Below are 72089 nucleotides of genomic sequence, written 5' to 3' on the forward strand. Positions count from 1 at the left end.
ACTTTAAACATTTTGTAGGAGGCATATGAGCAACAGATGGTAGAGCGATATGGCGATTACGCTACTCAACATCCATCATTTGATCCTACAGCATGGGTGACTGCAGCAGGTGAACCGAAAAAGGTCGCGTGTTCGGGTTTGGGAGTAATATGAACACTTCACCAGTTATTGCTTCTTCCAGTTACGGCTCACCGACTTCTTGCGCCGACATAAGCTCCAAGCAACAGACTATTCTTTCCGGTGATGATGTATGCTAGATCGTTACAGAATCACTGAATAACTACTTCCATGACATTGTCGCCCCCTTTCTCCGAAATGAGATCAACAATTTTGTTCTGAACAGGGGATCTTCGATTCCAAGTCCCTCTCAGGTATAATCACATATTCAGTTTTTTGTCTGCCTTAGAACACATATGAGCATAATCGAATCACATATATAACTTTTTGTCTGCTTTAGAGCACATATGAGCATGATAGAATCACATATAGAGTTTTTTGCCTGCCTTAGAACACATATGAGCATGCTATAATAACATATAGAGTTTTTTTATTGCCTTAGAGCACATATGAGCATGCTATAATCACATATAGAGTTTTTTTATTGCCTTAGAGCACATATGAGCATGCTATAATCACATATAAATTTTTTTGCCTGCCTTAGAGCATATATGAGCATGCTATAATCACATATTCAGTTTTTTGACTGCCTAAGAACACATATGAGCATGATAGAATCACATATAAAGTTTTTTTGACTGCCTTAGAACACATATGAGCATGCTATAATCACATATTCAGTTTTTTGACTACCTAAGAACACATATGAGCATGTTATAATCACATATTCAGTTTTTTGACTGCCTTAGCACACATATGAGCATGATAGAATCACATATAGAGTTTTTTTATTGCCTTAGAGCACATATGAGCATGCTATAATCACATATAAAGTTTTTTTGCCTGCCTTAGAGCACATATGAGCATGCTATAATCTACATATTCAGTTTTTTGATTGCCTAAGAACACATATGAGCATGTTATAATCACATATTCAGTTTTTTGACTACCTTAAAACACATATGGCATGCACAAATCACATATAGAGTTTTTTTACTGCCTTAGAACATATATCATTTATGATAGAATCACATAAATTTTTTTGCTTTGCCTGCCTTATAGCACATATGAGCATGCTATAATCACATATTCAATTTTTTGACTGCCTTAGCACACATACGAGCATGATCGAATCACATATATAGTTTTTTGCCTACCTTAAAGCACATCTATGCATGGTAGAATCACATATAGAGTTTTTCTAACTGCCTTATAACACATATGAACATGCTATAATCACATATTCAATTTTTTGACTGCCTTAGCACATATATGAGCATGATAAAATGACATATATAACTTTTTGCCTGCCGTAGAGCACATATGAGCATGATAGAATCACATATAGAGTTTTTTTATTGCCTTAGAACACACATGAGCACATGATAGAATCACATATAGTGTGTAATTTATTTCATTATATTTTGTTTATCAATACTGACTGTTCTTTTCTTGTGTAGGCTGCTAGCGATAATCAGCATAGCAGAGCTGAAGGGACAGATAAAGGCAATGAACAAGAAGACACATAAAATCTTGGCGATGATTAGAGAACTGTGTTGAAGAAGTTCTATTTTTTTATGTTTCCTAATTGTAATTGTTGAATTGTAAATAATTAAACTTGTTAATTTTAAGGTGGAACGATTAATTGTTGTAGATTCTTTTTATATGGAATTTTTTGTGTGGTTTGTTTTTTATTTACAGGAAATATAAATTGTACAGGACATATAAATTGTACCGTTCTTGGTATTTAATTTTCAAATATTTTTTTTTTAATTTTTTTTTTCGTGTTTGCGACGGATTAGAGACGGAACCATCCGTCGCTATTCATATAAATCTAGCGACGGCCTAGCGACGGACGTAAATCCGTCGCCAAGCCGTGATCGCTGTTTAGTACCAGCAGATTGGCGACGGAATACAGCACTCGTTAGTCCATCGCAATTAGCGACGGACCTGGCGACGGAATAAATCCGTCGCCAGTTAGCGTCGAAAAATTTGCGACGTAAGCATACCGTCGCCTCGTCGCTACGCCTGTTAGCAACGGATTAGCGACGGAATGTGGTCGTCGCTAATCTACTGCTTTGTTGTAGTGATAGTGGCATCAAGGATAGCTAGATGTCTTAGTGAATTCATGTCACCAAAGTGACTGAATACAAGTATGTTGTCAAATTTTTGTTCTATCATATAGTTTTAGCCAATATTAATGTTGTACTTAGATTCATGAAAAGATAAACGACTCAAAGGTAGTTTTATCGTGTTTAGAATTTAGGTAGAGTAAAATGAGGTGAATGTGTTGAGATACATCGTGCATGTGTATCCAAATGTACCTTGTGTAGATGGTCTAGCTTCATATGAACCTCAGTTTTACCAACTATGGTCGGTAAGAGTAGTGATTACGTGTGTCAGAGTTCTTTCCAAAGTAGGACTTTGATGACCCCCTACACTCGCCTAAAAATAAGCATATTCAGGGCCTTTTATTTATTATTTTTTCCATCAAGCTTGTCTCGTATATGCTTTCTTTTAATACATGTCTTTTGTCATGCAGTTTCTAGTTCTGTGATTTTAGATGGCTCAAGTTCTATACATTTTCTTGATGGATCTAATTTTAGTGATTGAAAAGAAACTGTTCTCTTTATATTATAGTATATGAATTAAGATTTTACCCATAGGATAGATGAACCTGCTACCCTGACTAATCAAAGTATTGTTGATTAAAAGGGTGCTTTTGAGAAGTGGGAGCGCTCGAATAGGCTTAGCATGTTGCTTTTGCAATCTAAAGTGGCTAAGAATATTCTCAGTGTTATCCCACAATGCAGGATAGTGAGGGAATTTCTGAGTGCTATTGAAGCACAATCTATGAGTTCAAATAAGGCCAGAGCTAGTACCCTATTGTCAAAGCTTATAACTATGAAATATTCTGGAGGGGGTAATATTCGCCAACACATTTTGAAAATGTGGAACATAGCATCATAGCTGAATAACATGAAGCTGACCATTTCTGACTCATTCCTAGTGCATTTGATTCTGTCGTCCTTACCTTTGAAGTATGGACCTTTCAAAATCTTTTACAACACACATAATGATGAATGAATATTCAATGAACTTATGTCCAAGTGTTTTGAAGAGGAAGAGAAATTGAAATGAGAGAAGGTGCAAAGTGCACATATGGCTTCTTATGGCTCCAAGGTAGGACCAAAGAAGAATGAATTTAAGAAAACTATTAGGAAGAAGTTAGCAGGAGATAAGCCATCTCAGAGTAAGCAATCTGACTCTGCTCCCATAAAGTGCTTCTTTTGCAAGAAAAAGGGACACAGGAAGGTAGATTGCATAAAGTATAAGAAATGGTTAGAAAAAAAAGTAAATTGTCATTTGTTTCTCATGAATGTAATTTATTACAAATTCTTACAAATAGTCAATGGATTGATTCTGGTGCTACTGTTTATATTTTCAACTGTCTACAGTCGTTCCTAAACAGAAGGAAACCAACAATGCATGAGAAAAGCATCTATTCGGAGAACAAGATGCGTTCACATGTGAAGGGTGTTGGGACCTGCAGGATCACTTTAGATATAGGCATAGATTTGGATCTTCATGATGTCTTTTATGTTCCATCATATAGTAGAAACTTAATTTCAATTTCAAGATTGGATAAATTTGGATATTGCTTTAAATTTGAAAATTCTAAGTTATTCATTTACAGAAATTCTATTGAAATTGGTTCTACATCAGTTTATGATGGTTTGTATAAATTAAACGTAAAGATTTAAACTCAACAGTCTTTGACTTCTGAATACATATTGGTTGAGAATAAACGTAACATGATTAATGATAAATCCTATATGATTTGGCATAGAAGGTTGGGACATATCTCTAAAAAGATAATAAAGAGACTTGTAAATGAAGGGATCTTGAGATCTCTAGATTTTACCGATAATGACCCATGTGTTGATTGCATAAAGGCTAAGCATATAAATACATATAAAGAGGGTGCCAAACGTAGTAGTCAGATATTGAAGATAGTCCACACAAATGTATATAGACCGTTTACCCCCTATAACACAAGCGAGAAATATTTTGTCACCTTTATTGATGACTATTTACAGTATATCTATCTCTACTTGATTTATGAAAAATCTAATGTTTTTCAGATGTTTAAGAAATTTAAGAAAGAAGTAGAGAAACAAATCGATAAAGTTATTAAGATAGTCAGGTCTGATAGAGGTGGCGAATATTATGGTAGGTTTACAGAGATGGGGCAAAGAGAATGACCATTAGAGTGATTTCTTAAAGAGGAAGACATTGTGCCTCAATATACTATGCCTGGTAGCGCCTATCAGAATAGTGTAGCCGAAAGGAGAAATCGTACGCTCAAAGAAATGGTCAGGACCATGTTGAATTATTCAACACTTTCCATGAAGTTGTGGGGTGAAGCTTTAAGGACTGCTTTGCATATTTTGAATAAGGTTCCTACAAAATTTGTACCTAAAACTCCCTACGAGTTGTGGACAGGTAGAAAACCACCACTGTCTTATATGTACATATTAGAATGTCCAGCAGAGGCTAAGTTGTATAACCCTCACATTAAAGCCTTTAATCCAAGAACAATTAGTAGATATTTTATTGGTTATCAAGAGAGATAAAAAAGATACAGGTTTTATTACCCATCTCATTCACAACAGATTCTTGAAACGGATAAAGCAAAATTCCTTGAAAGTGGTTCAGTTGGATTAAGTGTACTTTAAAATCTTGGTTTTGAAGAACTGCAAGATCCAATTTCATTACCTGTTAAGGAAAACACCAAAAGATACTACATTGTTATCCCTAATGATAATGTGGTTGATCATCCGGTTGTTGATGCACAAATCCAAAGTGAACCTATTGTGGATAATACAAAAGAGCACAAATAGGATGAACAGATTCAATCTGAACATGTAGAACGACCTGTTTGGAGATCCACAAGAGTTAAGAAATCTGTCATACATCCTGATTATGTGGTGTACCTTCAGGAGCCTGATGATTTCATAGATATAGATGATGATCCGTTGACTTTTATGAAAGCTGTTGAAAGCAAACAATCTTCACACTGGATAAAAGCCATGAAAGAAGAGTTGGACTTTATGGCTAAGAATCAACTATGAAATCTTGCCAAGTTACCTAAAGAGTAAAACCCATAGGGTGTAAATGGGTCTTTAAGACCAAAAGGGACTCTAAAGGTGACATAGAGAGACATAAGGCAAGATTGATTGCTAAAGGATTCACCCAGATGGAGGGCATTAATTATAATGAGACATTTTCTCCTGTCTCAACTAAGGAGTCAATGAGGATAATTTTGGCCCTTGCAGCTTTCCCGACAGTGGTATATTAAATTTTTCCAAGTCATTGTGACTTTCAGGTTTACAGAAAACATTATTGATCAATGTATATACCTTAAGGAAAGTGAGAGTAAGTTTATTATATTGATGTTATATGTGGATGACATTTTGCTGGCAACCAATGATATAAAGTTACTTACAAAGACAAAACAATTTCTTGCATCACATTTTGATATGAAAGATATGGGTGAGGCTGCTTATGTACTTGACATAGAGATCCACCGAGACAGAGCAAAAGGCTTTTTAGGCCTCTCCCAAAGATCCTACATAAATAAGGTATTAAAGCGATATGTGATAGAGAATTGTTTTCCTAGTACAACACCCATATTAAAAGGTGACAAATTGAGACTAAAGGATTGTCCATAGAATAAAATTGACAAAGCACAGATGAGTGCTTATCCATATACATCAGTTGTTGGCAACTTGCAATACGCGCAGACTTGTTCACGTCCAGATATTTCCATCGTAGTAGGGATGCTTGGTAGATTCCAGTCTAACCCAGGCATATCCCATTGGAAGGATGCTAAGAAAGTCTTGCAGTATTTGCAAGGGACAAAAGACTATATGTTGACGTATTATAAAGTTAATCACCTCGAGGTCGTTGGCTACTCAGATGCAGACTTAGGAGGATGCCTTGATAGTAGAAAGCCTACTAAGGGGTATGTCTTCTTACTTGCTGGGGGAGCGATCTCTTGGAGGAGTGGGAAGCAGACGACCACTGTTGCTCACACCATGAAGGCAGAGTTTATAGCATTGTATGAGACTACTTCGCAGGCCATATGGTTAAAGAACTTCATATCACAATTAAAGGTGGTCGATTTCATTGAGAAGCCACTGAAGGTCTACTGTGATAATGAAGTTGTGGTGTTTTTTTCGAATAACAATAAAAGTACTACGTTATATAAGCATATGGAATTAAAGTACTTTGTTGTTAAAGAAAGGTCAAAGAATCATCTAGTGCATATTGTTAATATTGGTACCAAAGAGATGATTGTTGATCCTCTTACTAAAGGGCTAGCATCCAAATTATATTCCAAACATATATTGAGGATTAGCATATTAAACTCTTTATTTTGACATATGCATATGAATAAAGTGATCATGTACAGTTTATTGATTCTCATTATAGTTATTGTTAATCTCATAAGGATTAGAGATTTGACTAAGGATCTGTAGAATAGATTTTAAAGGCCAATCTATTCATCAAGTCATTCCCATAAAGTTTACTGGTTAAGGGTTTATCGTCGGAACAAGTGGGAGAATATTGGGATAAGCCACGATGTGTGGCAGTTACCCACAATTTTTGGTAACCTTCCCTTTTTAGTATTCCTTTTGATAAACATATGAAAAATCAGGGAGAGAACAGTTACACTAACCGATCCCCTGCTGCAGCTATAAAGCTGGGTATCAATGAGCAACCCAAGCATCAAGAGAAAAACATAGAAAAAGGATTAAGAAAATACCTATTTTTGAGTTTTTTGACTAAAGGGGAAAGAGGAATCCTGCTCACCGACAGTTGAAGGAGCCTGCGCTCATTGGAGGGCTGCAGTCCGGCTGAGGAGCGAAACTTATCCTGTTCCAGCCACCAGTGCCAACCACCAGCCATCATTCGATTCTTCGATGGCCGCCTCAGGTATGCTCACCTTTCGCTCTGGTTTTGTTATGCGCAATAAAGGATCCCAACATTTTGATGATGAGCTACCCAGGGTTTGATTTGAGAATCTTGTCTTTAGCTTCTTTCCCACTCACTACAAGGATGAGAGTCAATAGTGGTGACTTTTTTTACCACTATTGTCCTATTCATCGCCATTATAAGTCCATAACTAAGACAAAAAATGGCCGCCAATTTTTGGCTTCAGTTGAATAATAATGGTGACATTTATAAGTCACCGTTAATGTGTAACCCAACACTGACGAAGAATCTTGCCTGGGAACACCAATAGTGTTCACCCACCCTATAACGGTGACATACCTATAACAGTGACATTTTTGTATTGCCTTCATAGCCTATAACGAGAAGAATTAACTCACAGTTATAGAAGTAAGTCGTTGTTATAGGTTATGAAGGCAACAATTAAGATGTCATTACAACCTATAACGTCGACATAGGGTTAAGGCCGATAATGTGACACAGGAATGTCGGGTCTTAAACCTGCAAAAATAAATTTTTTATATTGGTTTTAGTTTTTTTTTATATTACATTAAACAAAACGGCAATTACAATTATAATATACACTTCAAACATACATCAATTCAAATATAAACATACACCTTAAACATGAATTCAAACGTAAACATACGTAGTGTTTATATATCCTGAAATATATAATCAAATATAAACATACACTTCTTCAACATCTTCAAACATTCATGCTCTCCAACCTCCTCAAACATTGAACTTCAAATATACATTCAAATATAAATATATACTTTAAAAAATAAATACACATCAAAAAATAAATATACATCCTCTTCGACCCCCCCTATATCCTCTCCAAACTTGCAACGAATACACTTTAAGAATGAGTATAATCTGATAATTCAAAAAAAATTGTAAAAAGAAACAATTATCGCAATGTTAATGATGATGATAACAATATGAGAATTCAGTCTGATGAATTACAGATATTTTAATCACATTACGATTGGAAGCTTAATAATGATTTCACCTTTTTCTACACTTTCATTAGAATTTGGAAAAGCAAAAGATAACATTAACAAAAGATCTTTTTACATTCAAGAGGATAGAAACTTCAATTAAATAAATAAATAAATATATATATATATCAATTTATATATATTTAAATATATATATATAATCAGTTTCACACTAAGTACAACATCTCATTATGATAAAAATTAATACCAGCTAAACAGAAAAAAAGATATAAACAGACACGTGTCCTTAGAACATAACATGACATAAAAAACTATGCCATGTTCATCCAATAAATAGACATTTGGCGGTCTTATATATGAAAAAATAAGAAAGATCTTGGATGGGGGTTTTGTCTGAGATAATTTATGGTATGCATTTGCTCTATGAGCTTCCTTGTTTCTTCTTTATCTCGCTCACGGTCTTCTCTCTTGCTCTAGTTACTGAAGGAGTCGCTCTCGTTCTTCTCTCTCGTGCTCTTGTTCTTCTCTCTCTCGCTCTTGTTGAACCCGGTTCATCCTTTGTTCTTCTCTTAATTGTTGGAGCTCTAATTGCATCGCCGTTAGCTAAAAAGATTTCTCTGAAACATAGGCTTTGTCTTTGGATGGAATGGCAAATGCACAATCCCTCTTACATGTCTAGACTACTCCTTGAGAACTTTGGCAAAGACATCTTAATGCAATATCGATGGGCCTCCTTGTGAAGAACATGTTTCATCACTTTTAATCTTCACAGAGTACAGTTTATTCTGCACGATGTTAATATTTGGTTAACAGTAACTAATGATAATGTACAAATAGAATGAATGAGTGTGGCCTTTGCTTTGTTGCAGATGAATGTTGTGCAATCTGAATGGGTGTGCATCTCTTTGTAGAACACACTCGTTGTCAGTTCATGCCCTTCCATCTCAGTTTGCAAATAACAAATTTAGAATGTATTAAATCAAACATATTTAGCATTATACTACTATATAAAAAAAATAAACTTAGTAAATAAGAAACTTACCCTTGTATGAAACCTCTAGATTTACGAATACGATCCACTTGTATGTTGGATCATCTGTTTTGCTCTATTCGCAGATTTTTTCTCTAACGTCCATTGTTAACCAAAGGAAGATCAATTAGTTCATGAAAATCTAAAAAAATGAATATTTATTTACTTATGAATATATATCCAATATTTATCGTCCAATAGTCTTCGGTGAAAAAGTCACAAATCCCTTTCCACACTTCAAAGTCAACTCCACCGAGAGGATGTTTTGCTGCTTCGTCATGATTTTTAAACCGCTGATAATGATTATAAAAACCTTCTCACAACCTTGAGTATGATAGCTACTTATCTACGATAGAACGATGTTCAGTTATATCCTTATCTAAATCAAACTCAGTCTGTACCAAATTATCAAGATAAGTTAGTAATATTTTTTTATGGATTAATCTATTTATCAAAATATAATTAGGAAATATACTTAAATAAACTCTCTTGTGCAATACCATCTTCTCATCCTCTATGACCTTTATCCATGACTTGTGAGTGATGTTGACATGCTCTCTGATGATGCATGAAAGCCTCCTAAAAAATACAGAGGCACCCTTACCCATGACTCCTTACGTCTCAGGCTTGATAGTTACTAAAGTCTTTCATTGCTTGATTTGCTTCTAGTGGACTACACATTCGTTTTTTTCATGTTTGCGCTGAAAAGATTCTGCAGTTGATAAAATTTATAGTAAAAAACAAATATTAATATGAATGATAGCAACAAACTTTGTTTGTACTAAAAAATTACTAGATTAGTAACACTTTCTTTGTGACCCTAGATGCTTTGTCAATGCTTCAATAGGTAGATGTTCAACTACATTTATATCAAATTTTGGGTTTATCCATGAGTCCACCAACCAATTAGAATATTTTAACATCAGAATATTTATCATACATGCTCAGATCAACTTTTTTTTATCAAAAATATCAAAACTCTAAAAATGTTTTTGCCAAAACTTTCTTTAAAATGATCTTTCGCATACAAGAACATTGATTCAAGCATGTAATGAATTTTTAGAACTTATAAACCATATATTTCATCAATATAAACTAATATTAACATATTAAACATGCTAGAATAAATAATATCTAACAAAGAACGAGAACAAAACTTTCCCCAATCATTTTTTTCTTTACAAGCCCAAAAATTATTCTGTTTCAAAAACTATTTTTTCCTTTTTATTCTTTGATAACAAAGATCCATAAAAATGTGTTCTCTAGATTGAAAATCAATCTTAGAGAGGTGTTTCAAGGTCTGATCCATCATTGGTTCAGATTTGAAAATCATCTCATGCATATTTCATACGTTTGAAAAAATTGATGCCTACGCGATTGATGTACCTACCTTAATCCTGGTCTCAAACGTAGATCGACCTTTGTCTCCCATATTCAAACCTTAGAGAAGCTTCAATGGCTTATGAAAAAACTCTAAGAAGAAAAAAAAAAAAGATGGAAAAGAAAGAGAGATTAGAGAACTCTAATGAGAATAGGAGAGGGAGAGAGAACAAACCTTGTTAATCCTCCTCATAAGGGCCTCTATTTATATATGAGCTTAAACAAGAGTCTCATCTCTAATATAAGAGGTTAATATCTATTAATTTTATTTGTTAATAAAATAAGTAAATAAATTATAGGTCCTAATCCATTAGATTTTGAAATTACTTAAAGTAGAAAAGAAAAGTAGAGACTTCTTACCCTGTTTTGGGTTCTAGTGATATGGTAACCTTTTGGGAGGCTTATAGAACTAAAGACTCATCAGAATTTGACTTTTAAATAGTCGATTTGATAGCCCTCAAAATATAGATCATCGTTATGGTCTTATATTTAATCAAACACACATAGATTGAAAAAAAAATATTTGATGCTAAAAAATGTTAATTTTTTACCTACAATTAGGCATGAACTTCGATCGATGATAATTGGTTTGGGTTTATGTCAGTTCAGGTACAAAGCAGGTTCAAGTTTAGGCCAGTTCAAGAATAAAACGGGTTCATGTCAGTTTAGTTTTAAAATATGGAGAACCATTTGGGTCAAATATAACAAATAGGTCGGGTATAAATGGTTTTGGGTCTTCATTTGTAATACCTAAGATCCAACCCATTTTCATCGCGGGTCTATATTTCAAACCCAACCCAAACCAATGGGTCCACTAAAATAAGGTTGGGTCAGGTATAATCGGATCAGGATGTCAAGTTGGGTTGACCCAGTTACACTCGTGATTGCAAATAACATGTATGCCATATTCAAATTGCCCCTTGCTTATTTTCTTAACCTTCCATTTATATCATGGCAAATATTAAGATGTGCAGGCAAACCTAGCTGAGATCAAGCATCCCTTTTTATATTTTCTTAATTTTTGTTAAGGGAAAACCTCGATTCAGGTAGTGGGACTTAAGAAGGATGAAAGCTTTACTGTATCACCCACACCCAAATGGTTAAAACCCTTAGGTTGCCTTCTCTGTATGCTTATGAGGGAGCCTAATACTTATGCCTTAAAGCCAAGAATTTGCATCGTGGGTAAGGGTAGCCATCAGGCTGGGCTCCTCATTGGGCTTTGGGTACCCAGCCCGAATCTAGTCCGACTTGGATTGCACTTTTCAGCCCAGGCCCAAATAAAGGCTGATTGGGCCAGGCCCAATTAGATAATCGGGTTGGGCACATATGAAAAATGAATAGGGCCTGAAAAGCCTAACCCACTAACTTGGTTGGGCTTAAAGGGCCTGGACCGATTGTAACTGGGTTGGGCTGGGCTCGGGCCTCAATACGGGTAGAGCGGGCCCAGCCCAAGTGTTATTAACGTTTAATGATGCCAAACAAGTGGCATCATCATTTAGAACTTCCATATATACTTGCCCACATGCATACATGCCCCCTATGCTAACTTTCCAGATTAGCTCATATAACTCCAATCCCCAAATATTCAACTATATTCATGATAATTAACCCAATTAAGTTGACTTTGCATACAACCCTCCCTCACCACCACAAGTACCACTACAAAGCTTACTCGGTGAGAAGGTAAAGGGGTCTTTTCAAATATGAAAGCAACTCACCTAATCTGCCAGCGAAACACCACCAATAAATCTGAACTTCGCCCAATTGAGTTTCCTCAAACCCTAGCAGCCATGTGCTAAGCACACACTTCCTCATTATTGTATTATTTCACTGGACTGTGGGTGTTCCCCTGTGACCTACTTTGTATAGTTGACTCTAGAGTCTCTTTTGCTTTGGTTGAGTCTTGATGTAAAGTGTCGAGTCACTTGTGACTTTTTCTAAACCACCCATGTACTTTGATTCAGGTGGAAAAATACCCTAAAGGCTCAGCTCATAGATCTGAATTGTAATGAGTTTTTAGGAAAATATGTGAATGAATATAAATGCAAAGAACTTTCTTTTGTTCACCCTCATTGTGATTGCTTTCGAGTGATTGTGATTTCTCTCCCTCTCTATTCTTTCGCTTTTTTACACTTTAAGTTATCAAAGCTTCCGCAGGTGCAAGCGAGCGACTAGAAGGCTTGTGACGGTAAGGAAGGACCATCATGCCGTGCTGGCCTATTGAAGAAGTAGGCCCGTGATAGGTGGTACTAGAGCTCATTCTCAAGCTGGGAAAGGAATTCAGGAGTCGATGTTGAGAGACATGTCGACAAGACACAATTTATGAGCAAGACATCATGGTGCACTATTATAACTTGCGGAGCACCAAAGGAAAGGCAGTTGCCGAGGCCGAGGAGATGGGTTCACCTCGGATCCATGAGCAGATGGTCGCGACTGTCAGCAGACTTGTTGCTGATGTGACTTTGCACAAGAAAGCAATTTTATGCACAGTTGAGTCATTCAGAGGATTGAACGACGAGGTGATGAGCCTGCGAGAGCAGGTAAACATGATGATGGGACAGGTTATTTTGCTGACTATGACAGTGACCACCCTGTAAACTAAAGTTGAGGAGCTTCAGTTGAAGAACCGCACACTGCAGTGGGAAGTTGCCCTCAATGGCAGAAATGACGATAGGCCATCAAAGATAGATATGCCGAGACCAACGATATTCAATAGTTTCAGGGATAGCAAGGCCATAAAAAACTTTCTGCTTCAGGTGGAAGACTAGTTGGACATTTAGAATGTATTGGACGAAGACCTCAGATTGAGGGCGACAACAACTCTACTCGATGGAGATGCTATAGCCTGGTAGAGACGGAAGCGTAGCGACATTGAAAGCGGCCACTATGTGATTGATACCTTTGAAGCCTTTAAAAGTGAGCTACAAAACTACTTTATGTCAAGGAATGCACAGTGCCAAGCTTATCAGATGGTGGCAGAACACAAACATACTAGAGCCTTGCAAGACTATATCAGGATGTTCTAGAAGCTCATGCTAGACATACCCAATATGCCAGATGAAGATAAACTCAACTGGTTTATTATAAGACTACAACCTTGAGAACAATCCGAAGTGAAAAGGATCAATCTTCAGACTTTAGAAGATGTGTATGTGACGGCCGAGCGACTAGTGGATACACAATGCAAGTCCTTCACTCCATCGACTAAGGCTGGGATGAAGCCAGACCACATAAGCAAGAAGGAGGAATGACACAACAATAAAGGTGAGTCATTGACTCAACACCATTATGACAAGAAACAGAATTATAAAAAGCACAACAATAATGACAACAAAGGGTTGATTGTGACTTTTTGGTTCTGTTTATTAGGCAATGTTCAAAGCACCTCATGAAGGACGACGAGCAGGCCAATACAGTATAGGCGGAGAGTAGTGACGCCGAGGTCATGCAACCAAGGATGGGAGCCATGAAAATGATCAACACAGTTAAAAGTTACGTAGCCAAGAGCATGTTGGTTAGTAAAGATCTTATGTATCTAGAAGTCATTGCGAATGGGAAGTCTACTACTGCAATAGTAGACTCTAGGGCCACACATAACTTTGCCTCGTGAGAAGAGGCAGAATAGCTGATCTTGAAGCCTAGGCCAAAGTAGAGGACCATCAAGACAGTGAACTCTGAGGTCAAGCCGATCCTTGGTGAAGCAAGAGATGTGGCTATCTAAATTGAGAGTTGGGCCAGCAAAGCTAACTTCTCAGTAGTGTCCCTAGACGACTTCAGAATGATTTTGGGCATGAAGTTTTTTTGCAGCTAGAATGTGATGATGATGCCAAAGTTCAACTCGTTCACAATCATGAGGCCAAACTTTTCACACACGGTGCAGTGTCTTACTCTTTGAGGTAAGTCTTTAATGTTATCTGCTATGCAATTGAAGAAGGATGTCAAGCGTAGAGATCAGACATTCCTAGTCACCATGTGCATCAATGAAGGAAAGGTAGAAGCAATAGTGCTGCCAACCCTTGCCCCACTATTGGCTGAGTTTCAGAGAATAATGCCCCCAGAACAGATGAAGCATCTACCATCGAGACGCGAGGTCGACCACAAGTTAGAGTTGACCTCTGGAGCAAAGCTCTCTGCCATAGTCCCTTATCGCATGGGGCCAACTGAATTGAAGGATCTACGCAGGTAGCTGGACAAGATGTTGGACGCATACAATATTCATCCTCTTAAAGGACCCATTGGCGCCCCAATACTCTTCCAGGTGAAGCATGATGGCTCCAAATGTCTATGTGTAGACTATCGTGCGTTGAACAAGGTCACAGTGAAAAATAAGTATTTGTTGCTACTTATAGCAGACTTGTTTGACTAGATACATAGTGCCCATGCCTTTTCAATGCTAGATTTGCGATCGGGTTACTAGCAAGTGAGGATTGTTGACGCTGATGAGCCTAAGATGACTTGTATCACTCGTTATGGTGCCTATGAATTCTTAGTGATGCCATTCTGGTTAACTAATGCTCCGACCATATTCACGACATTGATAAACAAGATCTTCTACCCTTACTTAGACATGTTTATGGTAGTCTATCTCGACGACATCGTAATTTACAGTAGCAGCATGGAGAAACATGTTGGGTACTTACGAATAATATTTCAGATGTTGAACGAGAATGACCTCTATGTCAAGTAAAAAAAATGTCTATTAGGCCAGGAGGAGATCTGCTTCATTGGCCATGTCGTGGGGCATGGTTTGATGCGCATGGACGAGCAAAAGATAAGAGCCATCTAAGAATGGAATCTGCTGACCAAAGTACCTGAGTTGTGGTCATTCCTTAGCTTGGCCAACTATTATCGGCGATTCATCGAAGGCTATTCTTTCATTGTTGCACCCCTCACGGATTTGCTAAAGAAGAATCAGGTATGGCTCTAGATAGGAGCCTGCCAAGACGTCTTCAATAGCTTGAAGAATGCCCTCATAAGGGAACCAGTGCTGCGGCTACCGGACCACTCTAGACCCTTTAAAGTTCACACAAACACCTTAAACTTTACCATCGATGGAGTTCTTATGCAGGAGGGCCATCCAACTGCCAATGAGAGCCAAAAGCTAAAGGATGCAGAGATGCACTACACAGTATATGAGCATGAAATGACGGCTATCGTGCACTGCCTCAGGACCTGGCGGCACTATCTTTTGGGTGCCCAGTTCGTTGTCAAGATGAACAACATCGCCATGAGCTATTTCCTGATGCAAAAAAAGCCGACACCCAAGCAAGCTTGATGGAAAATGTTTCTAACTGAATTTGACTTCGCTTTAGAGTATAACGTGGAGAAAACCAACGTTGTTGTTGACGCTCCGAGTCGCAAGGCAGAACTGGCAGCTGTGAGGGCGAAGCCTTCCAAAGTTTGCTTGGAGGGTGCATTGCTGGTCTGTATTCAGGAAGGAATGCAACAGGACAGAACACTACAACACCTTGTCTCTCTGATGCAGGCGAGAAAGGCTTAGCGATTCTAGCTAGTACACGGCCTCCTCGTGACAAAAGGAAGATGCATCTTCATGCCGCGGTGGGGAAGCCTTCGCCACAAATTGCTTAAGGAGTGCCATGATACTTTATGGGTAGGTCATCTAGGTCAGGAGTGGACCTTGACACTCCTTGAGCGTGGTTACTATTGGTCACAAATGAAAGATGATGTGGAGGGGTATGTGTGAATGTGCCTCATCTGCCAGCAAGACAAATGGACCAACCAGAAGACTACCGGCCACCTTGAGCCTCTACCTATCGTAGAACGTCTTTGAAAAAGCATTTTCATGGACTTCAATGTTAGCTTGCGAAGCTAGATGGCTTCAGTTCTATCCTAGTGGTGTACGTCATCTTTATCCCAGCTTCTAAAAGTGTCTTGCAAAAAAGATGACAAAGTTGTTCGTCAAGCATGTGGTGAAGCACTCGGGTGTACCAAGAAGCATTGTGAGCGATCGCAATGCTCGCTTCACTGGCAAATTCTGGCGTGAAGTGTTTTGGCTACTCAACTTCGATCTACTATTTTCAAGAAGTTTTCATCCACAGATCGATGGGCAGACATAACACATCAACAAAATATTGGAGCAATACTTCATGCACTTTGTTAGCGCCAATCAGAAGGACTGGGTAAAGCTCTTGGACATAGCCCAATTCTACTATGATCTTTAGAAGAGCGAGTCTTCATGCCATAGCCCATTTGAAATAGCCTTGGGACTGTAGTTGCTGACCCCATATATTCTAGCCGCGCAGGAGAAGGGAAGGCCATCATTTACCTATCAGTTTGTTCAAGATTGGCATAATCAAACTGAACTGACAAGGGTGTTTTTGCATAAAGCGACTAAGAGGATGAAGAAGTGGGAAGACAAGCATCGTCGTCCTGCAGGGTTTCGTGTTGGGGACCAGGTGTTGGTGAAATTCTACCTGAATTGCATAGACATCTTTCATGGATGACACTGCAGACTGATCAAAAATTATGATGGACCATTCACCATCACCAAGAAAGTGGGCAACCTAGCGTACAAGCTGGACCCGCCCCCAAACTTCAAGGTGCACCTAGTGTTCCACGTGTAAAACCTGAAACCATTCTATGCGAACGAGGAAGATACGAAATGTAGCATGCCATAATGCGGTCCTATCCTGTAGAGGGCCCTGACAACACAACGAGCCAAGAAGTGTCTCAACAAGATCCTTTGCTATAAGGTCAATTACTTGGGTGAAGCGAAGAAGTATCTAGTGCAGTGAAAGGAGATAGCGAAGCTAACGTGATAGCCAACATTTTGAATAAAGAGCCGCTATCCGACTAAAGTCAGGGCGTACCATAAAGCAGATGGCACCGATGGTGGTGCATGACTTCAAGGAAGGGGCCTGTTCCCCTGCGACCTATTTTTTATAGTTGTGTCTAGAGTCTGTTTTGCTTTGGTTGAGTCTTGATGTAAAGTGTCGAGTCACTTGTGACTTTCTTCGAGTCACCCATGTACTTTGGTTCAGGTTAAAAAATACTTTAAAGAGTTAGCCCGTAGATTTGAACTGTAACGAGCCTTCGGGCAAATATGTGAATGAATCTAAATATGAAGAGCTTTCTTTTGTTTAACCTTATTGTGATTGCTTTTGAGTGATTGTGATTTCTCTCCCTTTCTATTCTCTCACTTTCTTGCACTTTCAGTTATCAAAGCTTCTGCAACTGCAAGCGAGTGACTGAAGAACTTGCGGCGGTAAGGAAGGACTGTCACACTGTGCTGGCTTATTGAAAAAGTAAGCCCGTGACAGTGGGTTACTAAGTTCCACAGACAACAGGCTCATCAAAAATAAAGTAAATATCAACAAGTAAAAGTCTACCAATCTAAGGACAGATAGACGTCTATAAAATGGCCACAAGCCCAACACCATATGAGCACCACACGCCTCTTTCAATTTGTTTGTGGTTGGCTAAGGAAAGCAAACACTAGTGGTGCAAAAATAGGTGCCTGCAGGCCAATGTTTCTTCTTGAAATTCATCAATTGAGAGGTTACAACACGCTCAAGTGAGGCGGCACCAACAAAGCAAGGAATTGGTGAGATGGGCAACTGCTTCTCTTAGGAGGAGCTGGTACATCCTAAGGACATTGTGCACCATCATGCAGAGTGGGAGGAGGAGAAGGAGAAGAGGGTTTACCATGTGAAGGTGAAGATGACAGCCAAGGAGTTGGTGGGGCCTTGGTTTTTTGATCCATTTTTGGAAAACAAGGACCTTGCTCGAGGTCTCTATAGTCTTTTTGTGTGAAAGTTTGGAGTTATTGAGCTATTCTCTTTAGCTCTGCTCTCTTTTTGAACCTTGTATTCAGCACCACTTGTGAGTGTGTGATTGTGTTGATGTTTCTGTTAAAACACTACACTATTACAAGGTGGATAGGGGGGGCTTCGTCTAGCTCAATGATAGGATACAAGGATAGAAAAAGCAACACAAAAGTAGTAACAAGAGCTATCTTAATTTCAGCTCACAATTCGGCCACAGCAGGCCTTGGCTACAATTAGCCTAATCAGTCAAGATTGTCTCATAGGACAACTTACTCAATGCTGCACACTAGAGTGCAGGGAGGTTCTCGGCTCCAATGCACTGACTTGATGCTTCAGCAGGAACATGCACCAATGGAGTTCAGCGCTAAGTGCTATGCAGGAAGTTACACGAGTAGATACGCGCTGCAGGAGAACACGACACAGATAGGTGCAGCGCGGTGCTGTGCTCTGTGAGTTGCGCAGCGGTGAACACATGTTGCAGGCGATGTGCACAGAGTGGCTCACGTGACAGTATTGTTTTGCGTACATAGATGGCATGCACAACAATGTTGACGTGTGCGCAAAGGAGGCATGCACGACAGGGCGAACATGCACGCGATGGAGGCATGCATGGCAATGCGGACATGCATGCGATGAAGGTGTGTGTGGCAGTGCAGATGTGCACATGGTGGAGACGTGGGACAGTGCGGCTGCGCATGCGGGAGAGGTTTGCTGTTGCACATGCAGGATGCAGAAGCTGTGTTGCGTGTAAGGAGCAGGTAATGTGACACGTGTTATGCACTGTCTCTGCCGTGCAGGTGTTGCGCAGGCTGCAATGCTGACAATGCACAAAAGTTGTGAGGCTTGTGGTCTGCGGCTCAACACAGTCTACAGTGCAAGGCTGCGACAGATCCTAGGACCTGTGCGTGACTTTGCTGCTACGGTATTACTCTAATTGATCAGCCTCCTCTACTTGTGACAGTAGACGGGTCTTGGCCGAAAAACCTCCCTAGGCTTTAAGAGATTATAAAAGATCTATTTCGGCCACAGAAGTATTCTCGCGCGGCGCAGTTGAGGTCGATGATCCAGTAGATGCGGCACAAGCAAATTAATCTGTAGTGATTGCTCTTGCCGGATCAAACTGAAAACATATGAGAAAAGGTCAAGCATTCACCGATTACTCGAAGTGAGGGATGCGATCTTGACATCTTTTCAGCAACTTGAAGCTCCAAAGGAATTCACTGGTTTCACCGGACGTGCGATCGCCGGATCTAGGCTCGAAGCACTGGATCTAGCGTGATTCCAACTCAGTCAGCCTTAAACCGACTTGAACTGGCCCAAGGAATGACAAAGATGTCAATTCTCAAATTTTCCAAGGCAAGGGAACCAAATGCACGAAGCACCAAAAAGACCAAAGTCTATTTTGAATTCCAAATTCAATAGTTCAAAAGATCAAAAGTTATATAATGCATTACACAAGCCTTATTTATAGGCTGCCAAAAACTAGAAACCAGAAATGAAAACCATGGAAATATTGTAACTGCTGAAGTGGTCCCATTCAGCTCAAGTCAGATTCACTGAACCTGTTCAACTGAGTTGGCACACATCCACTGGATCCGCCCAACTGAAGAGGGCGCCCAAGGCGCCCGTTCACTGCATCTGGACACTGCTAAGGTGGCCTTCTCTCAACCGTTCAAGTGACTGGCTGAGTCACTACTAAAGTGGCAGCTCAATAAGAAACTGTAACCAAACTCCATGCTGGCAAGTGCAGCCTTCTGTTGTTGTTGCGTTGGCGTGGCAGCGCTAACTGAGACACCCGACTAACTCAAATTTACACGAGTTCTCTACGGGTCGCATCAGAGTTCAGAGAGTTGGTTGCTCAAGCAGAGAGCGGCAACCCAATCGGGTCGATGCTGTTGAGCAAGTGCCTTGTCGAAGAGGGTGGTGTATGTTCACCCCCGATGATTCACTGAATCCCACGTCTGTGTTCGGGGGTCCCAAAAAGCACCACGTATATAATCACATGGGGCTCGTATTCCCATGTATGTTGACATCACTCAGCATTGGAGTCTGGTTCAGTTGCAAAGACTTAAGTACCCTTTCCTGCTATTCTTGCCATAAAACGACGGTTTGAGAAAATGACAAAAATGTCCTTCATTCAAAAAAGGAAAACAAATGGTTAAAAAAAGGACAAACATGTCCTTCATCCAGAAAGTCGAGGATGATGTTGACTCTTCAAAGTCTACACAACGAAACGAACCTTAGTCGACGATCCGATGGTGATTCGGGAAAACGAACCTTAGCTGACGATCTGATGGTGAGTCGGCGATCCGATGGTCATCTGGCGAAACGAACCTGAGCCATCAAAAATGTTTGTTTGAACTTTTCATTGTCATCTTCTTCTTCTTCCTTCTCCGTAAAACACTGTAAAACCTTCTCTCTCTAGAGAAGAAATCAAAGGAGACAAAGAGTTCCCCCTAGAGAAGGCCATGAACATCAACCCTCTCACTCTCTCTCCCTTCTCTTTCTACTTCTGTGCACATCCAACCGACGATCCAACATTACTCCATCAAACATCGACTGACCTGCACACAACGTGAATAGCATCATTCAACTTAATTCGTTGTGGAGCCTGATTCAGAGTTTTTGCCCTTACAGGAGGGGGGTTTGGGGGCTCCTCCCAACGTGGATAGCATCGTTCAACTTGATTCGTTATGGAGCCTGATTTAGAGTTTTTGCCCTTACAGGAGGGGAGTCCGGGGGCTCCCCCCCCCGTTGCGGGTCCAGATAACACTATAAATTGTTGTGGGATCGTTGGAGACCCGAAAACACTATAAATCGTTGTAGGAAGTCTCGTCAATACTACAAATCGTTGTTGGAAGGCCGAACAACACTATAAATCGTTGTGAGGCTCGTTGGAGACCCGACAACACTAAAAATCATTATAGAGGAGTCATTGAAAAAATCGTGGGAAAGAAACAGAAAAAGAAAAATAGAAAAATTGTGGGAAGAGGTGTTATGAAAACCTCGAGCAAGAAACAATCAAAGGAAACATGAGCCCTACGATTAAACAAAACGCTTTATTGCTCTTTTTCAATAGTTAAAAGAGGGAAAGAAAATAAAAAAATTATGCAAGGCCCCCAAAAAATTATACAAGGGACCCGCGGCGGGGGAGGGGGGGGAGCCCCCGGACCCACCTCCTGTAAGGGCAAAAACTCTAAATGAGGCTCCACAATGAATTAAGTTGAACGATGCTATCCACGCTGGGAGGAGCCCCCAAACCCTCCTCCTATAAGGGCAAAAACTCTGAATCAAACTCCACAACTCATCAAGTTGAATGATGCTACCCACGCTGGAAGGAGCCCTCAGACCACCCTTCTGTAAGGGTAAAAACTCTGAATCAGGCTCCACAACTCTTCAAGTTGAATGATGCTACCCACACTGGGAGGAGCCCCCAGACCCCTCTCTTGGAAGGGTAAAAACTCTGAATCAGGATCCACAACTCATTTAATTGAATGATGCTACCCACGCTGAGAGGAGCCCCCAAACCCTCCTCTTGTAAGGGTAAAAACTCTGAATCAGGCTCCACAACAGTCAATGTGCAGGTCAGTCGGTGCTTGATGGAGCAAAGTAGGATCTTCTGCTGGATGTGCACAACAACAAAAAGAGAAGGGAGAGAGAGAGAGAGTTGATGTTCATGGCCTCCTCCAGAAGAGATTTCTTTCTCGGATAATCCTGCAGTGCAGAAAATGGGTCTTAAATAATCATCTTCGGGGCACTTAAGTATTTACAATCACTCCTTTTCTAAAATCGTTATTTTTTTTGGCACCAATGGAGGAGAGGGTACTTAAGCCTTTGCAATCGCATCAAACTCCAATGCTAATTAATGCTGACAAACATGGGGATACGAGACGCACAGGCTTAAATACATGGTGCTTTTTGGGACCCCCGAGCATGAGATGCCCTGTTCAGGGGGGGACATATAACCTGCTTCGGCCTTGTCGAGAGAAACTTTGAAGTGAAGGAGTGGCCCCTGTGGGAGGACGATGGGAGAAGGAAGAAAGAGATAAAGCGGCTTGAGACCAAGAAGGAATAAGAGAGCTGCCTTCTGTCTTGATTTTGTGTATAATTTTGGTGCTTTAGTGTTTAGTAATTAGTTGTATAATGACACATTGCAGTATTCATTTCTTCGCATATACAACAGTTTCCTCTATACATATTTTTTTGACTTGTTTTCGATATGAATGGTTGAGGGGTTCTAACTTCCCAACAGTTAAACCTTGAGTCTACAATCGTTCTCAAAGATACTTTCCTTTATCATTTTAGACCTTTAAAAAAGGAGTGCTTTGCTCCATTAATTTGGTTTCTCTTATTCAACGACAGGAATGCATTTTTTTAACATTTTACACGCAATCCAAATTTAAATTAACGCTAGATCCAACTCAAATAAAGTTTTGTTTGAGAGTATGTTGGCAGAGGAGTCGGGATGTAACTAAAGACAGTTATATGACATGGCTCTGAATATGGCCTGGCTGATGTTTGAGAGAAGGAGTTGAGGGAGGCGAGATTTTTGGCTTGACAATCAGCCTACACCAACTTCTCTGAAATACCTATTTGAACTCTTCTTAAAAAGAGGAGGTATTTGCAACTCCTTGAATCATAGGATTCTGGTGGGTTACTAAATTTCCAATGGTTCAAAATCTTTACCCCATTTACATTATTAAATCTTATATTTACCTATTTTACCTTAGTAAACAATAGGATTTTACCTCAGTAAATCCTATATTTTTATGTTATATATACATAATGGATAAATATTGGTTATTTATGTAGGTGGATAAATATTGGTTATTAATGTAGGTACGATACTAATGAGATAGAAATCATAGGTGCAAGTTGTATCGACTCAATCTAACTACTTGGATGTGTTCAACATGGTTTGTTTGCTAAGGATCAAGCCTTGGATCATGCTTTTGTGATGTAAAAATATTATCTTTTGAGTGTGAACATTGATTTTTAGATACCTTTAAAAACCTAATTACTTGTCATAATCACATGATTCAAGACAAGTTTCTTACTAAACAAACCATGTAAATAACATGTAACATTTAATCTACAAAAAATTAAAAAATTTTGAAAAAAAAATGATTTATACTCATTAGTTCTGTACCGTCATTAGTAACCAATATTTACCCATATATATATATATGTGGGTAGGTGCAAAACGATAAGCATTAAATGAGTTTTCAGGGGTTTTTTTGTTTTGTTTTTTAATTGTGACCATACAGATGTGAGCCGTGCACTTGATTTTACAGGGATCAGCTCTTCAAGTGTTTAATTCCACAAATGGAAGGGTTTTTATAAGGTTCGAAAAATCAATGATCTAAAATGTTTATAAAATTTTGAGCTCCAAATATCATTTTTTCCATAAAAAACACATGATCCAAGTATGGATTTCTCATAAATCCACCATGCCCAACCCAAAAATACAGAAAAAGCCATTTCGCACACATCAATTTTGCACCTACTCATATATATATATACATTCGGGCGGAGCTGGGCCACAGCCCAACCTATTTCAGGCTGAGAATATGCCCTAGCCCGGCCCAAATACCATTCTATGATTTCCCAAACATGTCTGAATCCTTGAAGGAGTTATTTATGCTTCCAAACAGAAAAGGGAGTCTACAACTCCTCCAAAATCCATTTCTCTTGAATTCTAATAGTTCTACTTCTCCCGACTCCATGCAAGTCCCTCCAACATGGGTTCCTAAACAGAGTCTAACGTACCAACTGCTTCCAGATCCACGATTTTAAGGGCTTTCTCCATCCGACTGAGTCCATGTCAGGTTTGCTGCTTAGCGCTATGTTCTATAGAATTAGAAATGCGTGCCAGAATCTTCCGTTTTGGTATGTTTAGAGTCTGTTGATTGCTCCAGTCTTTAAACTTAGAGTTGATATCCGATTATTAGAGATGCCCATTTCTTATCTTTGGTTGGTTCGATCACATGAGATTCACATCCTAATACACTTCCCAGAAATTATTAGAAATTAAGTGAATTTTTTTTTTTGCACAGAACTCCAAAAGCAAACTCAGAAAAAATGAGTTGATACTTGACCCCAAAAGTGAGATTTAGAAATTGAATCTTATTTGTGTGTGATTTACTCGGAGTGTCATCAGATTTTGAAAAAATGAATCTCTTTTGAATAGTATTTTCACTTTTCAAAAATACAACCAAAATATGAATCTCAGTTACATGAAATTCAGCCTCTGAATGCTTGTATGTCATTTTTTTGACCTGCACAAAACTGAATACATGATCTGACTCTGACACCCAAGGCATTCACCCAACATTATAAACTTCAGTGTCTTCCCAAAATTTCCATTAGGGAAAATAATGACCGCTCTAGACAATTTAGCCACATCTGAATGCAGGGTAAAACAGTTAAAAGGAAAAGTTATCGTGGGTTCGGTGCTTTTTCTTTTCTGGTGCACAACAAACATGAAAGAAAGTTTCCCCAAGAAACACATAATTTTAGACAAGTTCTTTTTATGAGAAGAAAGTATAGAATGAGAACATCCCACTTTTTTCCTAAAACTTTTTCCAGATAAAGTGTTTCTTTTTCTTTTTTCTTGTTTCCTTCCAACAAGAAGACCACCGTATCTTCATGATATTCAAACGCCTTGAGTTCAACTCTAAGCGATGGTTTGTGGTGGGCCTAAGCGCCTGCTTCTCCACCACCGCACCGCGACCACCATTCTTCCTTGGTTAGGGTGTCAAAGGGTCTTTTCAAATATAAAATGCAAACACCAAGCTTTCGCCGACAAAGCCAAACCGCCCCACAGCAACAGCAAGGTTCCACGAACCCTCTAAACTGCGCGCCGAGCACACGCCCTTCTGATTACTTTATTGGAGAGTGGGCCGTTCTAAGGACATACACAGCTCATAAATAGCACACACAAACTCCAACCTCCCCCACCTGCACATCTATAAAAGCCCCGCAAGCGCTAACCACATGTCCACCACACTCACCTTCCAAACCTTGTGTGTGATTAGCAAAGGGAAGCACGCGACCGCAAGCAGTGCGAGGGGAATCCTGCATTGTTTTCATCATTGAGAGGTTGCAGCACGTCTTATTTAAGTGTGGGACTGTTGGGGATTTACTGCGACGTGAACACGTTTGGTGGAGAGGCACCAGCAAAGCAATATATTATAGTCGCGTTGAGCTTTTTCCCTGAAAAACAAAAATTGTGGTTGCGTTGGGGGAAAGGATTGGTTTAATGGGCAACATTTTCTCTAACAATGAAACCATTCATCATGAGGATATGCACTGTGATGGAGGGTGGGAGGAGAAGAATGATGAGAAGAGGGCTTTCCGGGTGAAGGTGTGGATGCAGGTGAGGGAGTTCAGAGAGTTGGTTGCACTGGCGGAGAGCAGCGACACGATCGGGCCGATGCTGTTGAGCAAGGGCCTTGTCACAGGGAACTTTGAAGTGAAAGAGTGGCTCGAGTGGGATGAAGGTGGGAGAAAAGAGAAGGAGATGAAGAGGCTTCAGACCATCAAGGAAGAATTGAGCTGAGGGTTTCTATCTTATACGGGGTGTGATCCGGGGATAGTTTTGTGTATCATGTTTGTGTTTCCATGTTTAATGTAGTTGTATAATAAAACATAACATTCCTTAGTTGATACCATTTCTTCGTTAGATTGGGCTGGTTATAAGCTCAAGTCCAGCTGGGTTTGCCACAAGAACGACCAGAGCTTGAACACCTCAAGCACGGCTCGTTCGGCACTTGTCTTCATTAGCCATTCTTTTCTTTTGAAAAACTGAGCTGCGAAAATCTAATGAAGACACATTGCTCAGCTTATCATAGTGGCTACTGTTATGGATGCTATTAGTTTGGCACTTAAAAGGTTGACTTGAGAGATCATGACCTATTAACAAATGCAAATGCAAATATGATTCATAATTTTGGCATTCTTGCAGTTGCTAATTTCAAACCATCAATTCTAAGCGACAATTTGAAAACTACTAGCTTGGCTGCTTATCAAAGTTCATAGCTTGATCCAAATAACTTTCTGATGTGTGCCCTGAATGCGACTTAACCGTAGCTTGAAGATGCTTGTAGGGGACCATGACTTTTGATGCAGCTAGGATTGTGTTTCATAGAGTTAGAAATGAATGCGAGAGCCGTTGATTCTTATATATCTTCACACTTTTGTGTTACTTGAATAAGCTTGTAGTGGGCCATGGTTTATTGGCAGCAATTGTCACGGCACAATGGTCGTTTTTTTTTACCGCTGCAAGCTCGTTTGCCAATCGCAGAAACTTATAATCAGCAAGAGAGAATAGAGGAAGAAGAATTGCAATCACAACAAAGGTGAACAAAAGAATGCTAAACACATTTTATTCCTTCACAATTTAACCCATAGGCATCTTACAGTTCAAGTATACGGGTTGTTCCTTCGAGATATAAATTAACGTAAACCGAGTGACTTTTATCAAACTCAACCAAAGCAAAACAGAATCTAGATGTAACTTTACAATGTAAGTCACAAGAAAACAACTGTAATTACGAGAATTAAAAATGAATTGGAGAATCTCCCGTTTCTTATGTCATCCACATCTGTATGAATCACAAAATTGGGTTCGAGATCCGACGATTAGATATACCGGTATCTCCGGCCTTGGTAACTAAAATAAGAAATTCAGCATGCCATTTCCTCATGCAAAATTCAATACATGACTTCGGTCTCTCATAGAGATGAGATCCCAGAACGGGTCGGGTTGGGATCAGGTGATTTAGAAAATCAACCCTGATGATACGGAAATGCCTTTGAGAGAACCCAAAATTGACTCTCATGGTGGTGCTCCGTACCAGGAGCAATGTACAGTGTAAATTGAAAACTTCACCATTGGTGCCAGTATCACCTGATCTCAACCCAAAACTCCAATAAGGGACTGAGCTCATTGCAACGTACTCAATCCACTCACTAGATGCCACACGTTCACTGGTTTGGGTGGAGGGTGAGATGCGCTCGATCTGCTATAGCAAGAAATTGTCATGGAAAAAGTAGTAATGAACCTGAAAAGAAGGATTGCGGGTCAGCTCCAAAAGCTGTCCAAGGCTCCTCCATCACCCTTCATCCTTAAGATGCACGGCATCCAAAGCCAACGCACCTGTGTCCTCCTCACGTGTATGGGCCCCCACAAGATTTTGCGTTGCCATTCGTTTTCTTAAATCAATGTTGTAGGAATCACCTCGGGCCATGAATCGTTTCTCAAATGATTCAGGTGAATCGGGCCATACTGTTTCAGAGCTGAATCCATCCGAATCACCCAACTTTTAATCAGGGAAAGACATTTGTCAAAAATATTAACAAAATCACTCAAAACTATTTTTTTTTAAAGATAAAAGTTGTATTGTGTAACTCGGAGTCCACTGTATCGGTGAGAAAACTGCCAATTATCGTTTTTTTTTCCTAATATTGTATTTCCACTAGTACTATCATTAAGGGTGGGCATTGGTCCAGATTACTTGTGGCCCGACCCATACTTGTTGAGCTTGTGCTGGTTTGCTGAGCCACAATCAGACTTGAACTTGACTTAGACGTTCAGGTCATTCGTATCTGGATTTTCTGCGGATACAATATGTATCAGGTGATTCAGGCGTCATCAAGGGCTGAAAAATGGACGGTCATAAACACTTCAATATATCATCTTGCTGGCTTATGGCAACCCTACGTGCCAGCGGCACCACCACAAGGTCCACAGCCCCATGTTTACGTGGACTGAGGTTAGGATAGTCTTTTCAAATATAAAAGCAATGAACCTCATCTGCCAGCAAACATCGCCGGGTTCCTCGTACAGCACATGCCTCCTCATTATTTTAATGGACAGTGGGCCAGTCCACAGGCAACAGTACTGGCGTGCAAAAGTCTACCAAAAGTCTACCATCCCAAGGACATATACAGTTTATAAATAGCACCCATAAACCCCTTCTCCGAGAGCGTGGTGTGTGTTCTCACCTGAAGACAGACGGCAGTTAGCCACAGTGCGTGTTTGGGCGTTCCAATGAGCACTACTTGTATAAGTATATGGGGCTCGTATTCTGGTGTGTGTCAGCAACATTTAGCATTAGAGTATGGTGTGGTTGCAAACACATAAGTACCATTTCTTGCTATTTTGGCCATGAAACGAACGTCCAAAAAAATAACAAAGATATCTTTTATTAAAAAAAAGAAATTGATGGTTCAAGAAAAAAACAAAAATGTCTTCTATCTAAAAAGTCGATGATGATGTTAACTCTTCAAAGTCCAAACATTTTGTTTTTTCCCTAAGCAATAAACTTTTATACCATCTGCTGTAACAGGAGCTTTCTTTGACGATGCAAACTTTGCCACCGAAGTAGCAACCTTTGTCGTTGTCTCAAGTTGAGGTTTTTGTCTTGGTTTTTAGCTTGTGTTAGAACACATTGCCGCCTTCTCGTTCTTGCCTTGTATTACAAAACATTCTCGGGTTCGCAATCGACTGGTTCAATCATTGGTGGGCATCATAGGGCATTTGTCAGCCATCTCTTTTTACAGTCTTCTCTTTTTTTTCGTTGTCGTTAAGCATTATAAAAGAAAACAATGACGCAAAAACATTCCAACAAGTGCCATTAAGGTATCGTGAGTACATTTCCATGTCATCATGCTATCGTTGAAGAACATATGTCGTCGTGAGTGTCATTAAATTATTGTTTTGTTATTGCAGGTAGATCTTGTCCTTTCGATGGTTGGAAACTTAATGATATTTGTAAGACGCTGGGACCTATTGACAAGAATGCTTATTTACAAATGCGAGGAAGGGCCTCTGCCCCATTCGGTATCCTCTATTCACTCAGTATATGCAATGTATCGCAAATTGCGGTTGTAGTAACATACTACCAATTTGTGAGATATTGTTTTGTTTGTTAATATCGATTTGTAAGTTATTATGCTGAATTGTCGTATCGATTTGTAATATATTATGCGATATGTATATCAATTTGTAAGATATTATATGTTTTCTTGTATCGATTTGTAAGATATTTGTAGAAAGACTTTTAAAATGTATGCATGCAAAAATACATTGTTACACGCTTGTGGTGTCAATTTTCGTATTCAAATCGCTGCTCATTTAGCGATTTCTATTGAAATCGCTTCACAACATCGTATATATAATTAAATCGCTATCGTCACCACACATATACGACAAATTGTTTCTTTTATTAGCATGATAAGTAACAACTCGGTGCATAGTATAAGCAAATAACAAATCGTCATTGCTTTTATAATGTGATTTATTCAATCGTTTCTTTGACTTGCTTAACCTTATCAGTATCTGTTGTTATATGCATCTTGAATAAATCATAGTAAACGTATGCACTTGCTAACGAAAATTGATATCTTGCTTATAACAGTGGTAAACTTATCATCTGGTTGTAATGAAGATGATCTATCTCAATCATTTGAAAGATATAGAGAAGTGAACATATATACTAATGACGCACCTGAAGAAGTCAACATGTGCACTAATGATGTACATGATAACAAGGGTGCAGACATTGGATTCACTCTTGACTTGAATGTTCTAGCATAAGAAATACAATTCGATAATGAGGTAGTCAATCGTGACAGTACACTTGATAAAGGTACAGGCACTGAGAATGTACATGATAGTACACCTGACTCTGTTCTCGTAGAAGGAATGCAGTTTAATAATGAGGATGATGCATATAATTTTTTCAATGATTATGCCTTAAAATTTGATTTCAGTGTTAGAAGGTATTCTTGGTCAAAAAATGCACAGAGTGTCATCGTGAGAAAGACATATGTTTGTTCTAAGGAAGGTTGGAAGAAGTCAAGTGAAAATCCAACAAGGAGCATGCCAAAATCAAGATGTGGATGTTCAGTGAGAATGATGTTAAGAAGACTTCTGAATGAGAAATATGTAGTTCGTACTTTAATCAGTGATCGTAACCATGAATTAGCAGCTTCACATATGAGTCCTATGTTAAGGTCACACTGTAAAGTAACTGAAGCGCATGTTGCAATTGCTGAAATAGCTGATAGCACCAGCATTGCACCAAAAAGGACATATAATTTGTCCACGTACATAGATGGTGGTCGGGAGAATATACCATTCACACCTATAGATCTAAGAAACCACTTGAGAAAGAAGAGGACAAATAACATGAAGAATGAAGAACTTGATTACTTACAAAAGAAATCAAACATTGACTCTGGTTTCTTTAGTGCAATGCAAGTGGATGAAGATGGATATGCTATGAATATGTTTTGGGCAGATTCAAAGTCAAGAGTAGCTTATGAATGCTTTAATGATGTACTTGTTTTTTATACGACAGTGAAGATTAATACTGAACAGCGGCCATATGCGCAGTTTATATGAGTGAACCATCACTCACAGAGTTGTATATTAGGCGACATTTTTTTATACGACTAGACCAATAAAAACTTTGAGTGGTTGTTCAAAGTATTTACACAGACAATAAATGAGAAGCAACCTAAAATTGTACTTACAGATGGTGATCACACAATTGCGGCTGTAGTGTCTCATGTGTGGCGAGATGCACATCATCGCCTATGTTTGTGGCATATCTTTCAAAATACAGCAAAGAACATAAAACACATATTTAATCAGAAGATAAGGTTTGACAAAAAGTTTATTAGGTGTGTACTTGAGAGCGTAGGCGAGATCACCTTTATGTTTGATTGAGAGAAAATGATTCAAATATACAACCTTGAAGACTGTCTATGGTTACAAAATTTATATGCAGAAAAAAAGAAGTGGGCATTGGCATATGAAAGTCAATACTTTTGTGCAGGTATGATAAGCACACAAAGAGCGAAATCTATGCATGTCACACTGAAGAAAACTTTGTTTTCATGTTTAACAATGTTTCACTTTATGAAATAATATGAATTATTTGTAGACGGTCTTAAACAAAAAAAACTTGAACAAGATGTGAAATGATTCAATACACGCCCTACGATTTTGGGCATGAAAATATTGATGCGACCTGCAGATCTGTATACACTAACTCTATTTAAATGGATTAAGAAGGAGGTTATACAAGTCATGAATTGTAACATAGAAGGATGCGTGCAAACCAAGAATATGCACAAATGCCATATTGTATGGGATGGCAAAGAGCATTATAATAGGCAAGAAGCACATGTCACGTATAGTGTTGACAACAAAACTGTTGAATGTACGTGCAAAAAGTATAAATTTAAAGGTATTTTATATCATCATGCATTAAAGGTACTTAACAAAGAGAAGATACGAGAAATACCTAAGTCATATTTAATGCGAAGATTGAGGAGACAAGCAAAGATTGAACTGTTGGATACAGATAATGTCAGTTAATCTAGTATTGATAAGAAGTGCCACACATCTTTTCATTTCCAACAACTGTGTAGGTCATTTATACATGTTGCAGATTTGACATCAAAAACTAAAGAAGCCTATGTATGCATGAGAAAAGCGTCAAGAGAGTTACTTGAAAACGTGCAGTTAATTCATTATGAGTATGTTGCAGCTCATAAAGACCAGTCAAAAAAAATGACAGCGAACAGTGGAGGTGAAAATCATGCTTCCCTTGACACTTCTGAGAAGTTGCACCGAAGCATAAACATCATCTTCAACATGTCAGGAGTGAACATTGTAGATTATGATGGAAAAATTCACCTAGTAAAGGGTATCAAAAGAAAACCTGCCTCTGATCGCAATCGTCGAAGGACAAAGGGTAAACTAGAATTGGTTCACAAGAAAAGGTCTAAGAAACAACCAACCTCTAAGCAAAAGCAACCAAGCCCTTCGCATGAACAAGTATGTAAGATATTATATTGCTTGACATATAAATTGCATTACGTGAAGCAATATCTAACTTGTGTAATTTTTAACATGCAGCAATACCATACGGACATAATTTTCAATGTTGTAACCTTCAATCCTCTTGACCAATTTTTTCAGAATGATAGCTTCAGTTTTACAAGTCTTTCGGTATGTAATTAATGTTGGAAGGATGTTTGCATTTCTTGTGAAACTTAATGTAGTGTCTTATATTGTTTTGTTTAATAAAAGGCTCAGATGAATTCGAAAGCGAGCTATGGAACACACGAATCGCGTGTGAATTCTGTTTAAGTCTTACCATAAAGTTAGTTGTCATGCCTCTTTACATGACCCAATTTCCACATTGTCCGATTTGTTAATAGTTTAACAAAAATAGGAGGTGAATATGATTATACACTGAATGGTCTTATTAAAAAAGAGTTTTTGGATGAAGTCATTTTCATGAATCGTGAGCCACAAAAATAGAATTGTATCTTTCACATCTATTAAAAATAGAACTGTTTAATAATGTATCTTTCACATGTATAAATCCTTGTAATATGTATCATTCACATGTATAAATCGTAGTTAGTGAAAATCATGAAAGTTGGGTATGAAAATCGGGAATTGTATGTGAACTCAGTGTTTATACAATTAGTGAAAATCGTTTTCTCATCTAGCCTTCACATATACAAATTGTTATATATAAATTATATCGTCCATATTGTATGAGAAGACCTCTACAACATCTGGTATTGTCCGAGAATAATTCGTTCAGAAACAAAGCTACATGATGTACAAACTTAGTAAAGAATAAATCATGAATAATTCAACGATACAAATCGATGCAACTTTATAAATATAAATCGATTTCGTTCACAAAGACATATCATTGTCACGGTAACTTCATAAATACAAATCGATCTCCCAGCCCTGGGTAATTAACAGAAATGGTTTACAACCGATGTCATTTAAAATCAATAACTTTAAAACTATACATTGATGTCATTTACAACCGCAATCATTTACCAAAAAACCTAGTTTTTTTTACCTGACCACAATGGTTTGACTTCGATAAAATACATGACCATCATCATCAAAAAAACAGATATCATCACCAGTAGGTAATTAACGAGATGTCTAATTATATAAAAAAAAAATAGATATGTCTTTGTTTGTCTATGTGAACGATATCGATATCTAATATAGTGATTTACTCATAATGTTTTGCAACTGTTAATTGGATTTGTACTTTACCAAGACAACATATTGTGTTGATGCCTGTACACGTGCATAAAACCCTGAAAAATGTAAAACCCTAATATAGATCTATATATAAAACCCTACCTGTCCTGACCCGACCCGTTGTCTAGATCTTAAACTCTAATCTATTTAACCTCTCTTCCTCTTTCTTTTTTACGACAGTGCAACTTCTTCTTCTTCTTTTTTCTTCTCCACCTTCTTCTTCTTCTTCTTCTTCTTCTTCTTCTTCTTCTTTTTCTTCTTATTCTTCATCTCTTTCTTCTTCTTCTTGTATTTTTCATTCTTCTTTGTTCTTCTGTGTTCCTTCTACCTGCGCTTGATAGACAGAAGGGGTGATGCCGATGTCTATCTATTTGATCTATTCCTATTGTCGGACCCTACATTGTTTGCAAACCATACTTCACAGTTGGAAAAATATATGCCTAATCTTTTATATACTTTGGGTGAGCGATCTATCATGTAGCCCCTCAGTTCTTGATCTCTGAAGCTTATTATCAAGAGCGCACAAATGCTGGAGTCTGTAAGAATCGAAATCTGTTCGAGGAAAATGGTGCAGTGGGCTGCCATTACTAACAAGCTCATTTGCTAGCAGAGGATGTATCCTCAGCATAGAAGGACATGATGATGAACGATATAGATGTTTTGGTGATCTCTTCTGTAAAAATTTGAGTCTCTAAAAGATAGATATGCATTCGACGAAATTGTCCTCTCATAGATATTGTAACTAAATACTAATATTTTTTTCTATATGAATTTGGTTGTAAATCATGTGGATTTGTAGTTACAAAGTTACGACTTAAACGATATGTCTTTGTTTGTATTTGTGAACGACATTGATTTGTATTTAAGAATTTAACTCATTTTGTATCATTGAAGTAAAACCCAAAATCCTTAAACCCTCAATCTCAATTGCCTGTAAAAGCGATTAGAAAATTTCGTTGACAAAGACATTGCCCATAAAAGTAAATCGTGATAGCACGTATCCTTCATACATCATTGTGTAAATCACAATGTTTCTTATGGTTCACTTAGAAAAAACTCATTGTCTTAAAGACAAACTTCATTGTGTAAAACACAATGGTTTAACGATTTACACAATGACATCTATGCTGATTTACACATTTGTGTGCTACACTGATTAAAATATATTTATACAATTATAGAAAGTCACGTTAAAGAAAATTGTCAATGTTTGTGCAAATCGTGATCGTCGTTTATGAATGTTTGTGCAAATTGTTTAAGCCTTATATAAACCCTTGTTTGATTTTAATTTATGAAGGCTGATGATTACAACTATTTGTTTAGTGACATTTGTTTACTACACTGATTAAAATAAATTTATACACTTATAGAAAGTCACGTTAAAGAAAACTGTCAATGCTTGTGCAAATCGTGATCGCCGTTTATGAATGTTTATGCAAATTGTTTAAGCCTTATATAAACACTTTTACAATTTTCAATTACAAAGGTCGAACATAACAGCGATTTGCTTTTACTATATAATAGTCCAACTTTTTTGTCGTGTTTAGTGAAATTGAAATTTTATTTATTTCAAGCTAGGGATATTTATATAATTTATATACAGAGTGGTTGTACAATACATAAAATCTTATAAATTCGATGTATATCCTATTACTCCTGAGGGGGTCGCATCGTTTGTTGCCTTCTAGGTATTCTTGCCGGGTGAGTTTTATTCTCTTCTGCAATTAGATACTCTGTCAGTTTTTTGCATAGTTTTGTGCAAAATCCAGGCATATCAACCTGAAAAAAAATGTAACGTGACATTAATATATACATTGAGTCCCCAATAATTGAGGGTAATAAACAACATATAACGTTGAAATCAGGTTCTTGTCTATTGTATATTGCTTCAATATACTTCATTATAAATATGCCACAATCGACCCCATTATTTTGTAAAGGAGCATCTTCTATTGAGCGAAAGATCCACTCGCCAATGTCGACACCCAAAGCATCTTTGACGAATCCCATCTGTGGTTCATGCAGAAGAAAATAAATTCTTGAGCTCCGTACAGGATACGATATCCTTATAGATGGAAACTTACGAAATGCAAAACGTCATGACGTACACTACTGTGTAACTCCAATGAATTGTAGCACCAAAGTTGTTTTTCTTTTAAATCCATCACATATAAGACCCAATGCACTTTAGTTTGTCAGAGTGTTAGAATCAATATCTGCAAATCGATAGGATAAATCGTGTGAGGATTGTTGTGCCAAAACCTTGCACAAGAGGTTTGTTCACTTACCTTTTCACTGACCAAAAGTCTCCACAGTGATCATCGTTACCCCAGTATGGTAGTCCATCTTGAAATCCAATGAAGTATGGCTATCGACAAACAATACTCTGTTAAACGAAACAATGATAATAGTAATATTAAAACATGAAGCAACAAGAGTAAATAAAAAAATAAAATAAATATAAAATAGAACCGATATACCATGAAATAAGGGCTGACAATGCATATAGTATTGGTTGTTGCGTTGCTTTGAATATACTTGATGAAATCAGATATAGTCTATTTACAACAAATATGAACTTGTTAACATACATACCATGGCATACGTAAATATATTACTGATAATGGTTTCATACGTACAAAATTACTGATAGTGTTCTCTTATGCATATTCATTTTGCATCCGTTTGATGTTATCTTAGAGCTCTTTGCTGAGTTTTTGGGCATCGCCTTTTGTAGATGTTCCACTGACATTAACAAAATATTCAAGAAACGCTATTAAAATTCTGTTTTACAGTACACAACAAAAATCACATAAACGCCATAAAAGAAACAAATTTTGAAGAAAATCAACACAAAGTTTTGACAATATACGCCTGAATCGCCATCTCTGGTAGTGTAGCTATCATCTTCTCCTTCCTCATATCCTTCATCGATAACGATACCCCATTTGCGACAATGCAGGTTATATGTTCGATTCACGAACACGTTGTTTATAAAGGAATCATCTGTTTGTCTGTTCCTTGGTCACGAAGCAATGCGAAGCCACACCATCCAGAACTTATGTGACGTTTCATTCATATGTAAAAAAAAGTCATTTCATAGACCGTCAGTTTTCAAAAAATAATGATAGTTTGCAAAAACCAAGAGCAAATAGATTGCATTGCATATTAACTAAATTAAAAAATATCATTTCATCTACCTTTTACAAAACTAATTAACGCGATAGGACATACCAGTCAAATCACAATAGCATATCTCATGTGGATTTCCTTTTCAACCTCTCTTTGGTATTTTATATGTCATTGTGTAAATCGTGACAGGATAATCGTTAACTTAGACAAAGCTCGTCAAAGCAAATCGCGATAGGACAAATCATTGCAGCGATATCAATTTGCAACTCTGACTTAAATCAGCATGAAGTTGTAAATTATGATACAATATAACGTTCACATAGACAAAGTTCGTCACCCTAGACACTAAAGCCAAATACCTAAACCAAAAACCCAATAACCTAAAACACAAAGCTAGTCTACCTTCTAGGTGTTTCTCCTCCATTATCGGATTAGCAAAACTTGTGTCCTTTTCGGTGAGTTTTATGTAAACAAATCGATTTGTAAATTTGAATGTTAAATCTTACCACTAGTTGTACTATTAATGCCAAATAACACCTATTTTTATACTGAAACAAATTATTTTATATATATCCACCTTCTACAATGATTTGTAAGTTTGAATGAAGGTCAAACAGATAGCATGATTTTTCTTATGAAGGCCAAACATTACAACGATTTGTAAGTTTGAAGTTAACAATGATTTATATATTTAATATAGTAGTAGTTTATTCTATACAACAACGATTTATACGTTTGAAGCAGTAGCAATTTACGATTCATGATTCATGATTTATACATTTAAAGCAGCAACGATTTATACATTTAATGCAATAGCGATTTATGATTTATAATGATTTCTACTTATAAAGAGTTCGATTTATACAACGATTTATTCGTTTGAAGCAGCAATTTGTATGTTCAATGCAACAATGATTTATACGTTTGAAGCAATAGTCATATGTATTTATGATTTATAAAGTTACCACAATTTTTACTTAAGTTTGCTAAATTATACTACGATGTTTAGTTATAAAGTCAAAACGTTATAACGATATGTACTTATGAAGGGTGCGATTTGTACAATGACTTGTACGTTTGAAGCAACAATGATTTATACATTTGTTGCAGTAGCGGTGTGTAATTATGAAGTTACCTCAATTTGTACTAAATTTTGCTAAATTGTACTACGATGTTTACTTATGAAGCTAAATATTGCGATGACTTGTAATGTTGGTGATTATGTAACGAATGTCATAATTTAGAATAATATATACTTGGGGAGGCAGTTGTAACATATAATGATGCGGTTAAATTTATGTTTGTCCGTTGAGAATAGGACATCAATTTAAAATTTTGAACTGGCATGGGAGGGAGATAAGCCACAATATTTTATTTTCTGTCTGTAACGGCTATATTGTACTGGTTTTTTTAGACACATTTATTACACATAAAACCCTATAACATAAAACCCTACAACATAAAACCCTAAACCCTATACCCTAAACCCTAAACCCTTAATATCTTACTAAACCTTAACACTAAACCCTTAATATCTTACTAAACCCTAACACTAAACTCTTAATATCTTACTAAACCGTAATGCTAAACCCTAAACCCTAATGCAAAAATGCCACTAAACCCTTCATAAAATAAGCATTTAGCGTTGTGTACAGTGAAAATGCCACTGAATTGCTTTAAGGAGTCGTGTTCCTATCGCGATTTACACAATGATTGATAAATGTTTGAAATGATTTGCACAAACATTGACTGTTAACTTTAAACGCAATTTGTATTCATACATAGTGCAATTTTTATCTAGATGTGGCCGACATAGATGTCATTGTGTAGATCGTTATACCATCGCGATTTACACAATGACGTATGTCTTTTAGATAATGAGCTTTGTCTAAGTGAATGACATGTACCATCACGATTTACACAATGATGTATGAAGGCTACGTGCTGAATTGCCATTTACTTTTACAGGCTATGTCTATGTCAACGATATTTCCTAATCGCTTTTACGAGTGATTAGGGTTTAGGGTTTAGGTTTAAGGATTTTGGGTTTTACTTCAATGATACAAATTGATTAACTTCTTAAATACAAATTGATTTCGTTCACAAAGACATATTGTTCTCACCATAACTTCGTAACTACAAATCCACATAATTTACAACCACATTCATATACAAAAAATATTAGTATTTAGTTATAATACATCATGACCAATGGTTTGGCTAAGATACAATACATGACCATCATAAAGAAAGAAAACAGATATCATCACCAGTATGAAACCCACGACCAAAATAGTGATATGCTTCTAATGCCATCAAGGTGCAGGAATGTGGAAAGCTATCTTTTAAAGCCTCCCATTTTTATAGAAGAAATCACCAAAACATCCATATCGTTCATCTTTGAGTTCATTGCCTACTGCAAAGCGATTCTATGTGCAGCTACAGATACATCCTTTGTAAGAAAATGAGTTCATTAGTAATGACAGCTCACTGCACCATTTTCCTCGAACTGAGACTGATAGAGACTCTGGCAATGATGCACCTTGAGAATATGCTTCACAAACTTCAGCTCAGGCATTGTCCCCTTGAAGAGACGATGGGTTACATCATAAATCGCTATTATGTATTTGTCATGAAGTATATCGAAGACAAATACCTAAAAGCGATTTATGATGTAGCTCATCGGCTACTTCAAGAGGACAGTGCCTCAACTGAAGTTGGTGAAACATATTGTCAAGAGTGCACCAATGCTAGATTATCTAAGAACCAACTTCAGTCCGAGAAAAATGGTACAATTGGATGTCATTACTAATGAGGTCATTTTCTTAGAGAGGATGTATTCACAACTATACATAGAATCACTTTGCAACAGAAAATAAACTCGACGATGAACAATATGGATGTTTTGGTGATCTTTTATGTGAAAATAGGAGTCTCTAAAAGATAGATATGCGTTTGACAGAAATATCAAAGAAAGAGAAGAAGACGAAGGTGGAGGAGAAAAAAGAAGAAAAAAAAGAAGTTGCGCTGCCACAAAAAAGAGGAAGAGAGGTTAAATAGACTAGGGTCCTACCTGGACAATGGGTTGGGTCGGGTAGGGTAGGGTTTTATATAAATCTATATTAGGGTTTTATATTTTGTAGGGTTTTATGGATGTGTACCCAAATCGACATGATATTTAGACTTAGTAAAGTATAAATCGATTTAAGCAGCTACCATGACAATGATATATCTTTGTTTGTCTTTGTGAATGAAATCGATTTGTACATATTGTACACATTGATATACATATCACATAATATATTACAAATCGATACGGAAATTCAGCATAATAGCTTACAAATCGACTCTACAAAACATAAAAAATCTTACAAATGGATTTACAAATAGCAAAATATATTACAAATCGATACAAAAATTTAGCATAATAGCTTACAAATTAATATTAACAAACAAAAAAAAACATATGGCTTTCTCATCACGACACCCTGTGCATTTTTTGCCCAAGAATACCTTCTAACACTGAAGCCAAGTTTGAAGGCATAATCAATGTAAAATTTGTATGCAGCTGCCTCATTATTAAACTGCATTCCCTCTATGGGAACAGAGTCAAGTGTACTATCATGTAGACTTGAGGTGCTTGCACCTTTGTCAAGTGCATTGTCATGATCGCCTACTACCTAAACCCTAACTCCATACTATCTAAACCCTAAACCCATAACCCAATACCCTAAACCCTAATCCCTACTACCTAAACCCTAAATCCATATTATCTAGACCCTAAAGCCTAAAGCCTACACCATAAACCCTAAACCCTATACCTTAAATCCTACACCCTAAACCCTAAACCTTAAACCCTACACCCTAAACCCTAAACCCTAAACCTTACACCATAAACCCTAAACCCTAAATCTTTACGTAGGGTGAACATTACAAGCCTTTGTACACTGTATACATTGCTAATCCCGTTTATAATTTTCATTCATGTAGGGTGAGCATCACAACGATTTCTGAACAGTACACATCTGTAATCGCTTATTGGAATTTCATTTACGAAGGGCGAACATTACAAGCCTTTGTTCACCGCATACTTCGCTAATCTATTTTGCAATTTTCATTTACGGAGGGTGAGTGTTACAATGATTTCTGAACAGTACACATCTCTAATCGCTTATAGGATTTTCATTTATGAAGGGCGAACATTACAAGCCTTTGTACGCCACATACAACACTAATCTCTTTTGCAATTTTCATTTACGTAGGGTGAGCATCACAACTATTTCTTAACAGTACACATCTATAATCGCTTATTAGATTTTCATTTACAAAGGGCGAACATTACAAGCCTTTGTACACTGCATACATCGCTATTCTCTTTTGCGATTCTCATTTATGAAGGGTGAGCATTACAATGATTTCTGAACAATACACATCTCTAATCGTTTATAGGATTTTTATTTATGAAGGGCAAACATTACAAGCCTTTGTACACCGTATACATCGCTAATCCCTTTTGAGATTTTCATTCACGTAGGGTGAGCATCACAATGATTTCTGAACAGTACACATCTGTAATCGCTTATTGGATTTTCATTTATGAAGGGCAAACATTACAAGCCTTCGTTCCTTGTACACAATGGTAATCCCTTTTGCGATTTTCATTTATGTAGGGTGAGCATTAAAATGATTTATGAAGAGTACATAGCTCTAATCGCTTATAAGATTTTTATTTACAAAGAGCAAACATTACAAGCCTTTGTATGCCACATACATCGCTAATCCTTTTTGCGATTTTCATTCACGTAGGGTGAGCATCACAATGATTTCTGAACAGTACACATCTGTAATCCCTTATTGGATTTTCATTTATGAAGGGCAAACATTACAAGCCTTTGTTCCCTGTACACAACGGTAATCTCTTTTATAATTTTCATTTACGTAGGGTGAGCATTAAAATAATTTTTGAATAGTCCATATCTCTAATCGCTTATAGGATTTTCATTTACAAAGCATGAACATTACAAGCCTTAACACTACAAGCCTCTGTTCACTGCATACATTGCTAATCCCTTTTGCGATAGAGGTGACAAATAATAGTCCAACTTATTCGCATGTTTAGTAAAATTGAATTTTTTTTTCAACCCAGAAAGATTTACATAATTTGTATACAGTCTTATAAAATTTGGTATACACAGTCTACAAAATATTTTAGAAATCTGTTTACATCATATTAATCCTGAGGGGGTTACGTCGTTCATTGCCTTGTAAGTACTCTTAATAAATGATTCTTTTTCTCTTCTGCATTTAGAAACTCAGTCAATTTTTGGCATAGTTCAGTGCAAAATTCTGGTATATCATCCTACAAAAAAATGTAATGTGGCACCAATATATAAATTGAGTCCCCAATAACAGAGGATAATAAAGAGCATATAGCGTCAAAATCAGGTTCTCGTCCATTGTATATTACTTCAATATACTTTATTACGAATACGCCACAATCAACACCATTACTTTGTAAAGGAGCATGATCTGCATAGAGCAAGCTCCACCCTCCAATGTCGACACCCAAAACGTCTTTTAGGAATCCCTTTTGTGGTTAATGCAGAATATAATAAAATCTGGGCCACTGTAAAAGATATAATACACTTATAGACAAAAACTTACCAAATGCATAATGTCACGTTGTACACAAGTGTGAAAGTCTAATGAGTTGTAGCACCATAGTTGTTTTTCCCGTAAATCCATCACGTATAAGACCCAAAGCTCAACAGTTTCCCAGAGTGTAGGAATCAATATTTGCGAATCGATACAATATATTAGAAACTAATAGACAAACCGTGTTAAAAATGTTAGGCCTAAACCTTAGATGAAAGGTTTGTTCACTTACCTTTTCACTTGACAAAAAGTCTCCGCAGTGATCATCGTTACCCCAGCATGGTAGTGCAGCTTGAAATTCAATGGTGTATGGCTTTGGGCGGATGTAAGTTTGTTGAACAAAAAAGTGATAATAGTAAGGTTAAAACACGAAGCTACAAGAGTAAATCATAAAATAAAATAAGCAAATAAGAGTACCAATATACCATAAAATAAGGGGTGATGATGCATCTAGTATTGCTTGTAATATACATGATGAAATTAGATATAATTTGTTTGCAACAAATATGAAGTTGTTAACATACATACCCGTGGCATACGTAAATATATAGCTGATAGTGGTTTCATACATACAAAATTATTGATAGTGTTCTCTTCTATAAATTCATCTTATAGCCGATTGATGTTCTGTTGAAGATCTTTGCAGCGTTTTTGCCCACCTTTTTTTGTGGATGTTCCATTGACATGAGCAGAATATTCAGTAAATGACATTGAAATTGCTTTCTACAGTACACAACACAAATTGAATATATGTCATAAAAGAGGTAAATGTTGCAGAAACTAGTCATGAGGTTTAGAAAATATATGCTTGAATCGCCATCATTGATCGTGTAGCTGTGGTTGTCTCCTTCGTCGCCATCGCTGGACATCTAGCTGTCGTCGTCTTCTTTGTCGATATTGCTGGTCGTGTAGCTATCGTCGTCTCCTTTCTCGATACGGATACCCCCTTTGCGATGAAGCAGGTTATATGTTTATTTCATGAACACATCGTTCTAAAGGAATCGTTGGTTCATCTGTTCCTTAATCACATAGCAAAGCGAAGCGACACCCTCTTGAACTTGTGCGATGTGTCATTCATATATAAAAGAAATGTCATTTCACCTACCACCTATTTTCAAAAATCTCACGCAAATAAATTGCATTGCGCATTAATTAAATGAAAAAACATCATTTCATCTAACTTTTAAAAAACTAATCAACACGATATGACGTATCAGTCTAAATATCGTGTCGATTTGTTTGTTATTTTCTTTTCTACAATTTATGAATTAGTCATTGTGTAAATCATGATAGGACATATCGTTCACATTGACAAAGCTCGTAACAACAAATCACAATAGGACAAATATTGTTAAATCATGAAACTTAAAGTACTATGGTTGTAAGTTGATTTATATTTATTAAGTTACCTAGAATTGTATTTATTAAATTAGCTAGATTTATAGTCTAAACAACATCTCGATTTATGTGATAGGGTTTTAGGTGGAGGAGTGACCAAACCCCACCCATTGTCTAAGTCTAAAACCCTAATCTATTTAATCTGTCTTCCTCTTTCTTTTCTATGGCAGAGCAACTTCTTCTTCTTCGTCTTTTTTCTCTCACGCCTTCGTCTTCTTCTTCTTATTTTCCTTCTTCTTTCTTGTATTTTTCTTTCTTCTTCTATGTTCCTTCTACCTTTGTCTGATGGATGGTGTTTGATGCTGATACCGTAGTTGTTTCATATCGTGCAGAAAGATTTGTATAATCTTTGATAATGATTATAGTGGTTATCTTCTGTAGATACATCGAAATATTCATGACACATACAACTGTGGCATATTTTTCATGAAGTATATCGAAGCTTACGCAGAATATAATGACCATAATCATCCTCAATCTTTGCTGTCATACCGAAGCAAGCACATATATTCTGCATGATAGACAGGTGGGTGTTGATGACAATCTATTTGATCTATTCCTATTGTCGGACTCTTAATCGTTCGTAAACCATACTTTTCAGTTGGAAAAATATCTGCCTAATCTTCGATATACTTCATGACAAATATGTTAGTCATGCGGGCTGCATCTTCTCTGCCTATTGGGATCCATAACTTTATCTGTTGCCAATATACATCATGATAAAATACTTGTAAACAGATAAGGACCTCCATTGGTAGATAGATTTGCCTTCAATCGTTCCCAGTGACTAGCGAAGGCCACTGAGTAAACTGAAAGTGCTGATGTTGATGATGCCTGTTTCTAAGCACATCACTATTTGGATGTGGGTTGATGCTAATGATGGTGTTTGTTTTCTTTGATGCTGATGATGGTCATGTATTGTATCTAAGCCAAACCATTGGTCATGATATATTGTAACTAAATACTCATGTAAATGAATGTGGTTGTAATGTATCATTAAAATTATTTATAATAACGAGTGCTAAATATCTTGCGACTGATACTAAGAATGCTAACAATTACAATGACGTACACTAGTGAAAGTTAAATGCTAAAGCAATAACGATTTGTACTAAGGAATACAAATTCCTACAATGATCATTACTTATGAATGCAAACAATTACAATGATTTACAACACTGAAAGTTGAATGCTAAAGCCATGATGATATGTACTAAGGAATACAAAATCTTGTAAAGATCATTACTTAAGAAGTCAAACGATTTACAGTACTGAAAGTTACATGTGTAAGCGATAACGATTTATACTAAAGAATACAAAATCTAGCAACGATCATTACTTAAGAATGAAAACATTTATAATGATTTACAGTACTGAAAGATAAATGCTAAAGAGATCACGATTTGTACTAATGAAGACAAAATCCTGCAGCGATGATTACTTAAGAATGCTAAACATTTCAACGATTTATACTACTTAATGATAAATGCTGAAACAATTCTAAACGATTTTAAACAATTTACCTCATTTAATTGTAGACCGTCTAAGATGAACTTAGCATTATCTTGATTTACATTAATTCTAGACCACCAGTCGATCTTTAGGAAAATCACAAATCACAGGGCAACACTAAGGACGCAACGCCACAATATGCTCCCAAGCCCAGGTCTACAACATAAATATATTAGTAAGACTATAACCTTCAAAAAAAATTTCTTTCTACTTTTCGATTTGTATCAGTCATTGTGTAATTCATGATAAGACAAATCATTATACATGTATTGTATCGGAATCATTATACCAGATATTGTCCCAGTGCAATATACAAAATGACATCTGCATCGGTCAAGTTAACTTGATTTGTTCTTTACTAAGTCTAAACATTGTGTCAATTTGTTTATTGTTTCTTGTCCACCATTTTTTAATGTCATTGCATAAATTGCGATGGAACATATCATTTCCTAGGACAAAGCTCATGAAGGAAAATCACAATAGGTTATTTAAACAAATTTGGCTTGATTATTTAATAAGTTTAGGTGGGATGGCTTTACAGATCGTGATAGAACACCTATAAAAAACAAATCGCGATCTCTTATATACAACTGATTGCAAGCCAATCATGATCTCTTATAAAAAATAAATGTGATTACTTTTATTTATGAAGGACGAAAATGATTTGTTCAGTGGCACTTGTGTGTTACAATTATTAAAAATAATAATTAGATAATTAAAGAATGTCGTGTTACAAAAAATAATTATAGAATTACAACAAAGAATTATAGAATTACAAAAAATAATTATCGAGATAAAAAGAATCACTATCATTTATTCAGTGACACTTCACGACTCATATGGACTATGACATACAAATTGTCTTTTTCTTTTTCTTGGTGGACTCTCTATCCTCAGTGGCCTTTTGGTTCCCTTGTTCTTATTATAAACATTGGTCATCATCTCTACCAGTGACCACATTTATCTCCCCAAATTGCTTACCTCCTTTCGTAAGTCCTTATTCTCCTTCTCTAACATCTCGAACCTTGTGTTGAAGACTACATTCTCTTTTGTGAGTTGTGTCCGCTCCTCATCGTGTACTGTTACTAAGGTAATCGTTGTTACAGCCGGAGGGAGACAATGAACGCATTTTCTATGCTGGGATGCGACATGATGGGGGACAGGAGGGAGGCATGACTTCCCAATATTCTAAATCTCCATATTTTGATGCATGGGTTCCCAATATTTTTGGAAATATTTGGGATCATACTATCGTTCTTTATAATCATATGCTATGACATAGACACCTCCTTTGTTTCAACTATCCTATTGTTTCCTATAGCGTTCGGCCAATTTACGTTCCTGGCCCAACCACTATTCATCTTTCTTTTGACTTCCACAGGCTTCTTTGGGATAAACTGTCCCAAGCCAGATTGTAGGAGAACTAGACTACCATGTTGCAACTCAGCTTCATAATTGCTAAACAGCCAAATATCGCGGTCAGACAGTCCCGCACCCTCAGCAATAAGCTCTTAGTCTTTGTCCTCCCCATCTCTATATGGTCTCCACACAACCTGTATATTGGAAATTATGGTTTAGGTATAGACGATTATTCATGCTAATGAATGTTAAATATTAAAATTATTTATAATAATGAGTGCTAAATATATTACAATGACTGTTACTAAGAATGCAAATGATTACTATGATTTATAGTACTAAAAGATAAATGCTAAAGCGATAACGATTTGTACTAACAAAGACAAATTTCTGCAGTGATGATTACTTAAGAATGTTAAACATTTCAACGATTTATACTACTGAATGATAAATGTTGAACCAATTATAAATGATTTTAAACTATTTACCCTATTTAGTTGTAGACCATCTAAAATGAACTTAGCATTATCCTTCTTGACATTTATTCTAGCCCACCGACCGATCTTTGAAAAACCATAAATCGCAGAGCCACACTGAGAACGCAACGCGATAATATGCTCACGCGCCCAGGCCTATAAAAATAATATATTAGTAAGACTATAACCTTCAACGAGCTTAGTCTATAAGTACTAAATATGTAGTAAACAAATACTTGAATAAATGGTCAAAACCCCCTGATGATTTTCGTACCCTTACTCGCAGGGTAAAGTTGACTATACAAGTGTGTGAGCATAACAACACCTCATGTATAGTTGTCGACTTTATCTAAGTCTTTCAGAAACTGCAGCCACAAGTAACTTATTCTTGAACCAGAACAATCAGAAAATAAAGTAAGACCAAAAAAAGAAAGAAGGAAGTCGCGCAACTCTTGGTCAGCTCTTTCAGATGCACATGTAGCGGACCAGCCTTCCCATTTATTACAGAAATAAGAAACTTTCATCGATGTGGAATTGCTTCCACCATAAATACATTCACTCCAGTAGCCCATCGACATTCTTAAAAGGGCCATGCACTTTTTTCTTATGTTATAGTTTGAATCCCATAATAGGACAACACTGCCATGGCACTTAAGGCAAGTAATCTGCGCCACATCTTTTAGGGTCATGGTGATCTCAAAAGAATCAAACTAGAATGTGTTCGTCTGATGATTCCACTTATTTACCAGGTGGGACATGGTGTTCTAGCACGTTTTAAAATAATACTGGTCCAGAAGGCCGTCGAAGTGCATATTTCGTAATCGATCCTTCTGATATTCACTCAGTTGTCCATACCATGACAGAACTATAGGCCACTGAAATCGCTCTCTGAGTTTTCCACCTGGTGCTCTACTTCTCTTCTGACCTCTCTGTAATACAAAATAGCATATTATTCATATCAATTATAAATTAGTCCCATTTGCACTTCTACACCTCATTGTAGACAATAATCGTTATAAATAATAATCATTGCACACACACCATTACAGTAATCGCTAACACAATAATCGATATCATAGAAATGACTATACATAGTAATACCTATCACAGTAAATCGTTTACAGTAATCGCTATCACAATAATCACTATACATAGTAATCACTATCACAGTAATACCTATCATAGTAAATCGTGATAGACATGATCGATTTACATATCTTAGTCATAATTTTCTCATCTTCATCCCCTCTCTCCTTCCTCTGCCTTTCTTGTTGCTCCGTCACCTCCCACTACTTTTCTACTTCTTTCATCCTTCGCTCCATTGCCTCCCTCCTCTGCTTTTCAATTTCTTCCTTCATTTCCCTTTCCTTCACTTCCTTCTGCTTTTTCCTTTCCCTTTCCTTATCTTGCTCCTCCTGCTTCTTCCTTTCTCTTTCCTTATCTTCCTCGTCCTCCTCCTTTTTTTGCCTTTCCTTCTCTTCCTCATCCTCCTTCTCCTTCCTTTTCCTTTCCTTCTTTTCCTCATCCTTCTCCTTCATTTGCCTTTCCTTCTGTTCCTCATTCTGATGCTTATTCATTTGCCTTTTCTCTTCCATCTTCATCATTTGCCTTTCCTTCTCTTCCTCCTTCTTCTTCAATTGTCTTTTCCTCTCCTCCTCCTTATTCTTTTTTGCCTTTCCCTTTCCTCCTCCTTCACCTCCTTCTTCATTTGCTTTATCCGCCTTTGCTTTTCAAAATATTCCTACTTCATCATTTGCCTTTTTTTCTCTTCCTCCTCCTTCTTCAATTGTCTTTCCCTCTCCTCCTCATCCTTATTCTTTTTTTGCCTTTCCCTCTCCTCCTCTTCCTCATTCTTTTTTTGCCTTTCATTCTCCTCCTCTTTCTTCTTTCTTTGTCTTTCTCTCTCCTCCGCCTTTTTTTGCCTTTGCTTTTCGTTTTTCTCCTCCTTCTTCCTTTGCTTTTCCTTCTCTTCGTCATCATTCTTCTTCTTCTTTAGTTCTTCATTATTCTTTCTTTGGTCTTCAACCTCAATATCTGATGAATAATTCTCCACATAATACAATTCCAATGCTTTATCTGTCTTTATCATTCTCAATCTTCATTATATTTTGGTACCTTTCATAATGCTCATATAGATAGGACTGGTGGATAACTTCTCTAATATTCATCCCATAGAACGCTGAGGGATTTCTTGTCTGACGAGCTTTAGACATTGCTAACCTGCACAACACATAAATTTAACTGCATTATTATATGTTACAACCGCCTCCCCAAGTATATAATAATATAAATTATCTCATCCGTTACACAATCACCAACATTACAAATCATCACAATATTTGGCTTCATAAGTAAACATCATTATAAGATTTAGCAAACTTAAGTACAAATCAAGGTAACTTCATAAATAACATCTTTAGTGCTTTAAATGTATAAATTGTTGTTGCTTCAAACTTACAAAATTATTGTATAAATCGCAACCTTCATAAGTACATATCGTTGTAACGTTTGGCTTCATACGTATACATTGTTGTATAATTTATCAAACTTAAGTACAAATCGTGGTAGTTTCATTAAATCGTTATTATTTCAAACATATAAATCATTGCTGCATCGAACGTATAAATCGTTGCTGCATCGAACGTATAAATCGTTGTAGAAATATAGCCTTCATAAGTACACATCATTGAAATGTTTGGCCTTCATAAGAATAAATCGTGCTAACTAATTGTTTTTCAACGCCCATAAGGTGGATAGGTATAGATCGATTTGTTTCAGTATGAAAATAAGTGTTATTTAACATGAAGACTAAAACTAGTTGTAAGATTTAGCATTCATATTTACAAATCAATTTGTTTGGATAATGAAACCATGGTAATCTGACAGTGGAGGAGAAACACCTAGAAGGTAGATGCAGCCGATGGTGGCAACGATGCTGCCACTGTGTAAACGATGGCAAAGGATGCTCCGACAGCAGCAGACGATGGAAAAAGGGTACTTCAACAACAACAGACGACAAAAAAGGGTGCTCTGACGGCAGCAGACGACGACAAAGGGTACTCCGACGATAGCAAAAGATGGTACAACTACTACTCCTGTGGCAGAAGACGATAGCACAATTTGCAATCATCAAAGGGAGCTCCTGTTATAGCAGATGGTGCAAAAGTTTACTGCTTAGGACAAAAACAGAACGTTTGGAATATAAAGAGTTAACATCATTGTCGAACCGGCGTTTCACTTTTCTAGATGGAGGATCTCGAACCGTTGTTTCTCTTTTTTTGAATGGAGAATATTTTTGTCATCTTCCAAAACCGTCATTTTATGGCAAGAATGATGGGAAAGGATACTTATGTTTTTGCAATTACTCTGGATTACGATGCTAAGTGATGCTGACAAACATGAGGATACGAGTCACACGTGCTTACATACATGCTGCTCATTGGAACCCCCGAACACACGATGTAGCTAACTGTCGTCTTGGGGGGGGGGGGGGACATATAACCTGCTTCGCCATTCCCCCCCACACCCACCACTAGAACGACCCCGTCTATAAAAAACCACAAGAGCTAACCACACATTTTGTTTGGGGTTTAGTGAGGCAAAGAAAGCACTAGTCTCGTGGTTCATGCAAGGGCCCAGGCTTTCTTGTTGCAGCACGTCTTAAATGGGACAATTGGGAATTTATTGTGACGTTAACAGTTAGCACCTGTGTATAATATGTGGTGTTAATAACACCAACAAAGCAATACATCTTGGTAGTGTTGAGAGGGGATCAAGGGAAGGGATTGGTGAGATGGGCAACTGTTTCTACAACGGGGAGCTCATTCATCCTGAGGGTAGGCACCATCATCGAGGGTGGGGAGAGGATCTGGAGAAGAAGGTTTTCCAGGTGAAGGTGAGGATGACGGCCAAGGAGTTGAGGGAGTTGGTTGCGCAGGCAGAGAGCGGCGATGCGATCGGGGCGATGTTGTTGAGCTAGTGACTTGTCAAGGGAAACTTTGTAGTTAAGGAGCTGTCCAAGTTGGACAAAGGTAGGAGAAGAGAGAAGGAGATGAAGAGGCTGGAGACCATCAAGGAAGAAGAGAGCTGAGGACTTGTGCCTTGTACCGGATGTCATCTGCGTAAGAGTTTTGTGTGATTGTGGTCAGTGCATACAGTTGTATAATGAAACATACATAGCTCATTTCTGTAACGTATAGACGGATCGGTTATGGGCTGAACCCTTTCTGATTGGACTCTATATCCAAGTTTAATGCAATTGATCTAAATCCAAATTTGATTCAGAATAACATCCGATCATGTAAGAGTGAAAAGCCCACAAGGCTCAGTAAGGGCTTGAGTGTCGATGACCCCACCAGAGGTTTACCTTGCAAGGGGGCGCGTCCATTAAGTGACCCGGTCTCTGTGAGGGTTCCTCGTCATAAAAAAGAAACGAGTTCGAAAAATATATATGGTGATAATAATAGATCTGGTAAGATTTTTATATTTAATGTACATGAAGAGATTGGATTAGATCTGAATCCAATCCAAATGTGAAAATGATCCGAATGTATTCCACGGCAGGGATGATCATCAAGATGGACATCAACAGCTAGATTCTGGTTTCGATTGTTGGGCTCGATTCGGATTATGTTCGGTTTAAAGACTGGCAATATTTACTTGACACTCAGATGTGAATACATCAAGCATGTATGTCGGACTTGGGAATGTAAACGGTATGGCCATGGGTTGGATATCCAACCTAACTCAAATGGGTTTGGAGAAGCAGATCAGATTAGCAAATTGGGTTGGACTTTTTTTTATCTTTTTCTTTTTAAACTTTTATGCAATTCCAAATCCAAATCCAAATCAATACTGGACAGGGCACGTGGCCTTGAGCTCTAGACCCAAAACAAAATTCAATAAAAAACAGGATGAAGAACAGGACACATAGGAGGCACCCATGAAATCTTAGACTTTAAAATGTAAAAGTAGTACGTTTGAATAACTCGAACTTGGGCTCCACTCATACCCCTCTTAAATCTTACAATGCGAGTTGTTTTGATCAAAATCTGACCTTATAGATGGATTGAGAAGGGTCGATTTAATAATAATTGACCCTGGATCGTATTTTTTTGATGAAAAAAATATGATTTTTAAATTATAAAATTTTATGTTTTGTGACCCATAGATTTTTGAATCGTCAAAAAATCCAGCATACTAGCTCGATACCAGCGATTTAAATATCAGTCTTCACTAAATGAATGATGTAGATCTCATCTATAAAGACTGATTTGATCAAAACAACTTGCATCAATAAAATCCCAAGGAGGGTATGAAGATGGGGATGACATACGGTTTGAGTTGAACTGATCGCCGAACTTGGGGATCTTCTATTGTTTTATTGTCCTGAAAATTTGATCTCACCAAATCCCTAATGAGTCAAACCAACTCCGAGCTAAGAGTTGACTTGACCAAATTATATGGCAAATATTGGTCGGTCACAAGCTAACAGGTCTTATCGAGGTCGATTGAGACAGCGGGACGGTTGGGTGACATAATAATAATCCAACAAGGGTTATCTTGTCATTTGCCTTTCATTAAGGCTGTGCTTGGGAGAAGATGTTGGAGAGGAGAGGAGAGGAGAGGGAAGATCAGAGTGGAGATGAAAATGGGAGATGAGGCTGGAGTTGTGATGTAGTTGAAAATGGCCCATCTCCACTCTCAACACCATTCCTCATCTCAATCTAGAGTTTCCAAACACTTGTGGCCCGTGGAGGCAGGGGACCTCTTGAGTCCGATTTTGTGGACATCACTTTTTAGAGGAAAATTACCCAAAAAAAATCACAAAACCAATTTTTATAACAAGGTCTACGTAATTATCAAGTTCATTCATCCAACATCAAATACTAACCATCCATGTTTATCAAAACTAAAGTGATCATATTACAAGTCCAAAATAGAAAATGCAAAAAATAAAGATAAAGTACTTCAAAGTCCACCAATAATTGAATCCATGAGTCACGTCCTCCTTTTTTAGCACTCCTCAATCCTATAGTTGTAACCAAGCAAGGGTGAGTCTAAAACACGTAAAATTCTATTTACAAATAGGAGACATAACAGCTATAACTATAGTGAAATCTAAGCTCCTAATCTGGGTTTAGATTTCTAACTAGCACACATGTTTATATATTTTATTACACTTTTACCTTTTTACTTATATTTCTTGAAATCCTTCTTTATTTCTAGAGTAGACATTCTCTGATGTCGTACTTCATACTAATCGGCTATTCTAAAAATAACCTCATGGGCATAACAATTCATGTAGACAACTCTATGGTGTTGTTCAGACATGGACATATAAACCAGTTGACAACGTAGTCCAAACTGGTCTAGACTATAAACTTTCAATTGCTGCAACTTTGCTCACTGGTTGCAAGTCGGAGAACCCAATATGCCTGTTAGTAGCTAGTCGAAGAGCCCACAAAGTTATAGCTGCTTCCAAGGTGACCGAGGAGTTATATCTGCCCTCATGGTTTGTGGTTGATGCTACTTTCTTATATGTCTAATAGACAATATTTTTAACCCCTAAGGGTTACTTAAGAATTTCTCAAGATCCCAGGCACAAAAGAGATCAAATCTGACCATATAGATTGATTGATTTAATAAGAATCGACCCTTGGATCATACTTTTTTGATGAAAAAATATGATTTTTCTAAATTACAAAATTTTGCATTTTGTCAACAGTTGATTTTTTAGTTGCCAAAATATCGTTAACACAAGTTGGATTTCATCCATTTAAATGTCGATCTTCGCTAATGTAAATCACATCTATGGAATGATGAAAACAACTTTCATCAAAAAGATAGGGTTGGCATAGGGGATGAATGGAATTGATTTGAAAAGGGGGAAACGAGAAACAATAACCTTGATGAGTTTTTTGAGTTACTTTTTGTTTCATGAAAGAAAGATACAAAAAATGTTTTCTCCTGAGGTTTATCCATCTAATCAATATTGTTAGTCATAGAATTGATAAAGATCCAAGAATTTGAATTTGTATTTTTAGAACTAGAGACGAACCTATCCAAATGCCCCCAAAGATGTTATTTAACAAAGCACGTCATGTCGACATGATAGGCCCCATATATTGGGGTGGACACCGGGCCAGGTAGCCTGCAGGTTGTCGGGTACTTGGCCCGTATCGAGTCAGACTCGGGCAACATTTTGCAGCCCAAGCCCAAATGAAGTTGGGCAACTCCCAACCCAATTAGATAATCAGACCCTAATCAGGTCGAGTCCATGTACAAAGTGCACAGGGCCCAACAGGCTTGGCCCATTAGCTAGGTTGGGCTTAAAGGGATTGGCCTGACCTGAGCCTGATTATAATTAAGTTGGGCCGAGCTCATGCCTGAATATGGGTTGGGCCTGTTGGGCCCTAATCGGGTCGGCTCGATGTCCACCACTACCTATAGATGTTATTAGTAAAAGACATGGATCACACATCCCACACACACACACACACACAAGATACAATGTTTAATGTGATTCATTTCTATATGAACCTACGTTCACAATCAAGGCTCTCACACTCTCTTAGCCATTCTCATTCATCACATTCAACTTTTTATACAAGGGCCTTTTACCACATTGGTAAGTCACAGAATTAGAGTACAAGTTTCTATTTTTACGGTCTTCCACAAATGATGCCACATTTGCTGTAATAGACTTCCTAACCTTGGTCGACCCTTCCTCCTTGGCTCTATCCTTATCTCCAAAACCATCACCTTCATTTGATGGAAGGTTTATCGGGTTTGGTAAGCTCTCCTCTTTCTTATTTTTTTTTTCCCTTCTTCCTTATTCTTCTTTCCTCTAATAGCCTCCTTCAAGTTCAAGGTTCTTTGAATAACATTTAGCTTGCTAAATCTTGGACTCGACAAAGGTTTAGTTAAGATAACTGTCAGCTGATCCTTTGATGATATGTAGTTCACTTCTATTTCCTTCTTTGTGATTTTATCTCTCACAAAATGCAAGTCGATCTCTATATGCTTGCTTCGATTATGATACATTGGATAAGCTGCCAAATATGATTCTCCAACATTATCGCACCATACAGTAGGACACATGCTTAACTGAACTCTCAATTCTTGAAGTAAAAACTATATTCATGTAATTTTTGCTGTAGAGTTAGCCGAAGCTCTATACTCTACTTTAGTAGTAGACCTGGATACAATAGACTACTTTCGTGAGCTCCTATATATCAAGTTTGGTCTAAAAAATATTGCATATCCCCCTATAGATTTCCTGTCATTTGGACTTCCGACCCAATCAGCATCAATATACACAGACAAAATTGGTTTAGACCTACTATATGCTATGTAAGCCTCACTTAAAGACAACTGAGTGTAGGCGTGGGAGTGCCTCAGGATTCTTTTCATCGCTACGAAGGATACATCAAGCTTGGTCTTGGTAACATATTGAAGTGCTCTTACTACACTTATGTACATAGTGGGGTGACTAAAAGTTGATTCTTGTTTAACCGACAAAGCATGAGATGTTGCCATGAGAGTAGAAATAGGTTGGCTCTTTCCATGGACACACGTAAAAGAAGATCAATAATATACTTCTGTTGAGACAAAAAATACTCTTCTTTTGAAAATTGTGCTTCAACACCAAGAAAATAATGGAGAGAACCCAAATCTTTAAGGGAAATTCACATCCAAGTTTATCAATCAGACTTTGAACTTGGTTTTCCAAACTTTGAGTATTTATTATATCATCTACATATACTAGGACCAACACAACAAAATGAGGCATTTTTAAAACAAATAATGATGTATCAGTTTTGGCTCCTTGAAACCCCATGGTCATAAAAAAAGATCATGAGCTTAGCCTGGAATACCAAGCTCTTGGTGCCTACTTGAGCCTATATAGAGACTTTTTCAATTCACATATGTGGGTTGGATATTTAGGGTTTTGAAAACTTGATGGTTCTTCTATATAATCATCCTCTGACAAAAATCCATGTAAAAACGCATTTTGAACATCAAACTATTGAATTGGACAATTTTTTAAAATGCCAATCGATAACACTATCCGAATAGTCATTGGCTTGACTTTGAGACTGAAAGTTTCAAAATAATCTATTCTTTCAAGTTGGTTATATTCCTTGGCTACAAGCCCAGCTTTGTATCTCTCAAGTGTACCATCAACCCTTCTCTTAATTTTTAAAATCCATTTACAACCTACAATGTATGAGGCCTGTTGAGCCCGAACCAATGACCATGTTTGATTCTTGATGAGAGTATTATACTCAGATTTCATAGTTGCACACCAGTTTTGATCTTGATATGCTTCCTTAAAACTAATAGGTTCACTATCTTAAAGGGCCATGACCAAATAGGTCATAGGTATAGAGTATTTGGAAGTGGTGATGTTGTAAACTTTTGGTTTCCAAGTCTCATCTTGGTATCTTGTGACCATATAATGGGTCTTGATAGATCTGGGATTTGTATAAAAAAAATCTGGGTTGACTGGATTTGATGAGTCAGTTTCACACGATGATTCAGGTTCCCTAGGACCAGATTGTTCTGGATTTGGACCATTTTCAATTTTTCGGTCTTGCATGGTTTCTTGTTCAAACACTATGGTGTCATGATGGTCAACAAGAGAAGTATGAGGTGGAAGAGAGGTTATCCATACTTGATTTTGAAGCTCTTGAGATTCTTGGGTTTTTGCAATCTGAGGTTCTCCTGTGGTTTTGAACATATTTGCTCTCATAAAAAATTACATGTGATATATATATTTTCTCAGTTTCCAAATAAAGACAATAATATCCATGATGTTGCAACGCATACCCCTAGAACACGCATTTTCCTGACTTGTAGTCAAGTTTATGAGTTTTATAAGCTCTAAGACACATAAAACACATACACCCAAACACTTTTAAAAACAGATAATTAGGTTGTTCATTCAACAAAGTCTCAAGAGGAGTTTTAAATTTCAACACTTTAATAGGAGTACGATTTATTAGAAAATTTGTCATACTAAGTGCATATGACTAGTAACAAGGAGGAATATTGGCTTGTGCCATCATGCATGGACAGGCCAGTGTCCACTATATGTATGTGTCTCATTTCCATAGTGTCTTTGTAGTTTTGTTTGCTTTGTTGTATTTTTATTGCAAATCGAAGTGGCTGGAGCTTCTTGTTCAGATTTGGCATGGGAATGCCATCTATTTCCGTAGCCGACGGTCGAGAATCCTCTTCCTTTGCAACTGTCGTCCCTTTATGCTTCTCCATTGATCTCTCTCATCATTGATTCAGGTCCAGCCTCAGATTCAGCAAGGTGGCACATGTAGCAACAAATCTAGAGGATGTGTGGCATAATTTTTGAAGCCTTGGACCACTCTTTTCTTTTCCAAACTCGTCGGGCATCCCTTGAGGTGCGCCTTCTCACTCATTGCATGTAGATAAGATCACATCTAATTAGAGTTATGCATATTTATTTATTTTGTTGCATTATAGTTTAAATATATAGGATTAGATCATCTTTTATCATGTTTTTTTATGGTTTAAGGGTTTTTATGAAAGGGAAATTCATTTCTTTCTTTCATAATAGAGTGTTTAGATTTTTGCATAATTAGATTTGTGTACAATTTGATTTCTTCACTATTTTTGCCTTCTTTCTGTAGTGATTAATTTTTGTTTTATTTTTTTTATAGCAGTTTAATATATCTAGTTTGTATAAAAAATATGTTTTTAGTTGTTTCTTTGGCCGGATTATTGGTGGTGGATTCAAGAACCGGATCTGTCCAGAACCTGCCAAGCGACAGGTCTGAAACATAATCGTAAATTGTTTTGCTTCTTCATGACAATCCTGAAGTCATTTTAAGCTGAAACTTAAAGAGTAGTCTGATATATATGTCTAGAATATACAGTCCAAATTTGGGTTTAATTAGATCAGTCGTTCGAAATATATCAACATTTTATCAGGGTTTTGTCTTCATTTTGCAGAACCAGTTTCTGCAGAATCAATATCTGACCTGACTCTGATCCCTGATTTTTCGAGGACAGAATACTTCAAATTTTCTGGTTATTTTTATTCTTGTATTTTTTTAGGATTCAAGAGAGTCATGTATATATTTTTTCTAATTTATTAGGTCGGTTTTAGAGTCTGCTTTTTTTTTCTTCAAAAAATCGAGTTTCACATAGTCAAAATCAAGTTTTGCAAAATCGTGTTATAGCCTTTCCTTACTTAAATTGTTTCTTTTCTTAGTTTTAATTTCATTAAGGTAATTAATAGTTATTTTTTGCATTAGATTGATTAGTTGCTAATTTTCTAGGGTCTTGCATGTGGTTTAGGAAGTTTCTAGATTAGAGTTTCCATTTTCTAATTTGGTAAGTAATGTTTGCCTAAATAGTTTCTAATTTTCTTAAATCTACTTTTTAATTTAGATAATTGAGTTTTTAGAAAGTCTTGGGCTGTAAATTTAGGATAGGCTGTAGTTTCTAATTTGCTTCTTGATTGGGTTTTAGAAAGTACCTAATTTTAAGTTTTAGTAATTTTTTTTTTAGAGTTGGTTTTAAAATACTACTTTCCTAGTTCGTTTGAGTCTAGTTTTGGGCAAGTGAAATCTTGGGAGTCAATGTGAGCCCAAGAGGTAGACGTGTGTGCTAAGGGTTGTTGGCCATTTGGTCTAGGCGTCATCACTAGGTGGGCCCAGTTTTAGGTAGTTTACTTTCCCATTTTTGTTAATTACAGTTTTAGATATAACTTAAGTTAGTTATTTAAAGCTTTAATTTAAGGAAAAATTAGAAGTTAAGTTAGCTTTATTTTCTATTCAACTATAGTAAGTTAGTATAGTTTGATTCTTGTCTTGCATTAGTTTAAGTTTAGTTAGTTTTAATTATTGATTAGTTTAGTTAGTTTCAATCTAGTTAACGTTACATAGTTAGTAGTAGTTAATTGGTTAGCCCTTAGCTATTAATTAGATAGTTTGATTAAGTAGATAGATTAAGTTAGATAGTTTGCTTTATTTCTTTTATTTTCATTGTTTTATTTTCTTGCTTTAATTAATTGCTTAGTTAGTTAGTTGTTAATTGCTTTAAGAAGTTTAGTTGATACTTTTCAATGGTCAGTCAAGTTAGCTTGCTTAATTGTAGTTAGATTAGTTTTACTTGATTTTGGTAGGATAATTGCTTTTCTTTAATTATTTTGTGTTTTAGAATAGATTACCAATAGTTAAAATTTTGTCTTGTCAGCAATTTAGCTTAATTTAGTTGTGTTTACTTAGTTTTTAATTGTAATTAAGTTATAGTTAGTTAGTGATAGTTGCAGAAAATCAAAAAATTTTTATCAGACTTTGGGTCATCATTTTATGTGGTTTTCTATGGAGTCTTAACCCGAAGTCAAAAATTGTTTTTTTGTCAAAATGCAATCTTTATTTCATAATGATAGGGGTATTTTTGTCCTTTTTTGTTGTTGTTTGACTTAGTTTTTGATAGAATTTAGTCTAGGGGCAAGTTGGGCATGTAAGTTTAAGGTTTAAGATAGGTCTTAGCCGAATTTGGTGTCAATCCATTCTGTTTTGACCTCGCCCATAGTCTGTTCAACCCGAACAGTCCTTGTCTTGGTTGTAGTTAGCTAGTTTTACATAGTTTAGGACAATTTAGTCATTTTCTTTATTTTTTATATTTTATTTAAAGTTGTTTCATGTTTTTAAGTATTGTAGGGTAGTTCTTTAGTTGTTTTAGTTATCTTAGTTGTCTTAATTGCTTTAGAAGTAACTTAGTGAGTTTATTTGCTTGTTTAGTTCATGTTATTATTTGTTATTTTTAGTTTAGATAGCATAATTTATTGACTAACTTTTATTTTGATTAGTTATTGCATTTAGTTGGTAGAATAGATTTAGTTTTTGTTTTACAGGTGGTTATCTACGGTGTGTTATTGAACAAGGAGGTGGGTGGGTTGATGTAGATATACATATTTTGGAGCTTCTTGGTCTTGCACGCCTGGACTCGAGCTTAGGATAGATTTTACTTTTCTTTTATGTGTTTAGTTTTATTCGCATTGTAATTCAAAGTATAGTATACTTTTCTTTCTTTTTGAGGTATTAATAAAGTGAGTTTGCAAGTGAAATTGTGTGTCTTAATCCCATTCCCTAAGGAGACAATCCGACTTGCCACTCTACACAAGTGCAAGAACTGATTTGAAAATTATTATTTGGTACGCGGTTCTTGGTTTAAAATTATTGTTTTCAAAATTGCATCAAAGTTTTGGTGTCATTGTTGGGGAACAATGTAAGGCATAAGTTCACTTCTTGCTTTATTAATATCTTGTTAGTTAGTAGATATAGGTTCTAACATAGTTAGTTAATATGGGATTTAAACATAGTTAGTGAATATAGGTTCATTTCCTTGTGTGTTGCATAGCTAGGATCATTTGATAGGTTAGTAGTTCATTTTTGCATACCTGGTTCAGATGCTAGTGTATGCAAGGGAGTAGAACCTTGGGTAACCCGTTGCATCCTTTTATTGAAGATCCTGAGAGAATAATTTGTTCTTCTCAAAGTCAACATGAGATGGGTGACATGGAGCCCGCTGGACCTACACGCCCTCTGAGGGAGTACTTTCTACCCATGAAGTACAACCAAACATCATGCATCAGAATACCTGATGTAGGAGCGCCACATTATGAGATTAAGGCCAGTGTGATTCAAATGCTACCTTCTTTTTATGGCCTTAGTCATGAAGATCCCTATCGGTACCTTGATGAGTTTCTTGAGATATGCTCTATAGTGAAGATCCAAAATTTTGAAGATGATGTTTTAAAGTTGACCATCTTCCCATTTTCATTAAAGGATAAAGTCAAGTATTGGTTGAAGTCCTTAGACACTATAGAGATAGGATCCTGAGATTAAATGCAGAAGTTCTTGAAGAAGTACTTTCTCATTGGTCACATTAATCAGTTTAGGTGAGGCATTACCAGCTTTGCAGAGCTAGATGGTGAGCAATTTCATGAAACCTGAGAGAGGATGAAGGATCTTCTTAGAAAGCGTTCCCACTACCAGATGCCAAAATAGTAGTTGGTTCAGTGCTTCTATGACTGTATATCTGAGTGAAATTGTCAAATAATTAATTCTTCATGTGAGGGTACTTTCATATTAAAGAGTGAGGATGAGGCATGGCATTTGTTTGATACTTTGAGTGAGAATTTGTTGCATCATGGCTCTAGCTCACATGTTGAGAGAGCCATACCAAGGATTATAAAGAAAGGTGGTGCTCTGGAGGTTGGAGAAGCAGCTGAGTTACTGGGCAAAGTGGATTTGATCACTCAGAAGCTAAATCAACTTCTTGTTGGCCCATCACCTACTCATACAGTATGTACTCTATGTGCTAGCCCAATACATGTTGTTACTGAGTATCCTTCAGCATCTCACTACCCTAAATTTGTTCAAGAACAAGTTCAGGTTACTTAAGAATTTGCCAAACCGGTGAATAATCCATTTTCTACAACTTATAATCTGGGTTGGCGAAATCATTCTAACTTATCATGGAAGAACCCACAAGCTTCAGTTTCCATCCCTCCTCCACAACAGGTTAGGCCTAATGTGTTCACGTAGACCTATCAAAGGGCAAGCTATCCCCAGTCTTCTTCTATGTTTCCCACAATAGCCCCTATGAAGACCACCCCACAATTGTCATTTAAGAAGAGACTTCTCTAGGCATTTCAGGAGGTGAAAACCTCAAATTAAAATGCTTTTGAGAAGTGCAATCAAGTGCTAAACTCTTACATGAAATCTATAGCTAAATTATAAACTCTGATGGGACAGTTAGCAGAGGCACTAACTAGGAGAAATGAGGGTAGTTGTCATGTCAACTTGTGGTTAACCCCAAGGGCAAGGATCCCATGTCTGGCTTGTGCATGACAGACCTTTATCAACAACAGGGTAAGGTAGTTATGACCTTAAGGAGTGGACGCGAATATCATTCAGTCCTGAGAGAGACGATAGATGAGCCAAGCATGACCATGTCTACTGATATTGAGTGGACGAGAATATCAATGGATCTCTAAGGAAGGGGTATATCAGACCTTCCTTAGATGAGACACCAGCTAAGTCTTCGATTCATTATCCTCCAGAGCTTGAGTTGAAGCTTTTATCGGCTTCACTGAAATATGCATACCTCAGAGACAACCATACGTTGCCAATTATCATCTCTACAAACCTCATTGAGGATCAAGACAATAGATTGATTGAGGTTTTGCAAGAGCACAAGGCAATGATTGGTTGGGTAGTGGCAGATCTCAGTGGGATAGATCCCTCCTTTTGCATGCACAGGATACACTGTGAAGAAAGATTTAAGCCTATACGAGATACCCAGAGGAGACTGAATCCCAACATAAAGGAAGTGGTCAAGTGGCTTGATGTAGGAATAATTTATCCCATCTTAGACAGTCAATGGGTGAGTCTAGTTTAGGTGGTCCCTAATAAGTCTAGACTCACAGTGGTTGAGAATGAGAAGGGGAAGAGTATTCCTATGAGAACCACAATAGGGTGGTGAGTCTGTATTGATTATAGAAAGCTTAATGCAGCAACGCAAACGGACCACTTCTCGTTGTCATTCATTGATTGGATCTTAGAAAGACTTGCTGGACAAAGCTACTTTTATTTTTTGGATGGCTATTCAGGATACAACCAAGTAGCAGTACACCCTAATGACCAAGAGATGATGATATTTACTTGTCATTATGACACTTTTGTTTTCAAGCGTATATCGTTTGGGCTTTGTAATGCCCCAACTGCATTTCAATAGTGCATGATGGCGATCTTCACAGACATGGTGCATGATATTATTGAGATCTTTATGGACAAATTTTTAGTCTATGGCTCTTCTTTTGATGATTATCTTCATAAATTGACCAAAGTGCGTAAACGGTGTATGGAGACAAATCTTGTTTTGAGCTAAGAAAAGATCCACTTTATAGTCTAAGAGGGGATTGTACTCGGGCATGTGTGTCCAAGAGAGGGATATAGGTAGACTGAGCTAAGGTGGAGTCGATTTCACGACTGACCCCACCTACTGTTGTGAGGCAGGTGCATTCATTTCTAAGGCATGTAGGATTTTATTGACGGTTCATTAAAGACTTTAGCCAAATTTTAAGGCTATTATGTGCTTTATTGGCTAAAGATCAGCCCTTTGATTTTAATGAGGAGTGCAGGAGAGCATTTGAGGCACTCAAAGATGCACTGACTACTGCACTGATTCTGAGGTCTTCAGATTAGACATTACCATTTGAGATCATGTGTGATGTATCCGATTATGCCATGGGAGCCATTCTAGGACAGAGGATTGATAGAAATCCCAATGTGATCTATTATGCAAGTAGGACTCTTTCAGATACTCAATTGAATTATACCACGATTGAGAAAGAGCTACTTGCTGTAGTTTTTGCATTAGACAAGTTTAGGTCCTATTTACTTGGCTCCAAGGTGGTTGTCTATTCAGACCATGCAGTATTGAAATACTTGCTCAGTAAAAAAGACATCAAACCTATGCTCATTTAGTGGGTCATGCTACTACAGGTCTTTGATCTAGAGATTTGAGACAAGAAAGGCAGTGATAACATAGTGGTCAACCATGTTTCTAGGCTGATTATAGATTCCATAACAAATAAGAAACCAATTAGTGATTCTTTCTTGGATGAACAGATTATGACAGTAGGATATATACAGATATTGTGGTTTGTTGATATGTGAACTATTTGGTGACCAGACGGTTACCTACACATTGAGGCAAGAATGAGAGAGATCGATTATTAGCGCAAGTCAAGCATTATTTTTGGGATGAACCAAAGTTCAAATATTGTGCGGACCAAGTAATATGGAGGTGTGTTCTGAAACAAGAGTATGAGTCCATTCTAAAGTTTTGTCATACTTTGGCTTGTGGAGGGTATTTTAGTAGTAGGAAGACTGTTGCTAAGGTTCTATAGTTTGGTTTTTATTAGCCTACCCTCTATAAAGATGCTAATGAGTTTTGTAGGAATTGTGTTTGATGCTAGCAGTCAGAGAATATGTCCAAGAGGAACATGATGCCTTTGCTCCCCATACTTGTAGTTGAGATATTCGATGTTTGGGGCATTGATTTTATAGGCCCGTTCCTACCATCGTTCGAAAATGTCTATGTTCTTGTCGCAATGGATTATGTTTTCAAGTGAGTCAAGGCCATGGCAACCAAGTCCAATGATCATAAATTGGTGCTTAAGTTCATTAAGCACATCTTTAGCCAATTTAGTGTGCTATTGGCTATAATTAGTGATGGTGGCAAGAACTTCAAGAATGTGCAGGTTGCCTCTCTTTTGAGGAGGTATTCTATGCTCTTTTGAGGAGGCATTCTATGCATCACAAGTTTGCCACCTCCTATCATCTTCAGACGAGTGGGCAGGTTGAGGTCTCAAATACGAAAATAAAATAGATTCTTGAAAAGATAGTTTGACCAGAGCGAAAGGATTGGTCTCCTTGCCTTGATGATTCTTTGTGGGCATATCAGACTGCCTTGAAGACCCCTATTGGCATGTTGTCTTATCGTCTAGTCTTTGGGAAAGCATGTCATTTGATCATGCATACATTTTACATGTTTATTTATCTTATTCTATACATGATCCAGTGAAAAATCACTTTAAAACCCTAGTTTTATTGTTAGTTTCGAGAAACCGCATTGAAATAAAAATTTATCAGAAAATCATATTTTTTCAAAGCGTTCCTTGCATTTTTAGTTTTTTTTTAAGCTTTAGATTTTATTAGGTGTAGTTTAGTTAGTTTAGGTTGAATTTAATAATTGCAATTTAGCTAGTTTTGATTTTTTTTTAAACATGTTTTTCATAAAAAGTTGTTTTAGAAATTATTGTTTTTTTTTTGGACTTTTTATGAAAAAATGAGTTTTAACCTAATTAGGTTAGCTTAAATAGGATGTTTCCAGCATAAGGGGACATTTTTTCCTCTCTTGGAATTCATGCCCCCCTTGCTTCTTCTCTCCCTCTTCTCCTTCTCCCTTTTGCCTTCTTTTCCATAGCCAATTTCTTCTCTAACTCTACTTCTCCTTCTTCTTCCTCCTCTTATTCTTTATTTTATCTATCTTCTAAACCCTTTCTTCATTGGCATTTCTAATCTACGTCATCGGGGAGGCACTTACTTTCAGCCAGGAAGAACCACGTCCATCTCATCCACCATGTCGAAGCAATCAACACAGTTTGCTCTTTTCTCCTTCTTCTCCATTGTAGTTTAGATTGCATTGCATTCCATGCATCGTATTTATTTATATTTACGTAACTTGCATATTATAGCGGGATATGCATACTAGGTTAGATTTATCATCTGAAAAAAAAGAAAAAAAGGTTGTATCATGTTTTATACGTTAGCCAATTTTTTTTAGCTTTTTTCTTGATTCGGGTAAATCATTAGTTTAAAAGAAGTTTGGATGTTGTTTCTTAATATTTGATTAGTTGTAGATCAGTTGTAGGTTGCATCTAAATTAGATCCATTCGAGTTTTTTTTTTGTTATAGTCGGTTCTTGTTTTAACAAGTAGGTCAACATTTTTTTCTTGTTGTGTTTAGTTATTAATAGTCTTCATGCAGCAACGTCTTCCCTAGCATCATAGCAGCAGCATTTACGAATTTGTTTTTTTCTCTATTTTGTTTGATAGTCATTGTTTCTTATTAACAATAGGTGGTTGGTTCATTGATTCAACATTTATTCTTCTTCTTATTATTATTTTTGTTTAGTGAAAATAATCATAGTCAATATCTTTGTTTATTCTTGTTGGGTGATTCATAGATTAATTAATCAAGATTGATAGTCTTATTGTAGCCTAGAATATTATTACTTGATGGTAGTTAATTTAGATCATATGTTATTTTAGATGTATTGCCTTTCCTCTTGTTGAATTATCATGCATAGTTAATTAGTAAGATAGTCAATTTTATTTTTATTACTTCATTTGATTTTCAGCATAGCTTAGGTTACTTATATATTTCAGTTTTATTTATTAGTTTACATTCATAAACCATATAGCAGCATATTTCATATGCATTTAGTTAATGTCATGAGTTGAATTCTTGAATTAATTAGTCATTAGTTTGTAAGAAAGTTAGTTCTTGAATTCTTGTTAGTTAGGTAGTTTTACTATTTTGTCTTTTAGTGTTAGTTCTTCCAAGTTTGTTATTAGTTAGTTCATGTTAGCAGTTTAGTTCTTGTTAAGTGGTTCATGTTTTTGTGATTTTTCTTCATATTTACCTTTGATTTTTCTGTAGATTTCTTTGTCTGTTGTGTGTTATGTTTTTTAAAGAAGCATTAAAATGTGCGGTGAAGCCATTTTTGTGCCATCAAAGTACCCTTTGAGGTCCCTTCAGGCCCTCAGAGGGACCACAAAGCAATATGCAAATAAGAAAAGCAAAAGAAGGGGACTACTAAGGACTTAGAGCACTGGAGACCTTTTCTTTTATTTTTAGATTAGGCTTTTATTTTATTTTTATTTCAATTATTTGGGTTGTAATAAGGCACTTTATTTATTTGTTTAAGCCCTCTACGGAGGCAACACTCTCTTAGTTATTTTATTTAATTAATCTTTTATTTTTCAAGGCAATAAAGAGTAGTTTCGATTGTGTGCTTGAATACAAAGCATTTCCCGTTCCCTAAGATCCACCCAGACTCCACCACTCGTATGAGCCGGTTTTTATATTTTTGGTATATGGCTTTCACTTGATTTTGATTAAAAAAATTATTTTAAAAAGCATTTTCATAAAACTCACACCAAATTTTGGCAGCATTGTCAGGGAACGGTAATTAATATGAGTATTCACTTTATTGCCAAGTTTTTGTTAGCATTTTGATAGGTTGCTAGTTTCTTTTCTATCTTTACTTAGGACTATTTAGTTTCTTTTTCCCTGTTTATTAATTAGGATTGTGTAGTTTCTTTTCTGCATTTAGGTTTAGAACCATTTTGTTTGCAAACCCTAGATACCAACTTACCTTTTCTGCACATTCCATCGATTAGGATACCCTTAGAGGTGACTGCACACGATTGGTAACATGCTCATAATTTTATTTTTTATAATATTTATTAGGTGCAAGTGTGTAGTGCTTATTTAATGTTTTCTAGTCTTATTTTTATTTTACCTGCTTTGTGGTTTGTTGTGGTTTAACCGCTTGGCATGTTAGGCAGGTAGAAAACTAGTGTCTTAGGATGGTTGTTGCACCGGTCTACCCTCTAGTGCATGCATGGGCGACACTCGCTTGACCTCGAGCTTGCTGATTTTGTTGAGGACCCAGAATCTCTTTTTGGGAAAGCCCATTGATCCGGACCCATGGCTCAGGATCAACAATTAATTTGTCCCCTTAGGGAGTACTTCATGCCCAATACTTATACTCCTGCCTCCTACATCATGAAACCTGATGTGGGAGCAAACTATTTTGAGATTAAGTCCAGCGTCATCCAAATGTTATCATTCTTGTATGGCCTTAGCAACGAAGACCCCTATTGTCATCTCGATGAATTTTTTGAGATCTGCTTTATGGTGCAGATCAATAATTTTGGGGATGACACATTGAGGTTGATGTTGTTTCCTTTCTCCCTCAAGGACAAAGCCAAGCACTGGTTGAAGGCTCTTGATACGGTTCAAATTACCACTTGGAAACACATGCAATGAGAGTTTTGTAAGAAATATTTCTCAATTGGTAAGACAAACCAATATCGAAAAGCCATCACCAGCTTTTCACAAATTGAGGGAGAATTGTTTCATGTGACGTGGGAGAGGATGAAAGATCTTCTTTGAAAGTGTCTCCAGCGCCAGGTGCCTCGTTGGCAACTGGTACAATATTTTTATAACGGGTTGACTGAGAAGAACCGTCAAATGGTTGTTGTTGCCTGTGGGGGCACTTTTATGCTGAACAATGAGGATGAACTGTGGGCCTTTTAAGACCATGAGCAAGAACTCGATGCACCATGCTTCTGCTTCACGTTCTGAGAGAACCACACCTGCGTAGGATGGCATGAAGAAGACATATTTGATATAGGGATGCACCTTGAGTTGCAACACAAGGTCGACCAGCTGTCCCAGAAATTAGACTAACTATTGTTGAATCTCTCTCCAGCCCTGCAGGTGTGTGAGTTGTGTACTAGCCCTGCACACCATTTTATAGACTGCCCCATGCTGCCACAGTATCCTGAGTTTGTTCCGTAACAAGCTCAGATGACACAAAGTTTTGCTAAGCCCATGCCAAACCCATACTCCAACACCTATAACCCAGGTTGGCAAAACCATCCCAATTTATTGTGGAGAAATCCATAAGCTCAACCCCCCAACCCTTCCAAGAACCAACCCAGAAAAGGCGGTTATGCATCTGGTTTTTAGAGAGCAAACTACCCTTCAACCCAGCATTCCTATAGTCAGCCCCAGTCCCAGGAGCCTTCTTTCAACCAGTCCTTCAAGGATAAGATGATGCAGGTTTTCGCCGATCTCAAGGCAAACCTAAGTTCTAATATGTATTCTATTGCAGAACTTGAGACACAAATGGGACAACTCATCAAGGTGCTTAGCAGGCGAAGTGAGAGGGCATTACTTAGCCAATTGGTGGTTAATCCTAGGGGTAAGGAGCAGATGCATGGCCCGCATATGACAGATGCCCATCAAGAGCAGGCTCAAGCAGTTGTAACCCTTAGGAATGGGAAGCAATACAAAGCGAGGGTGGCTGCAAAAGAAAGCAAGAGACCAAGTGAAAAGCAATTGGTCCCTACTGCCCTACCTTAGGAAAGTGAGAAGGCTCCTCCATCTGAGCCTTCAAAGTCCTATATCCCCAAATCCCTCTTTCCTAAGGCGTTAGAGAGACCGAAGTTGTTGAGCAAGCAGAGAGTGAACATGTAAGAGATGCTTGAGATATTCAAGCACGTTCAAATAAACCTTCCATTGCTCAATGTCATCCAACAAGTTCCTGCATACGCAAAGTTCCTAAATGAGCTTTGTACACAAAAGATGAAGTTGAGGTCCCAAGTGCCTAAGAAGATTTATCTGACGGAGTAGATGAGTGCGGTGTTGCAGCACCAAACCCCACCAAAGCTCAAGGACCTAGGGACTCTTATTATTTTGTGTGTCATAGAAGACATCACTATTGAGCATGCTTTGCTCGACCTTGGGGCAAGTATCAATATCTTGCCGAATTTCTTTTATAACAAGTTGAGACTAAAGGAGATTAAACTGACACCTATGACTCTGCAACTTGCAGATAGATCGATCAAGGTCCTGTGAAGAATTCTTGAAGACATTTTAGTCAAGGTGGAAGACTTTTACTTCCCTGTCGACTTCATCATCTTGGATATGGAGGGAGTGGATGATATGCAACAGACTCCCATCATTTTAGGATGCCCCTTCTTGGCCACCGTCAATGCATGCATCAATTGCTGTATAGGTGCTATGGATGTCTCATTTGGCAACAGAAAGAAGAGGGTGAATAGTTTTTATGCAGCGATGGAGCCTACTGACGATGAGACTTCTTTCAAGGTTGATTTCATTTAGGACCTTGTAGGCATAGCATGTTTGGTTGTTGAGTGATCCACCTCAGAAGGAGGTTGATGAATCACTCAAGGTAGATTGTCATGGAGCGATGGATAGTCAGTCAAGTGAGCTGAGTTGGACCTGGTACTTTGAACCACTTCCAAAGCTGGCAGAAAAGCCAACCCGACCTTTCATTGAGAGTCCACCCAAACTTGAGTTGAAGCCCTTACTGACCTCACTTAAGTATGCCTTTTTAGGAAAGGACCAAACTCTCTCCATCATCATTTCTGCAGATCTGGCTGACACTCAAGAGTGTCAGCTTCTGCAGGTCCTACATAAGTATAAAGAGGTGATTGGATGGTCGGTGACTGATCTGAAGGAGATAGACTCCTCATTTTGCATGCATCGAATTATCATGGATGAGGGTGTCAAACCCTCAAGAGAGGTGCAAAGGAAGCTTAATCCCCATATGAAGGAGGTGGTGAAGAAGGAGGTAGTCAAATGGTTGGACGCTGAGATCATTTATCCCATCTTTGACAGTCAATAGGTGAGCCCCACTCAGGTTATCCTCAAGAAGTTTGGGCTCACCGTGGAGTTGAACGAGAAAGAAGAAAGTGACCCTATAAGGACTACCACAGGGTGGCGAGTGTACATCGATTATAGGAAGTTGAATAGTGCAACTAGGAAGGATCACTTTCGGTTGCCGTTCATCGACCAAAATTGGGAGAGACTCGTAGGCCAACAATATTTTTGTTTTCTGCATGGTTATTCAGGATACAATCAGGTGGTCGTTCACCCCAAGGACCAGAAGAATATGACGTTCACCTGCCCATATGGCACTTTTGCATTTAGGAGAATGTTGTTCGGTCTCTGCAATACCCCAACAATATTTCAATGGTGCATGATGGTGATCTTCTAGTATATGATGGATGACGTCTTTAAGATCTTCATGGATGACTTTTCGATCTATGCCTCTTCTTTTGATGATTGTCTCCAGAAGTTATCGAGAGTGTTAAAGCATTGTATGGAGACCAATATTGTGCTTAGTTGGGAGAAGAGTCATTTTATAGTTCAACAGGGGATTGTTCTTAGACATATTATGTTTGAGAAAGGGATTGAGGTCGACAAGGCCAAAGTGGAGTCAATTATTAGCATATCTTCACCAACCTTTGTTAGGCAGATGCATTCATTCCTAGTGCATGTAGGTTTCTATTGACGGTTCATCAAGGCTTTCAGTAGGATTTCTAGACCATTGTGTAACCTGTTGTCAAAGGACCAGCCATTTATGATGCCTATCTGAAGACATTTATGTCTCTGAAGGAGGCCCTGACCACAGCTCCCATCCTTTGTTCCCTCAATTGGTCAGTGCCTTTTGAGATCATGTGTGATGCTTCTGATTACGTGGTTGGAGCTATTCTTGGCCAGAAGATAGAACGAAGATCTCATGTCATTTATTACGCTAGCAGGACCCTCTCTAATGCGCATATGCATTATACCACCACTGAGAAGGAACTACTAGTTGTAGTCTTTGCCCTTGAGAAGTTTTGTTCATATTTGTTGGGCTTCAAAGTCATCATTTATTCTGATAATGATGCCTTACGATATCTGATGAGTAAAAATGATGCCAAACCGCGTCTCATTCGGTGGATCCTTCTGATACAAGAATTTGATCTCGAGATTCGAGTGGATGTGAGAATCTTGTGGCAGATCATCTGTCTAGACTGACTGTAGAGGCATCCACCGATCAGAAATAAATTGATGATTTCTTCTCTAATGAACAACTTCTTCATGTCAAGCATTTTCCCTAGTTCGCGCATATCATCAACTTCTTGGTAACCAAAGAGTTCTTTGTGCATTGGAATTGCAATGAGAGAGATCATTTTTTCGTGTAGGTAAAACATTATTTATGGAAGGACCCATAGTTGTTTCGATTATGCTCGGATAAGATGATTCAGAGGTGCATTCTTGAGGAGTATGACTCCATCTTGTCTTTTTGTAACTCTTTGGATTGTGGAGGCCATTTTTCCATCTGAAAGACTACCACAAAGGTCCTCTAGTCTAGATTTTGGTGGCCGACACTTCATAGAGATGCTTATAATTTTTTTAGGTGTGTTCAGTGTCAGCAGACAAGATGCATTGCCCATCGCGATATAATGCCCCTTCTTCCCATTCTTATTGTTGAGATTTTTTTACGTGTGGGGCATTGATTTTATGGGCACTTTCTCACCATCACTTGGGTTTGTTTATATTTTAGTGGCGATTCATTATGTTTCAAAGTAGGTCGAGGTCGTGGCCACTCAGACCAATGATCATAAAGAGGTGCTTCAATTTATCAAGCACAATATCTTTAGTAGGTTCAGAGTTCTGAGAACAATGATTAGTGATGGAGGTACATATTTTTGAAATATGCAAGTAGTATCCTTACTCAGGAAATACTTTGTACGCCAACGGATTGTCACACCATACCATCCGCAGACGAGTGGCCAGGTCGAGGTCTCTAATAGAGAGATCAAACAGATTCTTGAAACGACAGTTCGGCTACACCGCAAGGATTGGTCCCAGCGCCTCGATGATGCCCTTTGGGCTTATAGGACTGCTTTCAAGACTTCGATTGGAATATCCCTGTACC

This window comes from Nuphar pumila, chromosome 8, assembly GCF_984573655.1.
Source record: "Nuphar pumila chromosome 8, dmNupPumi1.hap1.1, whole genome shotgun sequence".
Lineage (NCBI taxonomy): Eukaryota > Viridiplantae > Streptophyta > Magnoliopsida > Nymphaeales > Nymphaeaceae > Nuphar > Nuphar pumila.